The 63,240-nt window shown below is 36.5% G+C and overlaps 6 protein-coding genes and 2 pseudogenes across 7 annotated transcripts; 5 read left to right on the top strand and 3 right to left on the bottom strand.

Annotated features, from left to right (window-relative positions):
* Positions 1-5,835: 5,835 nt before the first annotated feature.
* Positions 5,836-6,483, bottom strand: LOC116142745 (uncharacterized mitochondrial protein AtMg00820-like). The gene has a single exon (XM_031428150.1). The coding sequence runs from the start codon at positions 6,481-6,483 to the stop codon at positions 5,836-5,838; it is 648 nt and encodes a 215-aa protein (XP_031284010.1).
* A 6,354-nt stretch (positions 6,484-12,837) lies between these two features.
* LOC116142768 (protein SKIP34-like) lies at positions 12,838-14,639 on the bottom strand. The gene is made up of 2 exons (XM_031428173.1): positions 14,306-14,639; positions 12,838-13,209 (listed from the first exon to the last, which is right to left on the bottom strand). The coding sequence occupies exons 1-2, from the start codon at positions 14,593-14,595 to the stop codon at positions 12,993-12,995; spliced, it is 507 nt and encodes a 168-aa protein (XP_031284033.1). The 5' UTR covers positions 14,596-14,639; the 3' UTR covers positions 12,838-12,992.
* A 1,869-nt stretch (positions 14,640-16,508) lies between these two features.
* LOC116142757 (LEAF RUST 10 DISEASE-RESISTANCE LOCUS RECEPTOR-LIKE PROTEIN KINASE-like 2.1) lies at positions 16,509-23,939 on the top strand. Of its 2 annotated transcripts, none has more exons than XM_031428164.1 (4): positions 16,509-17,502; positions 22,941-23,294; positions 23,571-23,606; positions 23,705-23,939. In XM_031428164.1, exons 1-4 carry the CDS (start codon positions 16,665-16,667, stop codon positions 23,767-23,769), a joined length of 1,293 nt encoding a protein of 430 aa, XP_031284024.1. In that variant the 5' UTR covers positions 16,509-16,664; the 3' UTR covers positions 23,770-23,939. The 2 variants fall into 2 exon arrangements, with proteins under 2 accessions (XP_031284024.1, XP_031284023.1); XM_031428163.1 differs by having other exon boundaries at positions 22,941-23,306.
* Positions 23,940-24,002: 63 nt separating this feature from the next.
* Positions 24,003-30,798, top strand: LOC116142743 (G-type lectin S-receptor-like serine/threonine-protein kinase CES101). The gene is made up of 9 exons (XM_031428148.1): positions 24,003-24,283; positions 24,369-24,519; positions 24,623-27,765; positions 28,006-28,116; positions 29,309-29,413; positions 29,496-29,777; positions 29,877-30,114; positions 30,228-30,378; positions 30,487-30,798. Exons 3-9 carry the CDS (start codon positions 26,550-26,552, stop codon positions 30,796-30,798), a joined length of 2,415 nt encoding a protein of 804 aa, XP_031284008.1. The 5' UTR covers positions 24,003-24,283; positions 24,369-24,519; positions 24,623-26,549.
* Positions 24,195-24,934, top strand: LOC116142744 (G-type lectin S-receptor-like serine/threonine-protein kinase At4g03230). Its single transcript, XM_031428149.1, has 3 exons — positions 24,195-24,283; positions 24,369-24,519; positions 24,623-24,934. Exons 1-3 carry the CDS (start codon positions 24,195-24,197, stop codon positions 24,932-24,934), a joined length of 552 nt encoding a protein of 183 aa, XP_031284009.1.
* A 2,611-nt stretch (positions 30,799-33,409) lies between the features above and the next one.
* On the top strand, positions 33,410-34,680 carry LOC116142742 (G-type lectin S-receptor-like serine/threonine-protein kinase CES101). The gene is made up of 4 exons (XM_031428147.1): positions 33,410-33,816; positions 33,945-34,067; positions 34,171-34,387; positions 34,453-34,680. Exons 1-4 carry the CDS (start codon positions 33,410-33,412, stop codon positions 34,678-34,680), a joined length of 975 nt encoding a protein of 324 aa, XP_031284007.1.
* Positions 33,879-35,708, top strand: LOC116142759 (annotated as a pseudogene).
* Positions 35,709-39,590: 3,882 nt separating this feature from the next.
* Positions 39,591-50,935, bottom strand: LOC116142758 (annotated as a pseudogene).
* Between the last annotated feature and the right edge of the window lie 12,305 nt (positions 50,936-63,240).

The raw sequence follows: 63,240 nt of genomic DNA, 5'->3' as shown, positions 1-63,240 counted from the left end.
AAAAAAAAAAAAAAAGAAATATAAAATGAAGAAACAGTAGAGTTGAGGGAGAGTAGAAGGAAAGCAAGAGTGGATGAGTAAGTAAAGAGGTGTCAGGGAGGAGTGAGACAGATCATCATTGTTATTGCAAGAAGTTAAAGCTTTGGCATGTGAGAATGGTGATTGGAGAGAGAGTAGAGTGCAGTGGTTTTTCTGAGATTGAGCAATTCAGGCAACTTTCATTTATCGTTTATTATTATTATTTTTTAAAATTTTTGGCTTTGTTTTTTAGTGCACCTTTTTTATCTACATTACGTCATTACCTCTCAAGTTGTAGCTTTCATGCAAGTTGGAAATACTTTAATACCCCTCACTGGCCGTTATAATGACGAGTTAATCCCCTTTCTCCCCCTAGAGTTTCCAGATCCTACCTTTTCAAAATTCAAATACTAAGGCTCCGTTTGATTCACAATTTTATATTTTTAAAAAAGGTTTTATAAAAAAAGTTAAAAAAAAATTAAATTGAGCGGGTATTACGATATAGAATTTATAAATTAATAAAATACCTCATATTTTTGTTTTTTACAAAAAAACCCTCTATAATAAAACATTAAAAGTTAACAAAAACACCCCCAATCCACTCTCAAATACGGACAGTCGGCCACCACCGTCGGAGGGTGGCCGGAGTCGCCGTAACAAAAATATTAAAAATATTTAGGAGTATTTAATTAAATTAACAAATTTAGGGGGTTTAAAAAAAGTTGAATAAAATTGAATAATATTATGGGCTGCGTTTGTTTCAGTTTTTGGAATACTACTTTTAGTATTCCCAAAAAAGTTAAACAGTAAAATACCCAAAAACTCATATTTTTGGGAATACTACTCCCAATATTATTCAACTTTTTTTAAACCCCTTAAATTTGATAATTTAATTAAATACCCCTAAATATATTTTTAAAAATTACAAAAACACCCCATTAATTCATATTTACCAGATTCTGGCCACCACTGCCGGAAAATGGCCGGAATCTGTTAGGATGGCGCACTACCGGCTGAATCTAGCCGGTAGTGCGTCGATCTAGCCTTTTTTGGTCAGATCCACGGTGGATCTGGCCGGAAAAGGCCAGATCTAAGGCCAAAGATTTGGCCGTTGACAGCCAGATCTTTGGCCGCAACGGTTTATAACGACGTCCAACAAACGGTCGTCGTTGATCATCAACGACGACCGTTTGTTGGTCGTCGTTGACGAGAAAATACGGTCAGATCTGGCCTTTGTCGGCCAGATCCACCGTGGATCTGGCCGGCAAAGGCCATATCGGCGCACGACCGGTAAGATCCAGCCGGTCATGCGCCAATACGGTGAACCCGGCCACCCTCCGGCGGTGGTGGCCGGCTGTCCGTATTTGACATTGGGTTGGGGGTGTTTTTGTTAACTTTTAAGATTTTATTATAGGGAGTGTTTTGTAAATAAACAAATATAGGGGGTCTTTTATTAATTTATAAATCCTACATCGTAATACCCGCCCAATTCAACTTTTTTTTTAACTTTTTTCAAAAAACTTTTCCCAAAACCCCCAAATTTTGAACCAAACGGAGCCATGAGTTTTTGGTATTTTACTGTTTAAATTTTTTGGGAATACTAAAAATAGTATTCTCAAAATCCAACCAAACGAAGCCTAAGAAACTCCTCCACGAAACTAACTAGTTGATGTTTGTAAATTCTCTTAATTAAAACTGAAATGACAAAAATACCCACAAGTGATGTAAAATTATGTAAAACTTATATATTTAATAACTTAATTGTGCAATTTATTTATTAAGGTTATGGATTTTTCAAAATAATTGTTTAGGAGTAATTTTGTTAATTTAGTTTTAGTTAACTTTTTTGACTAACCTCCGTTACAATCAGGGGGGAGTTTTCTAGTAATTGAAATGGCAGGACTAAAAATAGAAGGTTGATTAAGTATTTATCACTTATAATGACTCATGTGGAATAGAGTAAACGACATGTTCCCACCCAAGGTTTGACGAAATCCCAAGTTAGTACCACTGGTTTCATTTATTCCAGATTCCCACCCTTAAAGTGACGGAAAAACGTTTGATGTAATGGTAAAGGGGTAAATTAGTCATTTTACATGGACGGCGCACGTTAGCAGACCACCGCCTCTAACACTCCTCCGGCGCACGTTAGCAGCCGTCGTTCCCGACGTTTTTCGCTCTTTTCCGGCGATTCTTCCACCCAAAATCACCCTAGTCACCACCATTTGAACCCCCATCCTCCCCTCTACAAAACCATACCATTCACAACCCCTCATCACTCGCCGATCTCCGGCCACGACAACGAAAAAGGGCCGATGAACACGAACTCTCGGCCGGCGAATGACGACGAAACGGTTGCTGGGGACATAGGGGTTTTATAGATTTGGGGACGGTGGTTGCATTGGTGGTGTCCAATTGGATTTTCACCGCCGGAATCGACCGGAATCCGATGAAGAACACCGAAACCCTAAGCCTAACGGTGCCGACGATTGGAGGGGCAAATGAGTCGGGAACCAGAGGGGTTTTGGACGACGGACTATGGGGAAGGTGATGGAGGTGATCAGGGGGTTCGACGTCGTCGGAAACAGCCCAGATCGGGTTGTTTCCGGTGAGGCTGTATAGTGACCGAGGGTGTTTTTGATATAATTTGAAAATAAAATGGTAAGTTTTGTAATTCTATTATTTTAGGGGTTAAAACATAATTTTAATTAATTTAGGGTTAAGGGCATTATGGTAATTGTACCATTTAAACCCTAAAAATTCATAAAACTGTTACTTTAAGGGTGGAAATCTGGAATAAATGAAACCAGTGGTACTAACTTGGGATTTCGTCAAACCTTGGGTGGGAATATGTCGTTTACTCTGTGGAATATGATAGAATTGACCATTGAGGGTGATGCTACAACAAACCGCTATCTTAACCTTTTTTTTTTTTTTTAAATAATATTATAAAGTTAATAAGAATTCTATTATAAAGTAGAACTGTCGAATTTAATTGATTTTCTTAATTTTAGCGAAATTAGAAAAAAACTTATTTAATTTGAAAAATAAGATAGAATTTTTCAATTAACAAAATTTAAAAAAATATTTAGAATTATTTTATAATCTTAAAAGAAGAAAATGCAATAAGTTGCCCTATATGATTGATAATTTGGGTGGTATGGTTTTCTTAATTTTCAAGGTTGTGTAATGTGTGGTTTAGTGGGAGGTTGATTTGAAAGTGATTATGATAATGATAATATCATGTTTGATAAAAAAGGAAGAGATGGGTCCTTAAGAAATTGATTACCACAAGAAATGTGAGGACCTTTGTGTCACATTTAATTGGACCTCCATTTATAAATTAATTAAATTATAACTTGCTGAATGATTATTTAGTTGCATATTCTTTAGATAGAGATAAGATTCATAGTTGATGCTTATGTTTGCTTTGCTTTGCTTTATTTATTTTTTATTATTATTGCTTTAGCATTAAGATGAGAATTAGGAGGTGGGTCTCCTTCAAATTAAATTATTTGAGTCTAAATAATTGAAGTTCAAAATCTTATGTTAAAGTTGTTCTCAAGGAAACCTTTTCATACTCATCTTTTATTTTTAGACCATTCTACAAAGGTAGCGTTTGGTTGGCAATATTATAGAATTGAGAATATTATATTAATGGAAATATAGATTATCTTGAAAATTAATGAAGAGTATTATATTAATATATTTGGTTAGATTTGTGTGTATAAATAATTAATATGTTTGGTTGGGAGGAATAAAATATTATCAAAGATTGTCCTTCCTTTTTATTATTATTATTATTATTATTATTGTTGTTGTTGTTGTTATTATTGTTATTATTTAGAGTACATTTGAGAATTTAGCTAAAACACCCCAACCACAATAAAAGTTTAAAATTTAACAAAATACCTCTAACCATCGGAGATGACTGTCGGCCACAGGCCACTATCGTCGACCGATAGTCGTTTTGAGTGGCTAGGGGTATTTTGGATGTTATTCATGTAATTAGTGAGGGGCATTTTTGTTTTAAAAAATAATTTATGAGGTTACATAAGTCATTTTGTACATTTGAACTAATTGTTATTTAGTAGATATATAAGAGTATTTGTGTCCAAAATGTTTATTAATTAAGGATAAATTTGATATAAACAGTAGATTGTCTTGATAATAAAAAAATAACAACAGTTGGTAATTGGATTATCTCTCATATTAATTACAGTAATCATTATTAGTATTAAAAGATTTTTTATTACTTATAATCAAGCATAATAATGTCTTAATTAAGAGATAGAATATTGGAATTATCTTTTTATTACCTTGAACCAAACGCTACTATCAGATTATGTTTGTTTGTTCCATATAAGATTTGATTGAAACCAAGTCATAGTCCGTAACAACTTCAATATAAGGCTACTAATTTTGGTTGTTATTGTTAATTATTGCCATTGTTCAAGCCAGATGAAATCAGAGCCTTACACGTGTATCTTCTTTGTAAAATTATTCTGGAAAAAGAAATGATGGCTTGGCAGGTAAATTAATAAGTAGTAGTTAATTCTTTGGCATAATCATAATTAAGGTTCAATTTGGTTGCCGTAACCCGTAAACTCGAAGGGTTCATCATCGGTCCCTCAGTGGGAATTGAATTAATAATAATATAATCTAAGATCCTTTCCATCAAAGTGCCAAATCTTCTTTTTTAAATTGTCCAACACTACAAATCGTACGTCTAAAGAGCCAACAAAAAAGGTTAACCTTTTGATATCATACTCTTTCTTTATGATTCAACAACCTTACTTCTGAGGCAAATTAAAGCCTAAAATCCCCCAAATTGTCTCATAAGCCAAATCAGCTCACAGACAGTGGATATCATAGCTTGATACTCAACTTCAGAAGAGGACACAGAAACTGTAGCTTGACGTTTTGATTTCCAAGATATCAAAGAATCCCTCAAGAAGATGCAAAAGCCAATGACTGATTTGCGGGTCATCAAGCAAGATGCTCAATCAGAATCACAAAATGCTTTGAGATGAAAGGAACCATGAGCAGGAAATAATAACCCTAAGTCTGGAGATCCTTTGACATATTTGACAATGCGTAAGGCAGCATGACGATGAGAGTGCTTAGGCTTATGCATGAACTGGCTAAGCAAGTTTACAGCAAAACTAATATCTGGACGTGTGAGACACAAGTAGAGTAACTTGCCAACCAATCTCTGATAGACTGCAGGATCATCTAAGGGTAAATCTTGCTGAGGTGAAACTTGTGTTGCTCGGAAGACTTTATCAAAGTCCACAGTAGTGAACTTGAATTGGGGATCAAGAGGGACAGAAGCTGGTTTGGCAGCAGCTAATCCAGAGTTTGCAATTAACTCCAAAGCATATTTCCGTTGACAAAGGTAAATCCCCTTAGAAGAGTGAGCAACCTCAAAGCCTAAAAAGTATTTTAGAGAACCTAAATCTTTAAGTTTAAAGTGAGGGTGCAGGAGAGCCTTAGTTTCCGCAATCAACACACTGTCACTGCCAATGATGACCATGTCATCAACATACACAAGAAGGAGTAAAATCTGACATTATGTCTCTTAAAAAAGAAGGAATGATCTGCTAGAGATTGATGGAAACCACCAAATAGTAAGGCATTGGTGAGTTTAGTGTTCTAGGCTCTAGAAGCCTGCTTCAAGCCATACAATGACTTATGGAATTTACACACTGAGGACTTATTATGAGGATTGGAGAAGCCTTGTGGTATATGCATGTAAATGTCCTCTTGAAGGTCTCCTTGGACGAATGCGTTGTCAACATCTAAGTCAAATAATGGTCAGTTTTTAAGAGAAGCAATTGCCAAAATCAGCCTTATAGTCACCATCTTCACTACTAGAGAGAATGTCTCCTCATAGTCAATTCCAGCCTGCCGTGTAAAACTTTTGGCCACCAACTTGGCCTTATATCTCTCTAGAGTTCCATCAGCATGATATTTGAGTTTGTAAACCCATTTGCACCCTATTGGAGTCTTTCCCGAGGGTAGAGGAACAAAGGACCAAGTACCATTTCTCTTCAGGGCCTGAAGTTCTTGCTGCATGGCTGCAATCCAGTTAGGATCCTTGGATGCTTGAGTAAAGGAAGTAGGCTTAGAGAGAGCTGAAATACTAGACAAGCAGGTCTGATATGTTGGTGACAAATTGGCATATGTGAGATAATTGTTAATAGGGTATTTTAAGAGGCTAATCTGATTGGAGTTGGGCAAAGTAGGACACATAAAGTCAATGGTCCAAATGGGAGGCCTAGTAGGTTTGCTGGATCTCCAAAATTGAGTGTGAGATGATGGAAGTGTAGGAGATATATTATGGACAGAGGAAGGTGCAGTGGGTGCAAGAGAGGCTAAGGAGCTAGGTAAAGTTGAATCTATGTCAGGTAAATTATGATGAGGAATATGTGAAGTGGAGTATAAGGAAGGTTCTTCTTCCATAAAGGTAGCAGCAGAAATGTCAGCAGGAAAAGCAGCTTTAGGGGGCTATTTGTAACAACTGCTGTAAACTAGTAAAATGCTTGCATAATAATAATAGAAAATGGGCCCAAAACTTTTCTTTTTATTATATGTAATAAGTCTTTTATACACAAAGAGCATTATTTACAAAATGCCATTTAAAAAGACAAAAACAGGGGAAACAGTGTAGCTATTACTCCTCGCTTGCCGACGCCCCTCCGACTACATCATCACCTAGATCCTGCATCCACAAAGGAAAATGACGGGGTGAGCACAAAATAATGCTCAGTAAGTAAACCCTCTATTTGTCTATCCCCGTAACTATTTTTTCTTAATTCCTTCCTCACACTTTCTTACTAACGTCATGGCCTCATCTTACAGGAGGTACGGCCGGATGGCGTTCACACAACATCATCTCACTCTTCATGACTGTCGGGTGGAGTTCACACAGCACCAATCCGCTCTTAATGACTACCGAGTGGGGATCACAAAGTACCTACCCGGTTTTCATAACTATCGGGTGGAGATCACAAAGCACCTACCCGTTTCTCATGACTTTCGAGTGACGATCACAAAGCATCAACCCGTTTCTAATAACTATCGGATGACGATCACAAAGTATCAACCCGTTTCTAGTAACTATCGGGTGACGATCACAAAGCATCAACCCGTTTCTAGTAACTATCGGGTTATGATCACAAAGCATCGACCCGTTTCTAATACTCTTCTCATTCACTCTACTCTAGCACTTCTCATTCTCTCTACCCTTAGAGTAGTTGCATTCACAAAGTTCTCTACTCATAGAGCAAGTGCATACACAAAGTTCTCTACTCATAGAGCAAGTGCATACACAAAGTTTTCTACTCTTTCTTAAGTCACTTCTCAATGCACAATTAATGCAGATGGTTCATCTCCACTAATGCACTTATGAAATGCCAACATGCAATGTTGCTAGAATTAAGGTTCACTACTCATACTCAAACCTCTATTAGGCATTTCATCAAACAACTCAAGTGCATAATAAGACTCTACTATAACAATAATTCTATGTCTTTCTCTAACCATCCAAAATGGGAGAAAACTCCCTCACATAGCCATAAATCCTGCCATAGAATAACACTTCCAAAAAGGATTTCTCAATATCCTTCAATTCCATCTCAGACTACACCCCCAACCCACATCTCACTTCTAAAAATTGAAGTGTATGAACAACCACAAAGCAATAATTATCTCTATTTAAATCTTAATAACATAGCATATCACATGTATATACATACATACATAATTGCTATTAACTCTCTATTCAAGAAAGTTCTCAAATCTCTACTTGGGTTGAGATTTACTTACCTTGTGATGGAGAGATCTCACTAGCACTTCCTTTCTCTTGGTTTGCTTGACTTTTCTCTACCCTTAAACAATTAAACAATTGAACCAAAAGACCTCAATATTCAAATATACACAAAATCTCACAAAACTTCACATCCAAAGCAAGAATCCTTACCTTAGGATGCCTTAGATTGATTTTCTACCCCAAATCACTCCAAAAGCCCACTAAAAATCCTTGAACAAAAGAAAGAGAATTTGAGAGGAAGTAAGAAAAGAGAATGGCGATGGAGAAGAAGAATGAAGGGTTTGCAATGACTTAATTCCTTTTAATACAATTTATGCACAAGCATTCCCATTTTGCCCTTACTCTTCCTTGGGAATTCCATCTATATCCTTTGATTCATTACAAATACACCCCTATATTAACATATTCTCCATGAAAATTCCTTACATTTTACTCCCCTCCCCACTTTTCCTACTAATTAGGGGTAGAATGGTCAAATTGCCCTTAGGGAAGAAAATATCTAAAACTTAACAAACATTTTGGTCGGCACGTCGCCGCGGCAAAGCTGTCCAGTAGCTTCCCCGTGGGTTTCAACACCTCTTCGCCGCGGCGAAGATTCTTCTTCGCCCCGGCGAAGCCTGGAACACTAAACTCCTTCTATTTTCAACCAATTTCAAGGCAAGTATTCAACATACCACTCAATCAAAGGCCAACCAAACAATAATACTAATAAACCGGCTCAAATAAGAGCAAAAGAAGAAACATTAGCTACGTACCTCAAGTGGGGCGTTACACTGTTGTAATGAGAAAGGGAAAACATGCTCATGTAATAAAACATCTTTGTTAACATAAACGGTTTGAGAAGCTAAATCATACAAAATATAACCTTTTTTTGTGGATGAATATCCAAGGAAAACACAGGGTATTGATCTAGGAGCAAACTTGTCCCGAATAGGCAGATTGGAAGCATAGGCCAAGCAGCCAAAAACTCTCAAATGATCCAAATTGAGCTGATGACCATAAAACTTCTCAAAATGATATAAGCCATGTAAAACTTTGGTAGGTAACTGATTGATTATATACACAACAACTTTGACAGCATATCCCCATAAGTAATTAGGGATGTGAGATTGAAATTTGAAGGCCTTAGCGATGTCAAGAATGTGTATGTGCTTGCGTTCTACCACTCCATTTTGCTATGGAGTATAGATACAAGTGCTTTGGTGTATAATCCCTAAGCTAGACAACAATTCATGATACTGATTATTGAAGAATTATGTGCCATTATCAGTTCTAACATACTGAGGAGTGTGATGATATTGGTTCTGAACCATTTGTAAAAAATTCTTCAAAGTCTGGAATATATAAGACTTGAACTGTAGCAAAAAAAGCCATGTGATTCTAGTGAAGTCATCTACCACAGTGAGAAAGAATTGTGCATTACCTTGAGTGGCAACCTTGTAAGGGCCCCAAACATCTAGATGCAACAGTTCAAAGGCATGAGATATGGTTGTGTTATTGGTAGGAAAAGGTAATCTGGTATGCTTGGCTAAAGGACAGGTTTCACAATAGAACTTGTGATGATTGTTAAAACCATGATGCAATTCCTGCAAAATTGATAAAGGAGCATGTCCTAATCTCATATGCTAAAGAACAACATCCTTACTTTGAGACAATGTGTTTATTGAAGAAGCAGTAGCTACATTGAGAGATTTGCAAGCTGTTTCTTTAGTACAATAAAAAACATTGATTCCCAAATTTTCATTTAAAGCTGAAACAAAACCAGGAAAAAATGAGCTGATTTTCGAGATTGGCATGAAGTGATATAGCCCCTGGTATTGCTTACCAATCCCCTTCAGTTTTCCACTCCAAAGATCCTGGATCACACAAAAATCTGGATAAAATGTGACAAAACATCGACTATTAGAGGCTAACTTAGAAATTGATAGCAGATTGTACTTAAAATCTGGTATGTATAGGACATTCTACAGTGACAAATTTTCTTGTAAGCTGACAGGACCAACATGTTGAATTGATGTTTTTGTTCCATTTGGGAGACTAACATAACCAGGTATAGATGGTTTATTATCAACACAAGATGCAAAATTTCGGGTACTATGAGTCATATGGTCAGTGGCCCCTGAGTCAAGAATCCAATCATCAATAACACCACAGTTTGAATATAGGGAAACAATTTTACCTGCCAAATTAGCTGATGGTGTTCCCAAGTTCTCCTTGCTCAACAACTGAATCAATTGAGCATACTGCTATGGAGTCAAAACATTGCCTAAGCTAATTCCTTCTTTGCTACTGTCAGTTGCTGATTTAGTGTGTGAAGCTGATTCTTGACTTGAATGAACTTGATTGGCTTTAGCTTTTGATCCTGACTTGTTCTTGGTAAACTGAAAATCTGCCGGATATCCATGCAATTTGTAACAACTATCCTTCTTGTGTCCTGTTATGTGGCAATAATCACATTCAACATAGGGCTTCTTCCCTTTATATTTCGAACTCTGAGTCTGATTTCTCTTATTCCCTTGTGAGTAAAGTGCTGTAATGACTAGGGGTGTTCAAAAGAACCTAGTGGAACCGGAACCGGCGGGTACCTGGGGTTTGGTTCCGGTTCCTACCCGGAACCGGCCGTCAACGGGTAGGTTCTAATTCCAAATTTTTGGAATCGTTACTGTGCGGTTCCGGTTCCTATAGTTAAGAACCGGAACCGAAACCGGGAACTGAGACTAATATAAAATAAAATTAAGGAGTAGGGGGGTTAATAAAAACTTTTATAGAAAAAGAAATGTGAATACATTTATATTTATATTTCATAACATTTAAAGTAAGTTGGTTTGACTTTTGAGATTCTATCTTTACAAAGTAATGGAGTTTTTAATTTTGAATTTATAATTTGTAATTTTATTTTTGTTAACAAGTTCTAGGTGGGGGTTATTTGTAAGTTTTTAAGGGTTTTTTTGCCATTTTAAAAACGTTTGGGGGGTCATGCAATTTTACAGGGTACCCAAAACCGGAACCGTTGTTACAGGTTCTGGTTCTAGGTACCTAGGAACCGAAACCGTTAGTTCCGGTTTCGGTTCCTTCAAAAAATGCAGGGTACCCGGAACCGAACACCCCTAGTAGTAACTTCAATGTTCTGATTAAATCCAGTTAAGACCTTCTGACTTTCATCTTGACTTACTATTGAGCAAGCCTGTTTGACAGAAGGGGAGGGAACCATTAACATGATTTGGCTTCACACCAATGCATATGAGTCATTAAGTCCTATTAGGAACCATAGTAGTTTTTGTTGGTTAAGATGTGCCAAATAGGCTTTAGTTGATTCACTATCAGGTGGTGACAAGCTTACCAATGAGCTGAGTTCATCCCATAGAGTTTTCAGTTTGTTGTAATACACTAGAACCAAGTGAGTTCCTTGCACCATGTCAACTATTTCTCTATGGATACCAAAGACTCTTGTGCCATTAACCTTGTTGTATTGTTCTTGAAGATCTTACCAAACCTGACTTGTGCTAGTAGAGTATACAATGCTATTGAATATTTCTTTTGAAATAGTGTTGAAAATCCAAGCTAACACCAAAAAGTACAACGTTCGCACTGTGCACGCAAAGCTTGATTGAAACTTGCCTTCTTACAAGATCCATCAACAAAACCTAATTTGTTTTTTGCTATCAGAGAAACAGTTATTGCACGACTCCAAATTCCGTAATTCTCTATTCCCGTAAGCTGCTCTAAAATAAGAATTGATCCAGGGGTATCTGATGGATGTATGTAGAGTAGTGAACTTGAGTTAGGAACATTCGACATTCTGAGATGAATTAATTTCAGCTTGTGCAAGAATTCAGCTAAATTAATAACAAATTTCAACTAAAGAACAGCTGAATGAAATTATTCTATTGATTTTGAGATTCGGAGAGATGAAGAAGTAATGAAGAAACAAAGTTGATTTTAAATTGAATCTTCAATCGAAGCTACTCATTTTGCAGTTGAAAAAACACTGCTATGATACCATAAACAATTTGTATTTGAGAGGAGAAATTTTATTCAGCTTCAAAAATTTAGTGTACAAGATGTTTATTACAGTTTATATATACAAGTAACCATGGTTAGCTAACTATAGTTAATTAACCACAACAACTCACCAACTATTTAACTAATTGACTAACTAACTGATTAATTAACTACTAAAACTGATTATACTAATAATCCAATATGACGCACATTTACAGGTTAAATATTAAAGTACAATCAGGAAAATCAGGCATGGCATATCTAAAAGAGAAATTATTGTAAGAGTTATAATACATACACTCACTTGGTGTCTGTATCACTGCGAGTGCATGTGATGGAATTAGTGGGTGCAGGGGTGAGCGAAAGAGAAAGAGGACAGAGTTGTAAATCAATCAGCTAAATGAAATTGCAAACCCCCTATCTTGACATTCACCAAGATTACTTTCCATGCTTACTAAAAATGTGGAGCCATGACAAAAGATTCCACAAAACTAACTATACCTAAGGATCATTCAAGACTGTAACCGACATCTCCTGCCAATATACCCATCTTACAAGAGGATACAAGCTTTAAAGCCAGTTTCTGAAATAACTAGAAACACCAAACTATGCATTTCACCAACACTTGTTCTCTGTATGTTCACCAAAACTGGGAGACAAAAAGAAAAAAGTATTAGGACCAAGTTCAAGAACCGATCAGGTTTTTCTGACTCCAATGATACACAAAAATCATGACAGTGCGATTTTATTCAGATACAAAGGATGTGCTATTCTAAAAACATTAGACAGTTTCAATTAATTTAGCATTACATAACTCATTTGTTACTTTATCAATCTTGCTAGTAAAAGTCACGGAATTAATCATAAGAAGTCTTATGTCGAAGGATTAAGACAAAAAATATCGTGGATGACTCTAGAGTTCCATAAGTCAATACTGTTCCCCAGTTGTACTACGTTACAAACAATCACTTTAAGACGTACCATTTCCAAATGAGGCCCTTTAGCACTAATAAATGTCACACAGTTTATTATGAATCTAAATACCATTTCACTCTTATTTAAGGAGAATACAAATTCATGCTAGTTTTGATCACCCACTACCTAAAAAATGCCACTGTTTAAAAGAAACAGCCCATCTTCAACCAAACAAGGACACTCCCAAGTTACATGTAACTGCAATGACTTGTATGGTTATATAACACAAAGGTTTAATCAACAGCCTAGACACCAGGGTCATCAGTAAAATACTTCTTTCATTATCTGCCAAGACAGATGGGAAAGCTGAAATTACATCGCAATGCCATAGTTTCCCAGGCTTTCTGTCACCACCACATAGAGTGAAAAGCAATGTCAACCTAAAAAGAACCCCAATGATCAGCAATAATTCCAAAAGCATTATATTACCAACAATAGTTTCTAACATTCTATGATTCCAAGACAACTTGCTCCTTATGTTGCAGTTGTCTTCAATAACAGATGTTTCTTCCTTGATTACAGTTCAACCAAATTTACCATAAACTTGGAACATTCACAACCTACGAATCTGCTTTCCATCTAAATTATTAAATTAGCAAATCTTTGTTCACCTATATCACATTCTTCCAATCCAATCACATCAAATACAAATCCCACACAACAAAATTTATTTATTTTTCCAATTAGCAGGGAAGAGAAAGAACAATAACTCAAACATTATGAACTCAGAAACCATGTTCCATTATAAACTTATCTTTTGCCCGAACAATAACTCAAACAGTATGAACTCAGATACCATGTTCCATTATAAACTTATCTTTTGCCCATTACCCATTATGTTATTGGAAGGCCACTTAATGCCCACTTTAACTCACACTAACCTGACTTATTTATGCAATGAAAGACCCTGTTGACACCAGCAATTCATATATTCTGAAAAATTCTCTCAAAAGTGAAAGCTCGATCCATAACTATAATCTCAATTAACCAATCCAAGTGCGCTTCATAAACGTTCTTTTTGCCACTCTTACCTTTAAGTATCAAATGCCATAAATTACAAAAATAAGCATTTCGTTAAATCTTTATCCACTTAGCATTAATAAACAAGATCAAACAATTCTTTACTAATGATTCACTAAAAATATTAATTCTAATCCACATAATTAGCAATTACTCCATTAAGTGCATACTACAGCTTATCAGATATCAATAAATTTAACTTATATTCAACAAATTACTTAATTTTGAACTCATAAAAGAAAAAAAAACCACTAATTACATTAAAGATACAAAAACAAATTTATATATCACTGGTAGTAATTGATTCCTTATAGCCATCAAACATTACAAACAGCAGTTACAGCACAGAAACGACATTCTATAAGAAAAAACGCAAAAACGACATCGACAAGTAGAAGGAAAATCCTATAAGCAAAAGGAATCAGTAAAAATCACCGGCAAGAAAGTCCTATTTACTTCGGAAGCGAAGAGAAGAGCTGTGACAGTTGTTCTTGCTGCTCGCGAAACCGTCGTTTAAGGTAAGTCTCAAGAATCTCCATTACCAAAACGAATCGTTTCATTTCCTCAAGGCGGCGGCTGAGCTCGGCTTCTCGAGCTCTGGCTCGCTCCAGCCGCGCCTCCGTCTCGGCCAGCCGACCATGCAACTCCTCCACTGCCAAAGCGTTGTCATTTAAAGTCCGATGAGTTCGTGAAGGAGTGAAATGGTCCGGTGGTAATGATCGTCGGTGAGGGTGACCGTAACACATGATTCAGATTGATCTTGATGATGATGATGACTGATGAGAATTATCAATTGGTTTTGCGAGAGTAAAGATTTTGGCACTTTGGGGATCAATGATTGTCGGCTCATTAATCTGGGCCGTTGGATCTTAGTACAGTCTACTACCTGTAACATAGTTACAGGTGTAACACTTTTACCTTGTTTTTTCATCATGATTAAAAGTTTTTTTAATTAATACAAAAATTAAACATATGTTATACCAGACTAGTAGACTACGAGAAAATTTAGCCGTCCGGTCATCCCAAGTTTCGATTTAAGAAAATGGTCTTGAAACTATTCATCATTTTTTTTTAATTTAGAGAAGATGACGTGGCATAGTTAGGATTAATTAAACACGTAAAATAGGTTAAAATGAAAAGATTAAAACATATGTGGGCCGAATCAGAAATAATGAAAGTTTTTAAAATTTGAAATTTCGCAAAACAAGCCCCACTAACTATTCACCTCGCTTAATCGAAATTCATAAGTTCAAAAAGCGATTTCTTGAACGAAAGGGAGACACGGTTTTTTTCGATCGAACACTTGCAAATTTGCACCCTAAATCAATTTCTTGAACCCTAAACCGAATACAGTAGCGATTTTCGACGATATAGTCGCGATTTTCGATCGATTTGTTGAACCCTAAAATCGATTTCCTTAACTGTAAATGAAATCTGTGCCATTTTCGGCGATACAGTCCACATTTTCGATCGAAACTGCAAACTTTGACACCAAATTCAATCCAAAACCATGAGTGACACTGACAATGAGGAGGGAAGCCCAACGCCACTTTGAATCCTAGATTCCGGTGGCGCAAGCAGTTCAATGGCTGCTCCGGTGGATCATCCGACCAGTGAAGGTGGTCCACACGTAGAGGAGACGCCGGTGGCACAAGAGCAGAGGGAAGAACCAGCAAACGGGTCTGAAGACGAGGAGTCAAGCGAGAATTCAGGCCAGGAGGAGGATTTCGGCGAGAATTCAGGCCAGGAGGAGTCGTCAGAGGATCCAGGCGACGAGGAGGAGGCCGGCGAAGATAGGGTATGTAGTTTGGGAATATTGCTTGTACTTTCGCTTAAGCGATCATTTGTATCGCTTAAGCGATTATTCTGTTTTACTTGTGATCGCAGTCATGATCGCTTAAGCGATCTGAGATCTGGGCAGATGATTCTACCCAGACCTAAGATCGCTTAAGCGATCATGAGTGTTTACTCTTGGTCGCTTAAGCGATCTTAGGTCTGGCAGAATCACAGATATAATAAGCGATCTGTTGTATCGCTTAAGAGATTCTCAGTTAACTCTTGGTCGCTTAAGCGATTTAAAATCACTTAAGCGATCTTGCATGAGGCAGAGTAAAGATCTCTTAAGCGATCCGAGATCGCTTAAGCGACTATAGTGGTTTTAGTTTATTTTTGTTGCTGACATTTTATTTATATCGATTGTGCAGATTGTGCAGACCGTAAACTATAGAGAGTACGAGTTGGAGCCTATAAGTGAGAAGGTACCCTACTTCCCTACAAAGGTGACGGTGAGGTTGAGCTGGGAGGTTTTTGACAGAATAAGGGCCATTTTAGCTAGAATGAGGCATGGTGAAAGAGATTTTGGTGGCACTTGTTTCGGTCAGTTTTTAAGAATCGGAACAAAGTGGAAAAAGTCATTTTGGGGGCAGGGAGTGCATTACATGTTGATGCACTCAGTAAAATGCAACAAAAAAAATGAAATGTGGTTCGTGGTGGAGGGAAAGCCACTACGGTTTGGTATGATGGAGTATGCGTTGGTGACGGGCTTAGGATGCGGGAAAGTGCCAACTAAGGCGGAGGCAGACGCANATGTGTCGGATGTGGATTATTGTGATGGGCTTGCCTTTCTTCGTCAAATCAACTAGTCTCCCCCTTTACATTATACAATTTCCACCATCTCTTTCGTGTCTATTTCTTCTTAATTATGTTACTCTACCGTTAACTATGAATCATCTTATGAGAATTTGACATAATATACAACCCATATCTTACCGACTCTCTCTCTTATCTCTGTATCCCCTCCATCGCTTCCCACAGAATGAACAATAATCTCTTCCCACCACTTGTTCTCCACTACATGATTTTCACACTCTTCTGCATCTTGATCGCCATCCCTTCATCTTACTGTGATGATGAACGGTACGAGGCATGCAGTCAACCCTACAATTTCTCATGTGGTGGGTCGTCGACTGTATTGAATTTATCGTATCCTTTCTGGGGAGACAAAAGCCGGCCGGAGTGTGGTAAAAGTGAATTCCAGCTCACTTGTGAAGACGATCAGCATCCTATAATAAACTTTCCACCTCAAAAGTTTCGAGTTTTGGACATCAACACAAGTGATCAAACAGTGAGAATTTCAAGAAAAGATCCCCCTTGGGTCGGTACTTCTTGGGACGGTACTGTTTGTCCTGAAAGATCCAACGTGAGCGTTAATTTAAACCAATTTCTCACCAATTACAGCCCAAACGTTCGAAACCTAAGTTTATTCTATGAGTGCACTGATAAATCCCAACTGGGTTTACATAATTATACTTGTAAACAAGGAGATGAAGATAGGAAAGGCTTCTACACAATTGATGACGGAAAATCAAAGTATTTTCCAAATCTTACCGATACTGTAACTTGTAGAAAGGTTGAAGAAGTCCCCATTCTATCCATTGATGCTCTCCATGAGATTGAATATTATGAGAACCTGGATTGGCTGAAAAAGGTGTTATTGAAGGGGTTAGAAGTGAAGTATGAGGCAGAGAACATACTCTGTTCTGCATGTCAAACTTCTCGTGGGACATGCGGATCTACAGATGCAGGGGAATTTGTGTGCTTTTGCCGTGACAAACCTTACCCTCATGCATGTCCTGGTATGCATGCTCGTCCTGGTATGCATGCTCTTCCCACGCTCTGCCTTATTGATATTTCTTTACGTTGCATATACTCTAATTTCGCATTGGTTTAACCATTGCAACGTTTTTAATTAGTTTTAACCTTTTGAAAGCTGGGAAAGATGGAAGAACTCAGCATTTAGCAATTAGGGACCAGTTAGTGCTGGTTCTTATGGAGTGTGTGCTAGAAATTTCTTCGATATATTATCAGTTTTCCCAAGGTTTCGGGGTCTAGATTACTAACTAATTCAGCTAATAGAAGAGATATAGTAGTAGATAATCTTCTGGATGTTATTTCGATTTCTTCTTCACAATAATTTTTTGAGAAATCTCTAAATTTTCGCCGTTGGTAGTAAGAAAGGATTAATCAAACTCAAATATTCATTTATAATAGTTGGATGGAATTCTGGATTAGAATATTTTAATTACACCAACTCATGAATTTCTTTTTTGTTTTTTTGTTAAGACTATAAAATAGTCTATGCAACTCTGGAATATCATAATATTGTTTTAATTAAATTGTGACAGGACTCGTTTGCCAAAAATATTTAATTTATGTAGGTGATGTCATGGATCCATAATGTTGGATTTGAAATTTTCTAAGATATTTGATTGTTTATATTTGTTGTGAATTTTCTTTTCTTCAATTATTTAACTTGTATATTATAATGTCTGTTTGTTTCCTGGGCCATATTCTAATTCACAAATAATCAATTTTCTTGACGAGAAAAAGCATATCCACTGACCATTCATAATCATCTACTCTAGTTGACTTGACTTTATGATTCCTTTGGTGAGCCTCATAGAAGGTGAGCTTGGTGAGTCTGAGTCAGCTATTTGAACTAGTCAAACTGTCAAAGTCTACGAGCGAAGGAGATAGGAATTTGCCTTGGCTTTAATGGTTCAGCACTCCTCCTTCACATGTTTGTTGAAAAATGGCTTTTAACAAATTCACATGGGGTAGAAATGATAATGGAGAAAGGTTTAAGGACTTATATGTAATAGGCCAAGAAAAGGTTGTTTGTCCCACATTGATTAGAATTGAAAAGTGGGAAACTTTTGGGGCCTATATATAAGGACCCATATCATTGTTATTAATCATCCCAAGTTGTAATTCCATTACTTCTTTTGCAAGTGGTTCTTTCTTTAAGGACCCTTTAGTTTGCAAGTTTTGTTGTATCTCCCCTTTGTTTTGGGTATTTGTTGTATTGCCCAAATATTTGTAATATTCTTTGGAGATAGTGGAGCTTTCTTTTGCAGCGCCCGAGGACGTAGGTTTTAATACCGAACCTCGTTAATTCCTGGTATTCTTTATTTTTGCATTTAATTTTGGCAATTTATTTATGCTTTACTACTTGTATTATTATATTCAATAAGCTAGCGTTAGAGTTTATGTTTCCGTTGCATAACAAGTGGTATCAGAGCCTAGGTTTAGGACAGTGAGTAGCTATTTGTATGGTTATATGCATGTCTAGGAAAATTCTGTCAAAAAGACGATAAAAGTCTAAGGAGACTGGATTTTAAGTGGGACCATTTGTGACCCCTCCATTGTTTCCTGGGAATTTTCCTGGTGCGTATTTAATCATTTCAGCACTTACTACTACCTAGGGCTATTGTTGATTTGTTGGTTAGCTATTGAATATAATAATTTGTGGAGCTTGGTTATTGGGAACTTTGTTTACCAAGCTAATTGAGTAAGGCATAAATGGCATCATTGTCCGAGGATTCATCGTCCGAGGCATCACCGTCCGCGGCACCACCATCCGCACCAGTAAAGATGATAACGGTTTCAAATGCAAAAATTGATGTTGAAAAATTTGATGGCCAAAATAATTTTGGCTTGTGGCAGAGTGAGGTAATGGATAGCTTGTATCAGCAGGATCTAGATATCGTTCTGGAGGAGGAAAAACCAGAAGATGTCTATGAGAAAGACTGGGTGAGGTTGAATGTAAAAGCGTGTGGGATGATTCGCTCATGTCTTTGTAGAGAGCAGAAATATCCATTCATGAAAGAGACGTCTGCAAATAAGTTATGGAAGGCGCTGGAAAACAAATACATGAAGAGAAGTAATGAGAATCGGCTCTATTTGATGAAAAGACTGTTTCGTCTTCAGTTGAGACCAGGTACGAATATCAGTAGCCATATTGATACATTTAACAGATTAATTGCTGATTTGTTAAATTTGGATGAAACATTCAAAGATGAGCATAAGGCTATGTTGTTAATTGGATCTCTTCCAGATGAGTTGGACTATCTTAGTATTACACTTCTTCATGGGAAAGAAAAATTGTCCTTTGAAGAAGTTTGTTCTGCTCTGTCCAATCATGAAATTCGGAAGAAGGATCAGAAGGAGAATAGAGATGAGTCAGCAGAAGCTCTTGTTGCAAGAGGGCGGAGTCAAAATCAGAGTCGTAAGAAGGAGAGAAGAGGAAGATCTCGTTCAAAGGGAAAACTCAATAGGGATCAATGTGCCTTTTGTCGTGAGAAAGGGCATTGGAAGAAAGATTGTCCGAAGTTGCAAAAGAAAGAGGGCAAAGCTGCTTCTGATGCATACGTTGTTGAGCGTGAAGAGGATGAGTCTGATTTCTGTCTAGTTAGCCTACCATCCACCTCTGGATCAAATGAGTGGATTATGGATTCAGGTTGTACCTATCATATGTGTCCCCACAAGGAGTGGTTCTTTAATTTTGAAGAACTTGATGATGGAGTTGTTTATATGGGCAATGATGATGCTTGTAAAACAACTGGGATAGGTTCAATTCGGTTGAAGAATCATGATGGCTCAACTAGAACTCTGACAGATGTTCGGTATGTACCGAAGTTGAAAAAGAATCTCATCTCTTTGGGAGCCTTGGAATCTAAAGGCTTCACAGTGAATATGCGAGATGGAATTCTAAAAGTTTCTTCAGACGCTCTTGTGGTAATGAAAGGCAGAAGGAGAAACAACTTGTATTACTATAATGGTAGTACAGTTATTGGAACGGCAGCTGCAGTCGTACAGGAGGATACAGATTCAGAAATGCTCAAGCTGTGGCATATGTGTGTGGAGCATACTCAGCAGCAGGTGGAGTTTGAAACAACAGTTGAACCAGATAGTGTCCACAAGACAGAAAGTGATTCTGAGGTGACTAATGTGGATACTATTGATGAAAAGGAGATTTTACCCCAAGAATCTCCTCAGCAACAGGAATTGATTGCATACAATAGGCCAAGACGAGAAATTCGCAAGCCTGTTCGTTTCGCTAATATGGTGGCTTATGCACTTCCAATCGTAGATGTTGATATTCTTACTACTTATAAAGAAGTAGTTAGGAGTTCAAATTGTGAATCATGGAAACCGGCCATGAATGATGAAATGCGATCCCTACATAAGAAGGCGATTGGGTGCAAATGGGTGTATGCAAAGAAGAAGGGATTTCCTAATAGAGAAGATGTTCGGCACAAGGTTAGGTTGGTAGTAAAGGGATACGCTCAAATGGAAGGATTTGATTACAGTGAAGTGTTTTCTCCTGTGGTAAAGTATTCTTCCATTCTAATTTTGCTAACCTTGGTGGCACAGTTTGATTTTGAACTAGTTCAATTGGATGTGCAAATCGTGTTTTCACATGATAGTTGGGAAGAGGAAATCTACAAGACTCAGCCAGATGATTATAGGGTTGCTGGAAAGAAAACTTGGGTTTGCAGATTGAAGAAATCGCTATATAGTTTGAAGCAGTCACCAAGACAGTGGTACAAGCGATTTGATCAATGTATGATAGGCCATGGGTACACAAGGCCTGATATTTCACAAGCAGTTAGTATGGTGAGCAGGCATATGCATGATCCTGGTAAAGGACATTTGCAAGTTGTGAAATGGTTTCTACAGTATATTTTATGTACTATAGATATTGGTTTAGTTTTATGTGTAGGATTATATTGAAAATGGGAAAATGATTTTCCAGAAGATTGGCACAGAAGATAATCCTACAGACATGTTGACTTCAGTAGTGACAAGGGTCAAGTTCATTTATTGTTTGAACTTGATCAACATCCTGCGAGCTTGACTGTGTCTTTTGGTGCTTTTGAAGGTGTTGCAAAATTTGGCAGAAGAATACAAAACTTTGAAGATTTGCTAATTCGCCAAGGTGGAGATTTGTTGAAAAATGGCTTTTAGCAAAATCACATGGGGTAGAAGTGATAATGGAGAAAGGTTTAGGGACTTATATGTAATAGGCCAAAATGAGTTAGTTTGTCCCACATTGAAAAGGAATGAAAAGTGGGAAACTTTTGGGGCCTATATATAAGGACCTAAATCAATGTTAATTGTATCCCAAGTTGTAATTCCATTATACTTCTTTTGTTTAGGGTTCTTTCTTTAAGGACCCTTTAGTTTGCAAGTTTTGTTGTATCTCCCCTTTGTTTTGGGTATTTGTTGTATTGCCCAAATATTTGTAATATTCTTTGGAGATAGTGGAGCTTTCTTTTGCAGCGCCCGAGGACGTAGGTTTTAATACCGAACCTCGTTAATTCCTGGTATTCTTTATTTTTGCATTTAATTTTGGCAATTTATTTATGCTTTATTACTTGTATTATTATATTCAATAAGCTAGCGTTAGAGTTTATGTTTCCGTTGCATAACAATGTTCAATAAAAACTATTCAAATCAAAATCACACGGTTGAGTTCTGTTCATCTTTCACCTATTTCATTTTTCCAAATTCTATTCCAAAGGCAAAGGCTATTTCAACTTTATTATAATTTTTGCAATCAGTATAAGAGTAACGTTGTCTTCTTCTCCATTTAAATTCTGATCCAGTTAACATTTAAAACAATATTATAGTAATATTATTCATTATTGACTTTTTCTTTTTTAAATGCATGATGAATAATAATAATTTTGACTCTGTCCCACCTTCGGAATTGTTAATTGAAGTTTAAAAAATCTTTGCTTTCGCTTCAATCTACTTTGTTTGTCACTCTGTTTCTGAAAATAGTTTTTTATCTCTTCTCCTCTTTACCCATTTCTAAATTTTATTTCCTTCAATCTTCCATCCCAAATGGATCCTCCCTGTTTCTTCACCTTCAAACCATTTCTTCATCATTGTGTTTTTGTCTTTATCATCTTCTTCACCTTAGCCCACCAGACAGTCTCCGATAACTCAAAATTTGAGGCGTGTGAACCGAAAACTTGTGGCAGTAACCTTACAATACGGTACCCTTTTTGGATTTCTGGTGAACAAGAATCTTACTGTGGCTCCCCTAACTTTGAGATCATCTGCAATGATCAGAAACCTGTACTCAACATTTCATATGAAGATTATATCATCAAGGATATCTTCTATGAAAACAGTTCTCTTCGTCTGGCATACTCTGCAGCCGATGAGAACTTATGTCCAACTCCTCTTTACAACCTTACTCTTACTCGCACTCCATTCAATTTTGTTCCTGGTGATACAGATCTTTTCTTCTGGTACAATTGCTCCGATAAGCCTCCTGAGAATGGTACATATTCTATAAGTTGTGGTAACGAGTATTCACACTACTATTCTTTTGCTGCTTTTCACAAGGAAATGCTTGTGAATTATTCTCTCGAGTCGTGCCAGTATTCTGTTTACGCACCTCTGAATGTAGAAACCGGCGCCAATTGGTTGCAGATGAATTATACTGAAATTTTGAAGATCGGGTTCGTCTTGAATTGGACTGCACTTGGTTGCAGCAATTGTGAGGCAAGTGGTGGGCGGTGTGGATTCGATAATTCTGAATTCCTTTGTTTTTGCAAAGATAAAACTCAACATAAAACATGCGATGATGGTAATTTTATAGGTAGTTTATTCATTTCTCTTGTTTCCTCTATTAATGTTCTTGATTACTAACCCAAAAAGACCAGATTATACTGATTATTTGCCTTGAGTGTTCTTACTCTGTTTCCTCTGTTCCGAATTCGGTTTTTTTTTTTTTTCTCTGTAACTTTATACATAACAGTACTGACTTCTAGAGTGGCTCAAATGCCAAACGCGCATTCACAAAAAATTTTATCTTCTTGTTATTCAAACTGCTCTAATTTTTTCTTTACTGTGAATGATTCAGGCAATACTCTTAATTTGAGACGGAAGCTTGCCATAGGTAATACAGATTTATATATTGTTTTTACTTTCAAAATATCAAATTTTTATCAGACTTTCAATTCAGAATTTTCTTATTTTTACTACTTCCCTGAACAGGTTTCGGCGCTTTCGTAGGCACGGGTTTGCCTCTGCTTGCCCTTTCCGTGTTCCAACTAGACTGACTCGAAACAAATTTTTTTTTTTTTTTACAGGCACTGTTTCTGCAATAATTGCAGTAACCACCATTTGTATAATTATCTGCTTATGCAGAAGGAAGAAAATCTCATCTTTTAGGTCAAAATCCCTTTTAAGGAATCTAACAAAGAACCATCAAGATATTGAGGCCTTCATCAGAGATTATGGAACTCTAGTTCCCAAAAGGTACAACTTTTCAGACGTTAAGAAGAATCATCTATCAACTACTCATTACTATCTGTTTGTTTCTTAATTTGAGACAGATTCTAGTAGAAAGAACATTTTGAATTTGAAAAAACGTTTAAGTATAATTGAAGGAATCGCTCAAGGACTTATTTATCTCCATAAATATTCAAGATTAAAAGTGATTCACAGAGACTTAAAAGCCAGCAACATATTACTGGATGACCAAATGAATCCAAAAATATCAGATTTTGGAATGGCAAGAGCTTTTGGGGTGAATGAGTTAGAAGCAAATACAAACAGAATTGTTGGAACGCAGTAAGTATATGTAGTATATACACATTTACAACAAACTACATTGTCTTCCAACAAAATTAATGTATGATGTTAAATTATTTTTCAGTGGCTACATGTCTCCAGAGTACGTTTTTAATGGCGTTGTCTCAATGAAAACTGATGTATATAGTTTTGGAGTCATGGTATTAGAAATTGTGACTGGTAAGAAGAATAACGGTTGCTATGATACAGAGCGTCCACTCAACCTTGTTGGATATGTAAGTATTCAGTTATTATACATTTCATCCTGTGAAAATCCTTCAAACTTTGGGATAGCATTGATCAATCTACAATTAATCTAACCTTAACTCTTTTATTCAGGCATGGCAGCTGTGGAATGAAGGTAAAGGTTTAGAATTGATTGACCAAACAATGGACGAATCTTGCTCTACCAATGAAGTGTCGAGATACCTGAATGTAGGTCTCTTGTGCGCGCAAGACCAGGCAAAGGATAGGCCAACAATGTCGGAGGTTGTTTCCATGCTTACAAACGAGACTATGGTTCTACCTACACCAAAGCAACCGGCGTTTTTCATTAATAATATTATTTCTGAAGTGCCTGAAGTTCCTAAAAACAGGTTTGAAATTTGTTCAGCAAATAACGTAACAATATCAAAGATGGAAGGAAGATAGAAATAGTTGTGTGGGCATAAGTGCATAAATACAATCATGAAGGCACAAAGTTGAGAATTACTTAGGTTTTCAAACTACTTTCATTTATTTACTTGTTAAGCCATCAGACTTGACTCTCCAGTCTCTCCTGAAGGCTGAAGTCGATAGTCAATGAGGACAGCTCTTGCCATAATAGCTTAATTTACTTGTTAAGTATAACATTCCAGTAATATTAATTCAAGCAAAGCCTCATTTAAACTTGGGTCTAAATTTGAATGTGCGTAAATGATATATTAACAGTGGGTAAAGGCATAAACGTGGGCAACAATTAGAATGAGAAGAAAATAAATAGTAAATGTTTAGTAAATGAATGTCTCTTGAGAAGAATCATCAAACTAATTATTTCTTTTAGTGAAGATTTAAGAAATTAAAATAATTTTTTTTTTTACTTTTCAAAGTGATTATATATCTATCTATGATGGTTGAGGATTGAGGGGGCACTATTAATTGTCTGCATCAAACTGTCTTGGGCAGTTTGGAATATTTATAAGCTATAAAAGTCCTCAAATTTTGTCAAATGAACCTTCCAAGAAAATCAACGAAAAACTATTAAAGTTAACACTTGACAGACTTGATTTCAATTGTTCTTTTACTAAATTCATTGCATGAGCTTGTACACAGAGCACGCAGAACCCATTTCTGCATGTACATGATTCTATTGATGGTGAGAAGAGGAAGGCATGAAATCCTCTTGAGCTTTTCATGCTTCATACTTCTCTTGGCGACTCACTTTGATTTGTTAGACTTATTCTGAAAACTATTACCACAATACTTCAAGTAAAAACAGAGCTTTTGGCATACACTAGAAGACAGCCAGACAGAAGACTTTTGTTTACAAGACAAGGCTTGATTGATGATCTTGAATAATTAGAGGTTATGTAAGTCCTCTTCCGAAAGAACTAAAATATATGTAGGGTGGTTGAGGATTGTGGGGCAGTAATGAGTGTCCCGTAGGACTAATTTAAAAGAAGGCAGTTTAGAATATTCAAAAGTTACACATGTCCTCCTAATTTGACAATATCAACACCTGAAGTCAATAGTCTTTTGAACTTTCCATATAGCTTGTACTAAGGATCATTTCTTCATGTTCACAATATGGCTAGAAACGGAACAAATCGCATCCTTTTGAACTTTTCATACCTTATGCTTCTGTTTGGAGCTTCTTATTCCCAAACAGACAAATTACTTCAAGGCCAACTTTGGAAGACAAAGCACAAAGGCGTAACCTGACCGGACTCTGATTGGAACGAAACGTATTTGAGAAAGACATCTATCTCTTAGTAACGGTCAAAGCAATTCGACGAAATTAAGTCGAAAATACATATTTATGGTTGACTAGAATACTGAAAAGTTGATACAAGAGTAGTGGACTTTTCAAAGCAGATAGACATAAATAATAGACCAAAATCACTATAATTGATTAGATAAAATAATCTGAAATACCATAAGGTAATTAATATGATAAATAGTTATAAATTCATTCACCAGCAACCCGAGAGCTTGAAAACCAAAATCATTTACCCAACAACCCGAGAGCTTGTACTGCGACTCATTTCTGCATTACATAATTCTATTGATGGCTATTAAAGTAAGAAATCAAATCCTTGTGAGCCTTTCTTGCTTCATCCTCTTGATGCAGCATTCATATTCTCAGACGCCGAGAGACAGTATAATGCCAGGCAAACCGCTTACAGATGGGGAAACGCTGGTTTCAGCTTATGGGAAATTCAGGCTTGGTTTCCGTGGTTTCTCTAGACATCGTTACTTAGGAATATGGTACCATAGGACAGATTCAACAGATTATTATAAAGAGATCATATGGGTTGCCAACAGGAACAACCCAATCTTAGGTACTGGAAGTAATCTTACTATAGACAGTACAGATGGCAATCTGAAAATTTTACCGAACGGGACAGATCCTATCGTAATAAGTTCGATTCAAGCAGCCGGTAATACAAGTGCTACTCTTCTAGAAACTGGCAATTTTGTGCTCTATGAAATGAATTCGGATGGATCTAATAGGCGAGTGCTGTGGCAAAGCTTTGACCATCCGACAGATACACTTCTGCCTGGAATGAAAATAGGAGTTAACTTACAAACTGGGCACAAATGGTTTCTTCAGTCTTGGATTTCCTATTACTCTGCTGCTCAAGGTTCATTTACCCTTAGCATGGACCCCAATGTCTCAAACCAGTTGATCATGAGTTGGCGTGGGGATGTCTATCGGACGAGTGGGTATTGGCTTAATGGTCACTTCAACTCCTCTAGACCGTGGGCTACTGGCACTTACAAGTTTAATTATACATCAAATGAAGTAGAAAAATTCTTCACTTATTCTTTAATACAAGAATCTGACGTATCATTTCCGATGATCAAAATGAATTTCGACGGTTCACTTACAGATCATGGCGAGTACCCTCTTTCACAATGTGATTATCGCACTTTAATTAGAACTTCTCGGTCTGGGAACTATGCGGCATGTTGGAATGGGAAGATTCCCTCGTGCAGGTCAAGTGTTAATAGTTTCAATGGCAATTATGGTTTCATGTCAGGTGATGGGTTCAAGTTCAAAGAAAGTGACAACATGACCTTCGCTGACTGCTTTGCCAAATGCTTCAGTAATTGTTCTTGTGTTGCCTTTGCTACTACTCTAAGTGGTGGCTGTGAGATCTGGGGCACGGAGACAAACTTCACGGAGACAGAGACAAACTTCACGGATTTCCTCATCTTTGGTAATCGTGTTCGTCCAATATTCACGGAAGCTAAACCGGAAATTCATGAAGTACCTAAAGGTAGATTTGATTCAACTTTTTAGTTGAATTTTCATTACACTTGCCCATTCATATTGATGCATCCTTTTACCCCACACTCAAGATTATTTGGTTGGTTAGAAGAAAAAAAATAAAAAAATTGATTATGGGATTTGTATCCCGAAATGAAGAGCTACCTGAAACATATCCTTTAGAATTTGTCTTTTAAACTCTCATGACAGAAGTTTGATGCTTTTCATTTTACTTCTTTTATCATTACAGAAAAGAATGGGTCGCTGTCTATCATTGCAATAGCAGGAGCTCTACTTGCGATCGTGTACTGTCCCATGAGCTATCTGGGAAGGCGATTAAAATACAATCGCGAGCGTTATGGTATGCTATCTGTCAAAATCTATCTGATTAATTAGAGATGATCAAGAATAAAATTCCCAGTAGATGTAAATAAAACTTGTTCTAAGTTTAATTCTCATGATCAATTGTTGCATTTAAGATAAATCAGTATATAAATATGTTCTAAGTTTTAAAACGAGTGTTTAAATACAACTTTTATAAAATGTGGTAGCAAACAACAGGGTACTCTGCATTTCCAATAGTGCTTTCATATCTTTATCTTATTCATCTAGGATTTATTTAATTTTTCTCCCTGTGAAATCTTTGAGTATATATAATGTATGTTTCGCTCACAAAGTATTAAATACCCTTATCAGAGGACTTTTGATAGTTTTGTAAGGAGTAAACAACTTTTTCCCACCCAAATAATCGTGATTGACACTTTCTTACTTACAGACTTTTAAAACATTACTTTATTACACAAATTTATATTCCGTTTTTTATTCTGGCATCGTTGCTACTCTACACCACCACCATTCTCTTCCCCAATCATCACACACTAAAACCTCTCAAACCTACTCTCGCCGACCTCGCCAATCGCCGACAATCAAGAGATTAAGGTTTGTGTAGCTGCCGTCTCAAGTTAAATTCCGATCAATTTCAAACACCAAAATCCAACCTTCTAATACCAAAAGACTCATCGGTCTCCTGTCTTCAAAAGCCCTAACATCCTGAACCAAGTTTGCTCTCTTTTCGCCACTAGAATATAAATTTGGATAGTAAAGTTGTATTTTAAAAGTCTGTGGGTAGAAAAGTTATTAAGCCATTATTTGGTGGGAAAAGTCGTTACCGCGTTTTGTAAGGGGTTTGTTCAATTAATGATGGACATTGGGAACACTAGCGGTCAAGACAAACCATATTGCAAGTGCATAAATAAAAAATAAATTAGCAGGAAACTATGTTCTAAGTTTTTCAGAGACAACTTTTATAAAATATGGTAGCAAACCACAAGGTACTCTGCATTTCCGAGAGTGCTTTATATGACGAGGAGGGAATCAGCTAATTTTAGTTTCATTCAATCAAGTCATTCCTGAAACCCCTTTCATATCTTATTGTTTTACTCACAACCCCTAAACGCATTCTTAAATATCAGCGGTAGTGAACATTGATTTAATGGAAGAAGGTGATTTTCAGGGACTAGAAGATTATACTTTTTCTTTTTCCTTGTATACAGAGCAAAAGTGGTGGAAGTTTTTGATCATTGTGATAGCAATCGCTTTAGTGTTACCAGTACTGTGCTACTTATGCTATTTGATATGGAGAAATTCCAAGGCAAAAGGTAATCAAATGGCACAATTGTTATAGTTAAATATCAACCAATAACCATAATATGGACCATACTTTCCATTTATCTTAATTAGTGGAACGCATAAGGAACCGAAGGAAGTTATTAGGCGAACTTGGAGGTGATGTGTCTCTTCCCCTAACATCTGGTGACGGTAGAACAGAAGAAAAAGATCAGAATGTGACGCACAAGCTGAAGTTATTTGATTTTCAAACCATTGCTGCTGCTACAAACAACTTCTCAACTTCTCAACTTCACAATAATCTTGTTAGGCTTTTAGGATGCTCACTCCATGGAGAAGAAAGAATTTTAGTCTATGAATACATGCCTAACAAAAGCCTGGATTTCTTTATTTTTCGTAAGACTTCAACTCTTACAACCAAGGTTCTTACAACAACAATTCTATCACTTATATCAGTTATTCATATTTCTTTTTTATCTAAATGTGTTTGGACAGATTCTGATAGAAAGAATCTATTAAATTGGAAGAAGCGGTTCAACATAATTGAAGGAATTGCTCAAGGACTTCTTTACCTTCACAAATATTCAAGATTAAGAGTGATTCACCGAGACTTAAAAACAAGTAACATTTTACTCGATAACCAGATGAATCCAAAAATATCTGATTTTGGAATGGCTAAAATTTTTAGATTTGATGAACATGAAGCAAATACGAAAAGAGTTGTTGGAACATAGTAAGTACCTATTACATTTACAATCAAACATATATATGCAGTTACTTTGTCCATTTTCATATGAAAACATTTTCATTTTCAAACTCTAAAAGAATTATTCATTTATTTTTCAGTGGCTATATGTCTCCAGAGTATGCCATGAATGGTGTTGTCTCAATCAAAACTGATGTGTTTAGCTTTGGAGTCTTAGTACTGGAAATTGTAAGTGGCAAGAAGAACAATAGTTGCTATCATACTGAACGCCTACTCAATCTCGTAGGATATGTAAGTACAATCAGTCAAATCTTATTTTCATATTGTAGAGGTCAATGGCCCTTTATTGAAACTCTAGAGGGATATTATATGGAATCTATCCTTTATCATATTTTCCAGGCATGGCTGCTGTGGAATGAAAGAAAAGGCTTAGAGCTCATAGATCCAGGACTTGAGGATGGATCAAGCTCTCCTAATGAAGTACTGAGATGCATTCATGTAGGTCTCTTGTGTGTGCAAGACCAAGCAATAGATAGACCCACAATGTCTGATGTTGTTTCCATGCTCACAAATGAATCTTTACTCCTGCCTGCGCCAAAACAACCAGCATTTTATGTCAGTGATACTAATGAAGTGCCAGAAATTGCTGAAATTAACTCAGAAAATTGTTCCACTAATAATGTAACAATTTCCGAGATAGAGGCTAGATAGATATTCCTGGTAGTTGATAATCCTGTCATCAGTTTTGTTATACAAGCGCAGACATGCAAACATATAATTGATGATTTGTGGAAATGTTATTTGCCACATATATTCGGTTTTATGGATAATGCTCCTCTATATATATTTAGGTCATGGGTTTAGGCAAGATTTCTATTTAGAATAACTCTCTAGTAGATTTGTGGAGCCAATTTTTGTTCCCTATCCGAAGTGAAGCTAAAGCTTAGAAATGTAGGTCTCTGCATCATTGCATTGAAATATTTATTATTATTTTTGCATAATCCAGGATTGATGATTTCTGGGATTTTTTTGGCCATATATTTGGTGCCATGATCATACATATATTTTGAAACACTGTTACTACATGCATTTAACAAAAACAAAGCACAGTTCAGTTGCTCTGCATATGAATCTTTTTTTTCCCAGATAACATAAGATGCTTTGTTTCAACTCATGGTTTAGAATAACTGTCCATGGTGCTAATTCTTGCTCCTTTTCACTATTTTGATGCTAATATTCTGAATTTGAGTTGAATTCAGGGTGATTGGTTATTAGTATGAAGATTGAATTAGAGAAAAGAATATATTTAATAAACAGAGCTTGCTATGTTTTTGATCAAAGTACAAAAAATTAATCTGGCAAAGCTGTTATTAAATATAAACATGTCCGTTTACAGTATGTAAGTTTTAACAGAAGAGTTCAATATTAGAATGATCATCTCAGAAAGCTTGCTCTGTTTCTAAACAAAACAAAACAGAACACCAAAATTATTCAACAAACATGAGCTCGGGGCTCTAATTGGAGAAAACCAGTCGCAGGTCTAACTTTGAAACCACAGTATTAATAATACCTGACGAAAAATGTCATGAGCTCGGGGGTCATGACATTGTTCTAAAGCTCGTTTATCAACTACTTCTTTCCAATGAAGAAAAGTTGTTTATCAGAGTCATATTATTTATTATCAAAATCAAAATTCTTTTTAATGTCACCTAATTTCTATTGAACAGTAATACGTGGAAAACTTGACTGACAAGCTGATAGATTTGAGTACTTGACGGGTGAGACATGGAAAACTTGACTACTGTTTGTAGTCTATATAAAAATAAACACCATGGTGTTGCTTTGACTCATTTAACAACAATTCCATTTATGGGTGTACACACTTTTCTTTAGAACATGATGTTTATTTACATGTGAAGTGAAGAAAATTATGCTGTTCATTTCCACAAATGATGGTACAAATTGGTGTCTAATCTGAAAGCAAAACACGTTACAAGAAAAAAAATAAAATAATAATAGAACCCAATGATTTACTTTTACAAGGAACTACATCTAACCTTCAAATAGAGCAATTTTATTGATTATCAGGAAACTGTAGAATATAAAGATGAACAGTATTGGCAGCTCACTTTTCTCTCTGTTCTCACACCTTAGATTTTTTCACTATTACAGAAAATACTAATAGAAACCTAACCTCATTTGGGCTAACTCGAATCTAACTTTACCCAAATTCAAATATTAGTAAACTAATTTTAAACCCAGTTAGACAGCGAGACCCCCGAATGAGTTGCCGTAGCCCATAAGCAAACAATTTGTTAAGGCTAAAAGAAGTATACACCATATCCAAAAAATGACAGATATGGAGGCAAGATAAATATACCAGTAGTAATTATTTAGCATCTTTTCTGTAATCCAAGCAAGATAAGGTAATGCAGATAATTGATGATTTCTTGAATTTTTATTCACTATATATTTGTTGCCATGATTAATCAGATTTAACCTTAAAAATATATTTTGAGTTTCAGCAGAATTCATGTTAAGAATAACTGGCCTAAGCTGCCAATTCTTGGTAATCGTAAGGCTAAAAATTTTGAATGCCGGACTGTACATCACTGCATGAAATATTTTCTGCAGCATCGGGATTCAGGACCAGTATATATGGATTGAAATTAACGGAAATTTCGTCCATGCATAAACAAAGAAAGAACTATATTTATAAAATTTCCAAACAATACTTTACAGATGAATTTCTGTACTTACTTTAGTATGTAATGCAAGTTATTTTAAATATATCTCAAAAACCTTGATCAAATTCAGCTTGAAATTCTTTAGCCCTAATGATGTAGAGAAACATTACTTAGGAATACTCTACCGGAGGGACGAGTCTGTGTGGGTTGCAAACAGGAACATCCCAATCTTAGATGAATCTGCAAGTCATACAATAGATAGCAGTGATGGGAATCTGAAAATTCTACAAAGGAGATCCTACTTCCATAAGTTGGGTTCAAGGAGTGAGAATACAAGTGCTACTCTACTGAAATCTGGGAATCTTGTCCTACATGAGATGAATTTAAATGGATCTATAAGACGGTTGCTATAGCAAAGCATTGATTATCCGACTGATACGCTTTTGCCTGGGATGAAACTTGGAATTAACTTGCGAACTCGGCATAAATGGTTTCTGCAATCATGGATTATTGAAGACTCCCCTGGGCAAGGGTCATTTACCCTTGGTATCGATTCGAATATCACAAACAAGCTAGTCATCTGGTGGCGAGGGTAAGTCTACTGGACGGGTGTGCTCTCGCTAAATGAGCAATCAATGTCCTCGAATTCTTGGACTATTGCTAACTATGAATTTAGACTTGTTGCAAACGAACAAGAAAAATACCTCACTTTTTCTTTAACTGGATATCCAAATGATATGCTGAAAATACAACTGGATGGAAGCTCACCGATTCAATTGATTGTTTCTAGCAAAAAAGTTTATCAGAAAGATCCTATCTGCAGGAGAGATGCTCCGTTCTTTGAAAGTAGATATGGTTTCATGTCTCGAGATGGATTCAAGTTCAAAGAAAGCGAAAACATGAGCTATACTGATTGTGAATTGAAATGCTGGAATAATTGTTCTTGCGCAGCCTATAGTACCACACATCTCCGTATTGGTTGTGAGATTTGGGGCAGAGAAGCAAATTTCACAGAATCTTACAGGGAATTTGTCAATTCACGGCATGTATGCATCCTTCAACCGAAAAGTCAACTGAAAAGTACGTCTTCTTCATTGTACATCTGTTCTCTTCCAAAGTATTGATTCATTATCTGTATTAGCATCTTTTAATTGTATTTATCTTATGCAGAAAACTATCTTGTTGCAAAAAACAAAAGGTGGTTTCCATTAAAAATTGCAGTAGGAACAACTTTCTTGGTTTCCCTGTTGTCCTACTTAATCTATTTCATATGGAGGAAAGTCAAGCCAAAAGGTAAACATATTTATTAAGGGGTTTGATACAAAAGATCTGTAAATCAAACATCATTCTTGAGCATTTTCTGACATAATTAGAATAATACTTTCTATATATCTAGGTTAGTCCTCAGTAAAAGAAAGCGAAAGAAGCTTTTACGTATACTTCGACAGAGTTTTTTACTTATCACCTCATATGGGAAAGAGAAAAGAGAAGAAAAAGGTCATGGCATAAACCACGAGTTGAAGATATTTGATTTTCAAGTCATTTCAGCTGCTACGGATAATTTCTCAACTCACAATAAGCTAGGAGAGGGTGGTTTTGGTCCAGTTTATAAGGTAAAGTCTTTTGAGTTTAGTTGTGTTTGGTGTACAATTAGTAATTTTCAGAGTCATGATCTCAGGGACAATTACCAGATGGACAAGAAGTAGCAATAAAAAGACTCTCTAGAAGATCAGGTCAAGGAATTGTAGAGTTTGAGAATGAAGCTAAAGTCATAGCAAAACTCCAACACACAAATCTTGTGAAGCTTTTAGGAAGCTGTCTTCATGAAGAAGAAAGGATTTTAGTTTATGAGTACATGCCTAACAAAAGCTTGGATTTTTTTATATTTGGTAGGTCTCTTCTCTAACTTGTCTGGACTCTGGAATTCTAAATCTGTCACTTTTAAACTACTAATTACTACTGATGTTTTCCTTTCCTTTTAATTTTTTTCATCACATATATTTTGAAACAGATTCAAGCAGGAAGAACCTATTAAATTGGAGGAAACCTTTTAGCGTAATTGAAAAGGTTGCTCAAGGACTTCTTTGTCTTCATAAATATTCAAGACTAAGGGTGATCCATAGGGACTTGAAAACTAGCAACATTATACTTGACGAACAAATGAATCCAAAAATATCTGATTTTGGCATGGCTAGAATCTTTCATGTGAATGAGTCAGTAGCGAACACAAGGAGAGTTTGTGGAACATAGTAAGTATATGCTTAATCTACAACCAATATGCATCCATGTTTTCTTTCTTCATGAGCTAAAAACAGTGTTCAATCATTTTCAGTGGCTATATGTCTCTAGAATATGCCATAAATGGCACTGTTTCAACTAAAATTGATGTATTTAGCTTTGGAGTCATGGTATTGGAAATTGTGAGTGGCAAGAAGAACAATAGTTGCTTTGATACAAAGCAGCCACTCAACCTTGTAGGATATGTAAGTATTCAAGACACCTATTAAAATTTTAAGTTAGTATCAATATTCTAACTCTAATTTGACCATTACTGGGTGTTTCAGGCATGGAAGCTGTGGAAGGAAGGTAAAGGTTTAGAGCTAATAGACCCAGCATTAGGGAATCATGTTCTGACGAAGTTCTAAGATGCATTCATGTTGGTTTATTGTGCGTATAAGATCAAGCAAGAGATAGACCTACAATGTTCAATGTGGTTTCTATGCTTACAAATGAAACTATGCTTCTTCCAGATCCAAAACAACCAGCATTTTTCATCAACGTAACTGATGAAGAATTGGAAGTTGCTGAAACCAAGTCAGAAAATTGTTCCAATAATGATGTAATAATTTCAGTGATGGTAGCCAGAAAATAAGCTAGTAACTTAATAATCTGAGCTTCCATGTTGAAATACTAGTACAGAAATACCTTCCGATAACTAGCGGATTTTATATTTTTTCATATATTTTTGTGTTATATATCAGTATATTTAGTCAAATTAGGAAATCAATATGGCTTCACACTATATGAGTTTAGAGTTTATCATAGATAGCAGCATGAAAATCAAAACTTTCTAAATTGTTGGATTACTGACTCTAAACTACAATCTTTATTAGTGAAATCAATACACAGAAACATTGATTTTTGGTCTTAAAGCTAAAGGAAAGCTGCAATTAATAGGACTTACATCTGTTAGGGCATAGGCTTCATAGCTTTCTTCTTGCTTTGCTCTGCAAAATTTGACCTTTCTCATTGCAGAAAAGCGGCAGTGGCTATGGTTGATTATTGCAGTAACAGGAGCTCTACTGGTGATCTCCATCTTCAATTTGCATTATTATATCCTCAAAAATACACATATACAAAACCCATCACCAAATTCTGTAGGCACATTCCTTCACCAATTTGCAGAACATAATGAAAACATCAACCCAGCAACAACACAACCACAATCACGTTGGGTTCTAAGAAGTTAGATGAGTTTATAATTGAAGAAGCATTCACGAGAGATTTGTCAAATGGTTTGCGTCCCCATGGTTTGAGGTACAAAACCATATGATCGTCGATTTCTGATCCAGGGTAAATATCACTTAGGTCCAAGAAGATTCATATGTTTTAAACTTACTGAAACATAGGGGATTTAATTAATATTTATCTAAACACGAATACGACATGCCGGTTTTCTCCAACCGACATGTCGTCTTTATAAAATGGGCTCTTTCATAGGGGATTTTAAAGTAAGAGCATTTAAGTGACATGAGGCATAGCACACCACTGGAATGAGACCTAGCCTAATGAAATTTTATAAGATAATGTTAAGGGAACCCAATACTCACACAGTCAAATGAAGACCAATTAACTTACAAAATAGGCTCTACTGATCTATGACATTAAGGAGAAGTCGTGTGGTAGTGACAACTTAATAATGAAACAATGTGTCGATCATAAGTTCATTCTCTCAACATTGACCCTATCATCCGGCGTTAATGAAATAGTGGGACAATCTGTATTGTTGTAGAATGATAATCGTATTGAGATTCTATTCATGGAATGATCTCTTCGATACGACTAGAATGAGACTTGAGAGATAGAATATCGTTGGAATGAGATTTAATGCCAATGAAACTTCAACGAAGAGCTGTTTATGTGGACCCAATATTGGCACAGTCTAAAATGAAGATTGATTTTCTTAGAAAAGATCTAGGCTCTTGTGGTCCATGACATTGCGGAGAAGCCGTGTGCTGCCATCCTTCAAGTCTTCTACTCTTTAATGTGGTTAGTGCTATCACAACACGAAATTTAGTCGAAAGTACATATCTATGGTTGACAGTGCGGACAATTTCTAATGGTTTAACTTTAAAGACACGACGATTTACAATACTCAAAAGTTTATACAAGACTTGTGGACTTTTCAAGGCAGTTAGAAAGAAATAATAGATCAAAATCAGTATAATTGATTAGATACAATAATATGAAATACCATAAGGTAATTAATATGATAAATAGTTATAAATTCATTCACCAATTGATAGGTGATGCTATTGTGTTATCATATACTTTCCCGATTCAATATTATGTTACCCTAGTTTTTGACTTTTACTGCGACTCATTTCTGCATTACATAATTCTATGGATGAAGCAAAAAATTAAGGCTCAAGAGGATTTGATTTCTTACTTCGATAGCCTTCATATTCTCAGATGGAGAGAGACAATATAATACCAGGCAAACAGCTTAGAGATGGGGAAAAGCTGGTTTCAGCTTAGGGGAAATTCAGGCTTGGTTTCTTTGGAAATCGTTTCTTAGGAATATGGTACCATAGGACAGATTCAACAGAGTATTATGGAAGGATTGAGCCAGTATGTGTTGCCAACCGGATGCTGACATAAAAGCCAACTGCAACTAAGGTCAAGCTCAATCACATGACCGGTCACCGTATCACATGTTACCCCATCCCATAAGCAGCAATCCTTATCAAATTTAGGTATATTCATTATTCAATATCAATAGACTTAAATAATGTTTTTTAACAAGTTTTCAAAAATTAAATAATAATGAAAATAATATCTGTTAAAAATAAAATGAAATATAATTTTGATAAGTCACTTTAAAAGAAACAATATACCTCAAAAATAATATGAATATAATATAGGGGACCATCATTCACCCAAATTATTTTAGGATCTCACATTGAGAGAGAAAAGGGGTGGACGTATAGTTTATAAGGACTTAAGCATCATCTCTTGGTAAGTCGATTTTTTAAAAAGAGTTCTACTCAAGCCTACAAAGGAGTCCAATTTCTATCAATTTAGCAGTGGATTCCTATCACAAGGTCCATAATTTCTAACTTTACGTCAAAGTCCCTGTATGTTTTCAAATCGTTTGCTTCTGTCATTAAAGCATTGTTATAATAAGTTAGCCTCAGTTTGAACTTTGTGGTTTCTAATGAGTTTAGAATTCATTTTCCACTGTGTTGTCGCTCAAAGATTATTGGGCCCCCTTTTGTTTTAATATTATTGAAATCTGAAATGTTAAAGAAATAAGAAAAAATAGGACCATTGCAGAAGCAGCGATATTGATTTGGTTGCCTGTATAAGTGGCTTTCATTTACACGGTTAAATACTTCCCCCAATTCAACAAAGTTAGCTGTATTTATATTATTTTTCAACAATACATGCAGAAAAAATAAAAATAAAAGGCTTTATTATTTACTGGTGACTTGAATATGTACAGAGTCTAGAGGGAGAAAATTACTAGAAATTGAGACTTGAAGATTAATTTATCATTTCGGGCACCGTGTGGAAAATGATTTTAATCTTAGAAGACATTCACAACCAAGACTTAGATGCTAGATAATTTACGGAGACTTGGTGCTAAATAGTTAGTGGAATAGTCAGTGCATGGCCATGACACTTGGTTATTGATGGAGTAGTCCTTACTGCATGACCAAGACTTGGTGAGAGTAGATAATATTTTTCCAGATGAGCACGTAGTCCTCACTGCACAACCAAGACTTATGCTACATGAATCTAACTTTCAGTTTGAATTATTGATAAAAACTTGGTTACTATAAGGTTCAAGGAATATTGCTTCTATGAAACTTTCTTTGCAGATTCTGTATTGATTAATAAAATTTTTAACTAATTAAAAAAGAAAGCTGAAAACGGGTTCTATACATATTGACCCTCCATTTCCGTCCCATTTACAAATATATCCATTCCTCTGATTTCATACAGAAAAATGGCTTGGTACTTAACATGGTCTTGTCATATTTTCTGCCTCCTGTTATTGCTTTTGCATTCTCAGTGTTCTGCGAAACTTTGTTCTCACGACCAAAGTTCTGCATTACTCCAGTTTAAGCATAAGAGTGATTTACCGAAACTTAAAAGTAGACAACATTTTACTCGATAACCAGATGAATCCAAAAATATCTAATTTTGGAATGGCTAAATTATTTAGATTTAATGAATAGGAAGCAAACACAAATAGAGTTGTTGGAACATAGTAAGTACCTGTTACATTTACAATCAAACATATATATGCAGTTGCTTTGTCCATTTTCATATGAAAACATTTTCATTTTCAAACCCTAAAAGAATTTATTCATTTATTTTTCATCGGCTATATGTCTCCAGAGTATGCCATAAATGACATTGTCTCAATCAAAATTGATGTCTTCAGCTTTGGAGTCTTAGTACTGGAAATTGTAAGTGGCAAGAAGAATAATAGTTGCTATCATACTGAGCCCCCACTCGATCTCGTAGGATATGTAAGTATAATCAATCAAATCTTATTTTCATATTTTAGAGGTCAATGGCCATTTATTGAAGCTCTTTGATGGATATTATACGAAATCTATCCTTTATCACACCTTTCAGGCATGGTTGCTGTGGAATGAAGGAAAAGGCTTAGAGCTCATGGACACAGGACTTGAGGTTGGATCAAGCTCTACTAATGAAGTACTAAGATGCATTCATGTAGGTCTCTGCATTATTACATTGAATAACTCTATAAAGGAGACTACTGTCTATGGGTACCTCCAAATTCCACTTCCGGAATGAAGCAACCAAAACCTGACACATTCTTGTAACTGGACTTCCCCCTGGTCTTTGAAATCTATAGAGGGGAGTGCCTGAAAAGAAACTTGCAATTGCAGTGCCCATAAACAATGCAGGAATTCCAAATGCTAGACCCCACCCAGCATTGTCTTGAATCCACACCAGGAAACTACTAGACATCAGAGCACCTATGTTGATAGAAAAATAAAACCAGTTGAAGAAGGACCCCTTCTTTACTCTTTCTTTAGGATCAGTATCATCAAACTGATCTGCCCAAAGGACGAGACACATGGTTTAATACCACCAGTACCAAGCGCAATCAGATAAAGCCAAAAGAATAATACTTCATACTGAGCCAGAGTAGCTGGAGGGCATACAGAACCCACACATTCAGCAGGTTTTAATGAAGGAATTGATGCTGAAAGGGTCAATGCGCACATTCCCTACACGAAAACAAATTTATGTTACTAAAGACTTCATAAAATTTTGCAAAAGACATGCAGTCAAAATAAACAGCTTCAGCTAAAGCAAGATGAATTACAATAAAGTAAATTGTGGAGGAAGCAACAATTGTCCAATATCTTCCCCGATAAGCATCAGCTAAGATGGCTCCAATAAGAGGTGTAAGATAGCAAGTGCCTTGCCAGGTGGTAACATTTCTTGCAGCAGAAACATTTCCTTCGTGTAGTTTCTTGGTAAGATAAGAAACAAGATTGGTCGCAATTCCATAGTAGGCCAAACGTTCACAACATTCAGTACCTGTGTTTTAGATTAAGAGCGTCAGAAATAGAAATATTCAAGAAAAAGTGCCATAAAGAAAAATGATTAATCACCCAGTATGAAAGGGCATGCTCTCCAATTTCCAGTATTCTGCTTCAGAACAGGTTTCCCATTAATGTCTACAGAGCCATCTCCTGTGTACAATTGACTGCTCTCATTCTAATGATAGGCAAAAGAAGTCAAGAGTAAGATAGATAAAACAATACAAGGCATACTCCAATGAAAATATAAGAATAATTTGTTGCTTTTACTTTTTATCCATGGATTTTCACAAATGTTAAGAATAGAGATTTAACAACTTATCTTTGGCTTTTTAGTATCTTCCAACCATGATTGTAAAAAATATTTAATTACCCAAGAGAAAATCAGTCATCTCCTAACATAAACACATGGAGACAGGTCCAACAATCTGGAGTGCACAATTCTATATAGCATTAAATATTAAAGGAAGAGGACATATTACCACATAAAAATGCCAGCAAAAGAAAATATAGAATTGGTAGAATACACAAAAAGAATAAGATAACACAACTTATACGCGCATATAACAGAGCACTTCAATTTGAATATTACATCAATAAATTTTAAATTCAACCTGATTGGAATCACTTGGATTCTTATGGCAGCCCATTAAGATGACACAGACCCACCCGATAGCATTCAATCACTACAACCTGACACTTCTCTAAGTACACAAAGTGCAGAAAATTTACTTTTGGATGCAGCAAGCCAATCTGTGTCACCATGATACGCTTTCCTTAATTAGTTTTCACCAGTTGTACATATATACACTTCCTTAGTTAGTCAGAATATGTATAGTTTTGGTATAAACAGATTTAATGGCTGTAATTTAGGCAGATTTTCTGCTGTAATTCAGGCTTGATTTTAGCCTTGTATATTGCACATTTGTGCCTATATAATGAGAAGAAATCCTCACTAAGAGGACATTGAATCCAAATGACATGGTATCAGAGCTAGGTTCCTAAGTTACAAACCTTTCTCGTGTGGGTTTTCTGTTTTTTTTTTTCTCGGTGTTCTTGGTTACGTTGGGCTTCCTCTTGGGTGCTGTTGGCGTTGTTTTTGGGACTTCTTGGTATTTTCGTCACTGTCTGAGTGCTTCTTGGAGTTTTTCGACGCATTTTGGGTGTGCTTTCTTGGTGGCGCATCTTTGGTCCTGAGGTTGTCGGCAGTTTCTGGTGGTGTGTTGCGTTTGTTGGCAGTTTTTGGTGGTTCCTTGGTGGTGGTCGATCTCTTCTGGGGTGGTTTGGTGTTTCAATATTTTTGGGAATTGATTGTTGAAGTTTTTGGCCAGGTATCGTTCCAGTTTTCCTTTCTGAAATTTTTTGGTTGATACTGTTTGGGATTATCCTTAGGCTGGTTATTGGCTATTTTTTTGTTAGTGTTTAATTCGGCTATCATGTCTTCTGATTTTATTGCGGTGAAATTCACGGGTAAGAACTATTCTGCCTGGGAATTTCAATTTCGTTTATTTGTTATGGGGAAAGAGTTATGGGGTCATATTGATGGGAGTAATAAGGCTCCTACGGATGTTTCTAAACTAGCTCAGTGGCAAACCAAAGATGCTCGGGTGATGACATGGATTTTAGGATCAGTGGATCCTATTATTGTTCTTAATCTAAGGCCATATAAGACTGCAAAATCTATGTGGGAATACTTAAAAAAAGTCTATAATCAAGACAATATTGCTCGACGATCTCAATTAGAGTACGAGATTTCTAGTTATACTCAGGGTGATCTCTCCATTCAGGATTATTTTTCTGGATTTAATAATATCTGGGGAGAATTTACTGACATTATTTATGCCAAGGTACCAGAAGATTCTCTCTCAGTTGTGCAGGAAATTCATGCGCAAAGCAAGCGAGATCAATTTTTAATGAAGTTACGACCTGAATTTGAAGCCACTCGCTCTAATTTGATGAATCACAATCCCGTGCCATCTTTGGATATCTGTTTTGGGGAGTTACTTCGTGAGGAGCAACGACTTACCACCCAGGCCACTTATCAGCACGACAAAATGATATCCAATGCAATGGCTTATGCTGCTCAAGGAAAAGGCAAGGGTCGAGACATGCGGAACGTTCAATGCTTCAGCTGCAAGGAATATGGGCATATTGCTACCAAATGTACACGGAAATTTTGCAACTACTGTAAGAAGCCGGGGCACATTATTAAGGAGTGTCCTACTCGTCCCCAGAATCGTCAGGCCAATGCTTATCAGGCTACTGTGGATTCCGCTCCTTCTGCTACTCCTAGTGCTTCCTCTGCTCTTACTCCTGAGAAGGTACAACAGATGATTATTTCTGCATTTTCAGCCTTAGGACTGCAAGGTAACGGTTCGCTTTCTCCCTCATGGATTATTGATTCTGGTGCATCTAATCACATGACTAGTTCTTCTGATATTCTTGGCAATGTTTGAACTTATACTGGATCGACACATATTCAGATTGCTAATGGTTATCAGTTACCTATTCATGCTATTGGGGATGTTGATTCAACTATTAGAGATGTTTTCGTACCTCCTCAACTTTCTACCAGTCTTATTTCAGTCGGGCAATTGGTTGATAATAACTGTGATGTTCATTTTTCTCGTGATGGTTGTCTTGTGTAGGATCAGGTGTCGGGCAAGATACTTGCGAAGGGGCCTAAAGTTGGACGTTTATTTCCTATGCATTTTTCCATTCCTGCTGTTATTTCATTTGCTTGTAATGATGTGAACAATAAGTGTGAAGTATGGCACAAACGATTGGGTCATCCTAATTCTGCTATTTTATCTCATATAATAAACTCTGGTTTGTTGGGTAATAAAGATCAATTTTCTTTTCCTTTCTCTTTTGATTGTTCCACATGCAAATTAGGTAAAAGTAAGTCTCTTTCTTTTCCTTCTCACAGTAGTCACGCTAACCGCTGTTTTGATTTAATTCATAGTGATGTGTGGGAAATTTCTCCGGTTATCTCCCATGCAAACTATAAATACTTTGTTACATTCATAGATGATTATATAAAGTATACCTGGATCTATTTTCTTCGTGCTAAATCTGAGGTCTTGTCTGTTTTTCAACAATTCACTGCTTATGTCGAGACTCAATTTTCTTATGGTATTAAAATTCCGAGGTCTGATTCTGGGGGTGAATACATGTCTCGTGAGTTTCATGATTTTCTCACACAAAAAGGCATTGTCTCTCAGCGTTCTTGTCCATATACACCTCAGCAAAATGGTGTTGCTGAACGTAAAAATAGACATTTGTTGGATGTTGTTCGTACTCTTTTGCTTCAATCATCTGTTCCTCCTAAATTCTGGGTTGAAGCTTTATCTACGGCTGTTTATTTAATTAATAGATTGCAATCCAGTGTCTTAAATTATGAAACTCCTTATTTTCGTCTTTATAATCAGCACCCTAAATACCTTGACATGCATACTTTTGGTTGTGTTTGTTTTGTTCATTTGCCTTCTCATGAACGATATAAATTATCTGCTCAATCTGTTAGATGTGCATTTATGGGTTATAGTACTTCACACAAAGGCTATGTTTGCTATGATCCATGCTCTAACCGATTTCGTATTTCTCGTCATGTTGTGTTCTTTGAAAATCAGTCATTCTTTCCTTATCATGATAAGTCTTTGCCTGAGATACATGTTTTGCCTCATTTTGATGACTTGCCTCCTTCTATTGACCGATTTAAATCTGGACTTGTATATGAAAGACGACAATCTGCTTTGTCCCTTCTTGAGCCTGGCCCGCCATCTGAACCTGTTCAGACTGAATCGTCTACGGGTGATCCGAATACTATCCCAGTTCCTCGTCGCTCGACCAGAGTGTCTCGTCCGTCAGACTGGTATGGTTTCTCTGCTACCTCTCTCCTTGTTACTCTATCTAATATTCCCATTCCATCCGGTTATTCTAAGGCAGCTAAACATGATTGTTGGCGTGAGGCAATGGTCGAAGAACTTCAGGCTCTTCAGGATAATCATACATGGGATGTTGTCCCTTGTCCTCCTCAAGTCAAAGCTATTGGTTGCAAATGGGTCTATTCTATCAAGCTGAGTTCTGATGGCACTCTGGATCGGTATAAGGCCCGGTTGGTTGCCCTTGGCAATAGACAAGAATATGGGGTGGACTATGAGGAGACTTTTGCTCCCGTTGCCAAAATGACTACGGTACGGACTGTCCTGTCTGTTGCTGCATCCCGAGGTTGGTCTCTTCATCAGATGGATGTCAAAAATGCATTCTTCATGGTGATCTCAAAGAAGAGATATACATGACCCTTCCACCTGGTTTGTCATCATCTTTTTCCTCGGATGTCTGTAGGTTGAAACGATCATTGTATGGGCTGAAACAAGCTCCCCAGGCCTGGTTTGATAAATTCCGCTCCACTTTGCTCCAATTTTCATTTCAGCAGAGTGCATATGATTCTTCTTTATTTTTCTGCAAGACATCTCTTGGCATTGTCCTTCTTCTGGTTTATGTTGATGATATTGTTGTTACTGGCACAGACTCTAGCTTGATCACCCGATTGCAGCAACATCTTCAAGCCTCATTTCATATGAAGGACCTTGGTTCTCTTACATACTTCTTAGGCTTGGAAGTTCATACTGATTCCTCTGGCATTTTTTTGAATCAGCATAAATCTACTCAGGATCTGATTGCATTGGCTAGTCTTCAAGATACTTTTTCTGTGGATACTCCTATGGAAGTAAACACGAAGTATCTTCGGGAAGAGGGTGATCTCCTTTCCGACCCTACTATGTATCGACAGTTAGTGGGGAGCTTAAACTACTTAACCATTACACGTCCTGATATTTCCTTTGCCGTACAACAGGTTAGTCAGTTCATGCAGGCTCCACGTCATCTACACTTAGCTGCTGTACGTCGTATCATTCGATATCTTCGAGGTTCTCCTAGTCGTGGCCTATTCTTCCCTACTGGGACTCCTCTTCAGCTTGTGGCTTACAGCGATGCAGATTGGGCAGGATGTCCTGATACGCGCCGATCTGTTACAGGTTGGTGCATGTTTCTTGGCGACTCTTTGATATCTTGGAAGAGTAAGAAACAAGATCGCGTGTCCAAATCTTCTACCGAATCTGAATACCGTGCAATGTCTGCTGCTTGTTCTGAGATTCTTTGGCTTCGTGGCCTCCTTGCTGAGATTGGTTGTGTTCAATCCGATCCTACTCCTCTACATGCTGACAACACTAGTGCCATTCAGATCGCTGTCAATCCCGTCTTTCAAACACATTGAGGTAGACTGTCATTCCATTCGGAAAGTATTGGACACTCGTATCATTTCTCTTCCTCATATTTCTACTGACCTCCAGATTGCAGATGTGTTTACGAAGGCTATGACACGACAACGGCATCAGTTTCTTGTAGGCAAATTGATGATTCTTGACAAACCAACATCACTTTGAGGGGGGATGTCACCATGATACGCTTTCCTTAATTAGTTTTCACCAGTTGTACATATATACACTTCCTTATTTAGTCAGAATATGTATAGTTTTGGTATAAACAGATTTAATGGCTGTAATTTAGGCAGATTTTCTACTGTAATTCAGGCTTGATTTTAGCCTTGTATATTGCACATTTGTGCCTATATAATGAGAAGAAATCCTCACTAAGAGGACATTGAATCCAAATGACAATTTGGGCCCAAGGAATTCAACTCAGCAAATAATGATGAGATGCTGAGTCACTCCATAAAATTCTATACGCTTAGGAACTTATGCCTAAGAATTTTAAAAGAACAAAAGAATGATAACAGAAGAAAAACCATGATGGTGCTATAACAATATATTGATATTGGGAGTATGATGTATGATTAATTCAAGTAATGATTCTGATTCCCCAACAACAGAAGCCGTACAATGAAAACATAATTTACTATGCATCCCCAAAATCAAAAAATTAAGAAGTTTACACATTCACATATGATCCGATTATGCGAAGACAATATTCAACCACTCGAAAGCAAACCTATAACTAAATTCCGTAAGTGGAATTTGGAGGTATCTATAGACAGTAGTCTCCTTTATGCCCTTCAGCTACTCTGGCTGAGTATGAAGTATTCTTCTTTGGGCTTTATCTGATTGCGCTTGGTACTGGTAGTATTAAACCATGTGTTTCGTCCTTTGGGGCAGATCAGTTTGACGATACTGATCCTAAAGAAAGAGTAAAGGAGTCCTTCTTCAACTGGTTTTATTTTTCTATCAACATAGGTGCTCTAATATCTAGTAGTTTCCTGGTGTGGATTCAAGACAATGCCGGGTGGGGTCTAGGATTTGGAATTCCAACATTGTTTATGGGCACTGCAATTGCAAGTTTCTTTTCAGGCACTCCCCTCTATGGATTTCAAAGGCCAGGGGGAAGCCCAGTTACAAGAATGTGTCAGGTTTTGGTTGCTTCATTCCGTAAGTGGAATTTGGAGGTACCCATAGACAGTAGTCTCCTTTATGAAACTCAAGATAAAAACTCTGCCATGTGTCAGATTTTGGTTGCTCCTTTATATATATTTAGGTCACGGGTTTAGGCAAGATTTCTGTTTAGAATAACTCTCTAGTAAATTTGTGGAGCCAATTTTTGTTCCCTATCCGAAGTGAAGCCAAAGCTTAGAAATGTAGGTCGCTGCATCATTACATTGAAACATTTATTATTATTTTTGCAAAATCCAGGATTGGTTATTTCTGGGATTTTTTTGGCCATATATTTGGTGCCATGATTAATCGGTTTCAACCCCTTACATATATTTTGAAACACTGTTACTATGCGCATGTAACGAAAACAAAGCACAGTTCAATTACTCTGCATATGAATAATTTTTTTCCCAGATAACATAAGATGCTTTGTTTCAACTCATGGTCTAGAATAACTGTCCATGGTGCCAATTCTTGTTCCTTTTCACTCTTTTGAAGCTAAACATTCTGAATTCGAGTTGAATTTTCGAGTTAAATTTGGGGTGTTTGGTTATTAGTATGAAGATCGAATTAGAGAAATGAATATATTTAATAAACAGAGGAAAAAAACTAAGGCTAAGTTATTGTTGCCAACGTTGTGACAGATTCCGCATTAATCTGGCAAAGCTGTTATTAAATATAAACATGTCCGTTTACAGTATGTAAGTTTTAACAGAAGAGTTCGATATTAGAATGACCATCTCAGAAAGCTTGCTCTGTTTCTAAACAAAAAGAAACAGAACACCAAAATTATTCAACAAACATGAGCTGGGGGCTCTAATTGGAGAAAAGCAAAACGAAATTTAAGATATATTTTGAAAAAGAACTGTTAATACATGCTTTTTACTCTGCATATGAATCTAATTTTTTCCAGGTAACATAAGATGCCTTGTTTCAACTCATGAGTTTCAGTCAGAATTCATGTTTAGAATAACTGTCCTATGCTGCCAATTCTTGGTAATCGTAAAGCTAAAGATTTTGAATGCTGGACTCTACATCACTACATGATATATTTTCTGGAGCATCAGGATTCAGGACCAGTACATATGGATTGAAATTAAGAGAAATTTCGTTTCATGCATAAACAAAGTAAGAACTATATTTATAAATAAGTTATCTTATATAAAATTTCCAAATAATTCTTTGCAGATGAACTATATTTACTTCAGTATGTAATGCAAGTTCTATCTGCAGGATAGATGCTCTGTTCTTTGAAACTAGATATGGTTTCATGTCCCGAGATGGATTCAAGTTCAAAGAAAGCGAAAACATGAGCTATATTGATTGTGAATTGAAATGCTGGAATAATTGTTCCTGTATTGCCTATAGTACCACACCTCGGTATTGGTTGTGAGATTTGGGGCAGAGAAGCAAATTTTATAGAATCTTACAGGGAATTTTTCAATTCACAGCATATATGCATCCTTCAACCAAAAAGTACGTCTTCTTCATCGTACATCTGTTCTATTCCAAAGTACTGATTCATTATCTGTATTACCATCTTTTACTTGTATTTATCTTACGCAGAAAACAAGAGGTGGTTTCCATTAAAAATTGCAGTAGGAACAGCTTTATTGGTTTCCCTGTTGTGCTACTTAATCTACTTCATATGGAAGAAAGTCAAGCCAAAAGGTAAACATATTTCTTAAGGGGTTTGATACAAAAGATCTGTAAATCAAACATCTTTCTTGACCATTTTCTGACATAATTAGATTGATACTTTCTTGATTAGTCCTCAGCAAAAGAACGTGAAAGAAGCTTTTACGTATACTTCGACAGAGTTTTTTTTACTTATCACCCCCTATGGGAAAGAGAAAAGAGAAGAAAAAGGTCATGGCATAAACCACGAGTTGAAGATATTTGACTTTCAAGTCATTTCAGCTGCTACAGATAATTTCTCAACTTACAATAAGCTAGGAGAGGGTGGTTTGGGTCCAGTTTATAAGGTAAAGTTTTTTGAGTTTAGTTGCGTTAGGTGTACAATTAGTAATTTCAAAGTCACAATCTCAGGGACAATTACCGGATGGACAAGAAATAGCAATAAAAAGACTCTAGAAGATCAGGTCAAGGAATTGTGGAGTTTAAGAATGAAGCTAAAGTCATAGCAAAACTCCAACACACTAATCTTGTGAGGCTTTTAGGATGCTATCTTCATGAAGAAGAAAGGATTTTAGTTTATGAGTACATGCCTAACAAAAGCTTGGATTTTTTTATATTTGTAGGTCTCTTCTCTGACTTGTGAGGACTCTGGAATTCTAACCATTTATTACTACTGATGTTTTCGTTTCCTTTTAATTTTCTCATCACATATATTTTGAAAACGATTCTAGCAGGAAGAACCTACTAAATTGGAGGAAACGTTAAAGTATAATTGAAGAGGTTGCTCTCTTTATCTCCATAAATATTCAAGACTAAGGGTGATCCATAGGGACTTGACAGCTAGCAACATTTTACTTAATGAACAAATAAATCCAAAGCTATGTGATTTTGGAATGACTAGAATCTTTCATGTGAATGAGTCAGTAGCAAACAGAAGGAGAGTTTATGGAACATAGTAAGTATATGCTTAATCTACAACCAATATGCATCCATGTTTTTGTTTCTTCACGAGCTAAAAGCAGTGTTCAATCATTTTCAGTGGCTATATGTCTCCAGAATACGCCATAAATGGCACCATTTAAACTAAAATTGATGTATTTAGCTTTGGAGTCATGGTATTGGAAATTGTGAGTGGCAAGAGGAACAATAGTAACTTTGATACAGAGCGGCCACTCAACCTTGTAGGATATGTAAGTATTCAAGACAGCTATTAAAATTTTAAGTTAGTATCAATATTCTAACTTTAATTTGAAAATTTCTGGGTGTTAAACCTCTCCTCTTTCAGGCATGGCAGCTGTGGAAGGAAGGTAAAGGTTTAGAGCTAACAGACCCAACACTAGGCGAATCATGTTCTTCTAACGAAGTTCTAAGATGCATTCATGTTGGTTTATTGTGTGTACAAGATCAAGCAAGAGATAGACCTACAATGTTCAGTGTGGTTTCTATGCTTACAAATGAAACTATGCTTCTTCCAGATCCAAAACAACCAGCATTTTTCATCAATGTAATTGATGAAGAATTGGAAGTTGCTGAAAACAAGTCAGAAAATTGTTCCAATAATGATGTAACAATTTCAGTGATAGTAGCCAGATAATAAGATAGTAACTTAATAATCTGAGCTTCCATGTTGAAATACTAGTACAGAAATACCTTCCAATAACTAGCGGATTTAATATTTTTTCATATATTTTTGTGTTATATGTCAGTAAATTTAGTCAAATTAGGAAATCAATGTTGGTTCATACTATAAGAGTTTAAACTTTAATGTTTATCATAGATAGCAACATAAAAATCAAAATTTTCTAAATTGTTGGATTACTGACTCTAAATTACAATCTTTATTAATGAAATCAATACACAGAAACATTGATTTTTGGTCTTAAAGCTAAAGGAAAGCTGCAAGTAAGAGGACTTACATCTGTAAGGGCATAGGCTTCATAGCTTTCTTCTTCCTTTGCTCTGCAAAATTTGACCTTTCTAATTGCAGAGAAGCGCCGGTGGCTATGGTTGATTATTGCAGTAACAGGAGCTCTACTGGTGATCACCATCTTCAATTTGTATTCTTACATCCAAAAATAAAAAAACAACATATACTAAACCCTTCATCAGATTTGATCACCACATTCCTTCACCAATTTGTCACACAACCACAATCACGGTGGCTTCTAAGAAGTTAGATGAGTTTATAATTGAAGAAGCAGTCACGATAGATTCGTCAAATGGTTTGCTTCCCCATGGTTTGAGGTACAAAATCAAATGATCGTCGATTTCTGACCTAGGGTAATATCACTTAGGTCCAAGAAGATTCATAATATTAGGGGGTTTTAGATACTTATTGAAACATGGGGGGTTTAAAAATTTCTCAACACGAATACGATATGCTGGTTTTCAGAAACCGGCATGTCGTCTTTATAAACAGACGACATGTCGTTTATTAAGAAAGGACGAGTACCTTTTTTAAAACGGCATGTTGTTTGCAAGAAAACCGACGTGTCGGTTCTTTTAATACGACATGTTGTTTACTGTAGTCGAATATCGGGGAACCCCATAAGGTTTACTTAATATCATATAGCCGCCTGTATATGTGAATCTGAAGTCTGAATGGACTTACATAACATATTCCCTAAATAATATTTTTAATTCGTTTCTTGACGACACGTCGTACTTCAGTACTTGCATGACGAATATCAAGTTAACCCTTAGATTTGTAAATATCAGATAAACCCCTAATATTGCCAATCTTTTTTATAGAGAGATATTTTCCGGTATCTGTACGAAATACCAAAAATTCACGAAAAGCATGTAATGAAGATCTGTTTAAGTGGACCCAGGCAAAGTCTAAAATGAAGATTTAGAGCTGGGCAAGGGATCGGTCCCTTGCGGGCCCAGGCTTGGGCCCGTTTGGGACTGGTCCCAAATGGGACCAGTCACTCATGGGCCTGGGACCGGTCCCAAGCCCATGAGAAAAACTAGGACCCGGACCAGGCCTTAGGCTTGGTCGGGACCGGTCCCATGGGGTTTGGATAATTTATTTTCCCCCCTCAAATTTTTTTATATTTTGGGGGCAAAACAAAATTTTATAGAGGGTTTTTAGTATTTTTTAGGGGTTGATTAGTAAGTTTCTAAAAATTTAATTAATTTAAAAAATAAATCAATTAATAGTTAATTTTAATTTTGAACATAAATGTAATATTCACATTTCACACATTCACGTTTCACAAATAAACTTAATAATTTTTTTATTAAATTATTCATCTTCAATTTCATCGTCAACACTAGTTACATTATTCAAATCTGTATCCTAAAGAGTTCAGTAGTTCGGGATCTTCAGGGTGCTGTTGTAATCTTCTTTCTGCAGGAGTCCAATCCCGTAAACACGTTATCACTTCAATCATTTCATCGGTTAAAGACATCTTCTGTCTTCAACAATCCGACCACTCGTTGAAATGTTGAATCGAATGCAATTGTAGAAACTGGCACAGATAAAATGTCACGTGCCATTTGGGATATAATGGGGAATTGACTTTCTTGTTGGTTCCACCATTGAAGAATTCCATGTCAAGTTGCTCATTCATCGTCTAAAGGTCAAGTCCACCTGTAGTAGCGAGTCATCTCATTTGGTCTATGTATGTACGAGTTAGAGCTGGAGCTGGAGCTTCCGCCACGTCCCACATACGCCCACTTGCTCGATCATTGAGGGGGGCTACATCAAGGTCTTGATCGCCTCTCCTAGACGTTTCACTTCCACTTCCATTTCTACTTCCATTGTATCTGTTCTCAATAAAAAAAAAGCCTATCCAATTTGTGTTTACAGTCGTCAAATAAGACGTATAATCATGTCCTAAATAATGGCCTAACTTAGTAATTACACCGTTAACTTGGATAATTTAAACCTAGGATCTAGAAAAATGCCTAATCCATATAAGAATGAAATATCTAACCAATATCTCTTATATTTTTCTTACATACTTGAACAATTTCACTTAAAATGTTATCATATCTATATTGATCAAAAGTTTTAGCAATTTGAACTAAAATATCTAACACTAAATTAGTAGTTGGATAATAAATACCACTTAATGTATTAGTAGCATCTAAAAAATTATAAGAAATGATAAAAAAATTCACAAACCGCCCAATCATCATAGTTGACAACTTCCTCTGGATAGTTCTTCCAGTTGACGAAATCTGTAATTTGTTTCGCGGTTGGCAAGCTTTTTCCAACATCAAGTAGGTAGAGTTCCAACGGATAGGCATGTCTGTACATAACTTCAAAGGTCGAAGCGTGGCTCCTCTTGCTTACAATATTTGACATACTCCTGCCATCTTTTATTGCTTCCGCCGACGATAAATTCGATAGCTCTACGCACCCTCTCCATCTTTGAATGTATAGCATCTAAACCTGCTTTAACTATCAAATGTGATGTGACAAGCACATCTCTGTGATAAATTTGCCTTCACCAAGCGGATCCATTTTCTTTTCAAATAAAGAGATTGCCGCGTGTTAGCGTTGCATTATCAAGCGTTAGCGCTACAACTCTATCAGTTAATAATATTCTTGCAAAACTTCAAGAATTGTAAATAAATAGTTTCAGCACTATGTTTTTATATAATGGTTAAAACCTATCAATTTTGTTGTAAACCCCAATTATGATCTAAGAAATGTACTGTGATAGTTAAAAATCGGTTTTTGATCTACAACCCATATGTCTGATGTAAGTGCAATAGATATATTCCTAAATTATGAAATTCGTTTTTAAGTTTATTATTTTTTGTTGATTTAAGTTTTAGTATATTTCTTCTACTTGTACTTCTACAACAGGGTGTGTTAGACGGTCGTCCACGGTCACAAAATTAAACCTAAGTACTGTAGTTAGCGGTAGCAGGGTCGAATCCATAGAGAGCAAGACTAACGACCTATATTATATTTGAGTTAACGAAAGAGAAATTGGCAAAATGATTGATTAAAACTAAGGAAACTAATTACTTGCAGGAAATTAAAAGCATTAAATAATTGCTAACTAAAACACAATATTAAAAGTGTTGTCGCTACGGTTTTGGTTTGACTCAAGACCAACTCTCACAATTCCTCTCCTCGGTCTTCAATTTCCTAATCCTACAAGGCTAGGCAAATCAATAGAAATATCTCCCGGCAATCTAGACATAATCTATCTTGTCTCCCCGTCGTCTTAGTTCAGATCGATTGGTTAAAGACTATCATTGACTAACCGAAAAATGCTAAACCCTTAACCACCACTAGTTGGTACAATGTTAACAAGTACAACCTATCAACCTGTATCATCCATCAACTAATTACACAATAAATGCATTCCTAGTAGAAATGATATTAAACGCTACTACAACTTGATTGCAATCAGTACCGAAGCAATTTAAAGTCATAATCAACATTCAATAATCTCAAAACGACATTCAATTATGCGAAAAGTTATATATCAATAACGTTCTCAATGACATTATCAATTCACACCGTCGAGTATCAGAATAATATTAAGTATCGCAAACAAACTGAAACGAAAACAATATATCTGAATACAAGAAACTTAACCAAATATCCAACATTCGGGCTCATCCAACTAGTCGAGAGCTGTAGGAGATCAGTGATCAATCTCGATCTCACCTACACCGTGACGGACAACTGGGAGCTCACCGCTCATTGGTGTGATGACGGAGGCTGAAACGATGGAAACGAAGCTGATCATGGCGAAAAGGAGGTAACCGCCAGCGATATGATGCGAAAAGGCCGAAATGACCAATGGACACCCGGAATACGAACACCGCACTTCGCCGGAAAACGTTAATTTTCAGGCGGGTCTTCTGGAAAACGGTGGCGGAAATGGGATTCGAAGGTACCAATGGAAAGCTCTGGTGATGGGGAGTTCAGATCAGGTCCTGGGGAGGAGAAGTAGCCGGAAATGAGCAGGATCTGGCTGAAGATGAAGAGGCGCGACGGCAAAATAGCGGATTCCGACGGTTTTTTGCGGCGGCTGGAAGCTTGAAATGCTAGATCCGGCCGTGGGGAAGGGAGATCGACTTTTGGGAGCTGAAACGTGGCCGAAAAACTACCAAATCTGGCCAGGAAGATGAAACGTCGTGATGGGAAGATGAAGCGTCGCGGTGGGTGCGTGTTTCACGTTGGTGATGAAGGGTATGTGTGAGGCAGTGCACCGGAAGACGAGGATCGCCGGAGGGAGACGAAGGGTCGCCGAAAAAACTAGGTGAACAGCCCCTGGAAAACGCGAACTGCATTTTTCTTTTATAGAACAAATATAAAATATCAGTTTGGTCCCTACACAATTGAAAAGTAACAAAATCAGCCCCTTAAAACATGACATTTTACCCCCTAAATAGCATAAATGAGACAAAATCACCCTTAATCCATAAACCACAACCTAATATCAACTCATGTACTTTCCAAAATCATTCCAAACACGTTAATTCATAAGAAAAATATTAGGAAGCGATTTTCGTGAATAAATTCATAAATTCTTTAATTCTCAATATACTTCAATTTAATCATACATGGGTATTTTTTCACCAAAATAGAGTCACTTTCATGACTCTAACAAGGGGTAATGCTGGACAAAATGCAGTTTTAACCATATTAAAAAAAAAGATTTTCAGATAACAAATGGGAGAGTCCGTAGCAACTATATATCTTGCTATTTCCTCTCGTGCAACATGTGTATTGTATTGCCATGTTGAGAGAGTTAAGGATTGTGGATTAAAATTAAGTTGTTTTCAATTTGTCTACCTGATCCGCTTGAAGATGCATTTATTTGGGGATGCTTCTTCTCTACGTGTCGTCGTATCGTCGAAGTCCCCTTCTCAGCCCCAAAATGGTTTCACATAAATTACATATCCCCACACGATTCTTCCCCCTCCCCATTTGTCTTTGGCCATTTTGATTTGGTGAAGTATCGCCAGACATCGGACACGACCCTCTTTGACGATCGGGGCGTTGGGCTATGTCCGTGCCCGTTGACTCGCAACTCACATATGTTTGGCTACACCTCGTCCCGATCGAATGTGGTTGTGGAATTACAGCTCACATCCTCTGGAGAAATGGTGAAAATGGATTGAAGGCTTCAATTTCTTCGGTGGATGGAACTTAAAATTCATTTGGGGAAGACATTATAAATTTATGATAAAATAATAATATTAAAAATAAAAGAATAAATAATAATATAAATTAGATGATATGAAAAAATAAAAAATTTGAATAATATAAATAAATTATAAATATAAATTGATAGAAATTGATTGGAGATTTGGAGTAGAGAGATTGAGAGAATGAAAGAATGAGAGATTGATTGGTGTGAAAAATTTAAAGGTTTTAGGGTTATTTATAGTGTAGTTATGGGGGGGGGGGTGGGAATGAAAAAAAAAAAAACTTATAATTATAAGTTTATAACCGTTGGTGTGAGTTGATCGTTGGCAGCCAACGGTTAATTTTTTTTTTTTTTTAAATAAATTTTATAAAATTTCATTTTAGTCCTTTAATTTATACTTGTTTTAGGGGGTTTAAATAATTTTACAAGGACTAAAATGATAAAGGCAAAAAAAATTTGGGCCCAGGCCTGGGCCTTGGAGGAGGGCCCGATGGAGGGCCCGGGCCCTCCTCCTTAGGCCTGGTCCTGTTTTAGGACCAGGCCTCCTAGGACCGACTGGTCCTGGACCGGTTTTGGAGCTGGGCTTTTGGCCCGGTCCCAAATGCCCAACTCTATGAGATTGATTTCTTAGAAAGATCTGGGCTCTTGTAGTCCATGACATTGAAAGGTTCGTGGCTGCCATCCTTCAAGTCTTCTACTCTTTAATGTGGTCAGTGCTATCAGAATTCAGTCGAAAATACATATCTATGGTTGATTAGTACCGGCTTTCTAATTAGTCTAACTTTAAAGACACGACGATTTACAATGTTGAAAAGTTGATACAGGAGTTGTTGACTTTTCAAAGCAGTTAGAAAGAAATAATAGACCAAAATCACTATAATTGATTAGAGACAATAATCTGAAATACCATAAGGTAATTAATATGATAAATAGTTATAAATTAATTCGCCAATTGATAGGTGATGCTATTGTGATATAATAATTTTTGACTTTTATCAGTGTTTTGTTGCATGAACTTGAAAACCAAATTCATTTACCCAACAACCCGAGAAAATCAACGAAAAACTATTAAAGTTAAGAGACTTGATCTCAATTGTCCTTTTACTAAAGAGAGAGAGAGAGAGAAAGAGAGAGAGAGAGAGAGAGGAGAGAATTTTAAATTTTAATAAGAAGCTTCCATGAAAACTAAAGCAATATTCCAGACAGAGTCATCAGACTTGACTCTCCTCCAGCATTCCCTGAAGGCAGAAGTAGATAATCAATGACGACGGCTGTGGCCATCACAGGTTATATTTATTTATGAAATTAGGTATGATTCCTCTTTAGAATAACTCTCTTGTAGTGCCAATTTTTGTTCCCTATTTACTTGTAAATCTAAAGCCTCCAAACGCAGGTCTCTACAATACAACATGAATTTAAAAAGGAAGGTAAACTAAATGGTGAGGGGTTTTATGTAAGAGGAAGACCTGATAAGAAAGGCCACAAGAAGGGGAATTTCAGGGGTAGATCAAAGTCTAAGTCTAAGTTCACTAGGAAATGTTTTCACTGTCATAAGGAAGGTCATTTTAAGAGGGACTGTCCTGATAAGAAGAAAAAGTCAGGGGAAAATGATACTAGTGGGAGTGTAGATATAGCTTCTGATGGTTATGACAGTTCTGATGTGTTAGTAGTTTCTGAAAATGAAACTAATGCTGAATGGGTACTTGATTTTGGTTGTTCTTTCCACATGACTCCAAATAGGAGTTTTCTGTCAAACTTTAAGAAACTAGAGTATGGAAAGGTGTTGATGGGAAATAATGTAGTTTGTAGAGTCTTAGGAATATGAGATGTAAGGCTGAATTTGCATGATGGAAGCTCAAAATGGCTCACTGATGTTAGATACATACCAGAGCTAAAAAGAAACTTGGTTTCTCTAGGAAGTCTAGATTCAATTGGCTATAGTTATAAAGCTCAAGGTGGAGTCCTTAAAGTAACTAAAGGGTCCTTAGTTGTAATGAAGGGTGAGATGAGGAATGGGATGTATATTCTAAATGGTTCAACCATCACTGGAATAGCAGCAGTATCCTTATCTCAGAAGTTTGATAAGACAACTTTATGGCATAGGAGATTAGGGCATATTAGTGAAAAAGGATTAGTTAAGCTGGGTAAGGAAAAAGCTCTAGGAGGAGATTAAGTAGAGAAACTGGTTTTCTGTGATCATTGCATTTACGGGAAGATGAACAGAATCAGATTTAGTGTGGGAAACCACTGTTCTAAGTCTATTTTAGACTATATCCATTCAGATGTATGGGGACCAACTAAATATCCATCTTTGGGAGGTTGTAGATATTTCATCAGCATCATAGATGACTATTCTAGGAGGGTCTGGATTTATTTCTTGAAAACTAAGGGAGGGGCTTTTAGGAAATTCAAAGATTGGAAGGTCATGATTGAAAACCAAACTAGGAAGAAAATTAGGAAACTTAGAACTGATAATGGCTTAGAATTCATAAATGAAGAGTTTGATAATCTGTGTAGGGAAAGTGGAATTCTGAGGCATAGGACAGTAAGACACACACCCCAGCAGAATGGTTTAGCAGAAAGGATTAATGGACCATTCTAGAAAAGTTTAGAAGCCTATTATTTTGTTCTAAGTTACCCACCAGGTTTTGGGCAGAGGCTGCCCACACAGCAGTTTACCTAATTAACAGAATACCTTCATCTGCTATTAGTTTAAGAACACCCATGGAAAAATGGTCTGGGCATCCTACAAACTATAGTAACCTTAGGGTTTTTGGCTGTACTGTTTTTGTTCATGAAAAAATAGATAAATTACAACTTAGGGCTATTAGGTATATTTTCTTAGGATATCCTGATGGCATTAAGGGTTATAAATGCTAGGATATTGGAAGGAAAAAGTGTATCATTAGCAGAGATGTCAGGTTTAATGAAGATGAGTTGGGTGGTTTGAGTCAGGAAGAGAGTAACAATGCAGACAGGACAGAGGTGTTAAATCTGGATCTAGGTGGAGATTTTCCAAGTCCAAACAATCCTGTTTCAGACTCTATTTCAGATTCCCATACCCAGGAGGAAGAAACTAGCTTAGGTGAAAATGGTGATAATGATGATGATGGATATGACTTACAAAATTATCAACTAGCTAGAGTTAGGGAAAGAAGGGAAATTAGACCACCTAGGAGGTACTCACATGCTGACATGGTAGCATTTGCTCTTCAAATTGCTGAAAAGATTGATGATGAGCCTAGGACTATTAAGGAAGCCATGATTAGTAAAGATTCTAAGGAATAGAAACTTGCCATATAGGAAGAATATGAGTCTCTAATCAAAAATCAAACTTGGATCCTTGTTAACAAACCTGAAGGTAGTAGGGTGGTTAAGTGTAAATGGGTTTTCAAAAGGAAAGAGGGTATACCAGGGGTAGAAGCACCTAGGTTTAAAGCTAGGTTGGTAGCCAAAGGTTTCACACAGGTTGAAGGTGTTGATTATAATGAAATTTTCTCACCAGTTGTGAGACATACAACTATCAGAATTCTTTTAGCCTTAGTAGAACAGTTTGATTTAGAATTGGAGCAATTAGACATCAAAACTGCCTTCTTGAATGGTGATTTAGAAGAAAAAATCCTTATGGAACAGCCTGAATTGTTTGAAAAGGGGTCTACAAACCAAGTCTGTTTGTTGAAAAAATCACTGTATGGATTAAAGCAATCACCTAGACAATGGTATAGAAAATTTGACTGGTTTATGGTGAATGCTGGATTTATTTGAAGTAGCTTTGATGGTTGCTTTTATTTTAAGTGTGTGTATGGTAAGTGCTACATTTATTTGGCTTTGTATGTGGATGATATACTTGTAGTTTGTAAAGATCTTTATGAAATTGCTAGGTTTAAGGAAGAGATGAGTAGACAATTTGAAATGAATGACTTAGGGCAAGCTAAGAAAATCATAGGAATGAATATTGAAAGGGATAGGAAAAATGGAAAATTGATGCTGTCACAAAAAGAATATGCTGGAAAAGTTATTAGGAAGTTTAACATGAGTAATTCCAAACCTATCAAAACACCCTTAGGACAGCACTTTAAACTCAGTTCATTTCAATGCCTAGAAACAGAAGAAGAAAGGAAGGAAATGGATTGCATTCCGTATGCAAATGCAATAGGGAGCTTGATGTATTTGATGGTGTGTACCAGACTTGATTTAGCTTTTGCAGTTAGTTCTGTAAGTAGGTTTATGGGTAATCCTGGGAAGAATCATTGGAAAGCTATACAATGGGTGCTTAGGTATGTGAGGGGTACAATGACAACAAGGGGCAAAATCAGGGAAATATCATTGTAGGATATGTGGATGCTGATTATGCAGGAAATGTAGACAATAGGAAATCCATGACTGGTTTCTGTTTCTCTTTTTGGAATAATCTGGTTTCTTGGAAGGCTAATCTGCAGGCAATTGTTACTTTGTCAACTACAGAAGCAGAATACGTTGCCATTACAGAGGATGTAAAAGAAGCAATGTAACTAAAAGGAATGCTTGAAGAAATGGGTTTGAACCAGCAGCAGGTTCCAATCAAGAGTGACAGCCAAAGTGCAATTTTTCTGTGTAAAATTCAAGTGTTTCATGAGAGATCGAAACACATTGATGTCAGGCTGCATTTTATAAGGAATCTGATCGAAGATAAAGCCATCAAGGTGGAGAAGGTTCCTGGTTGTGAAAACCCAGCAGACATGTTCACCAAGTCTGTTGTCTTGGACAAGTTAAGACTCTTTAAGAGCCTTCTTCACATTGAAGAAAAGTAGAAGGAATTTCCAGGGCAGGAAGTGAGGGCAATGATCAAGTGCCAAGGTGGAGATTTGTTGTGAGGTGGCAATTGATTTATGCCCACGTGGAAGTCAATATTTAATCTGGGCAATCAAAGTTATTATGCTAAAAGCTAAGGGGCAGTTCTGTCAAAACCAGTCTTCAATAAACCTAATCCAAATTAGGTTTTGCTCATTTTAGTTTCTCTCGAGCTTTCTCTCCTCGTTAACAGAGAGAGAAAAGTTTGTTACGAAATGCTAGATGCGCTGGAGATTTGAAGAGCGTTGATGGAATCAACAGTGGTGGTAGGTCTTAGCTGGATTGTTTTTCAGTTTCCTCTTCTGTATAAATCTGTAACTAATCCTTGGTTATTTGGTGTGGTGTATGAGAGGCGAGGAGAACTGGTTTTACAGAGGGGTTGTGTGCACTGTGTAAAGGGTGAGCGTATCTCTATAAGGTTCTCTTTTCTCATAGTGAAAATCTACTTATTGTCCTAGAGAGTGGATGTAGGTAATCTATAAGATTACTGAACCACTATAAATCTTTGTCCCCTTTACATTTCAATTCTTATCTGTTTATTACTTGTGGTTATTATCTGCTGTTTGAATGTTGGTTTTTGCTTTTGGTTTTGCGGTTTGGTCTCTTTTATTTCAACAGTTGCCAACAGGAATTACCCAATCTGAGACAAATCTGGAAAACTTATAATAGACCGCGCTGATGGAAATTTGAAAATTTTAAACAGAAAGGGAAATCCAATTGAAATAAGTTCTGTTCAAGCAACAGGAAATACAAGTGCTACTCTGGAGAAAAATGGCAATTTTGTGCTGTATGAAATGTATTCAAATGGATCTAAGCGAGAGTTGTCGCAAAGCTTTGACTACCCCACTGATACACTTCTTGCAGGGATGAAACTGGGGATGAACTTCCAAAGTGGGCATAAATGGTTTCTGCAGTCATCGATTACCGATGATTCTCCAGCCCAAGGGTCATTTACACTTGGCATGGACCCCAATGTCTCAAACCGGTTTCTGCAGTCATCGATTACCGATGATTCTCCAGCCCAAGACTCTTTCAGCAGCAATTATCGCACAATATACATGGAAGACTTCGGACCTCCCAAAGGTAAGTCTGCTCAAAATATTGAAATTGAATTTTGAAAAGAAATAAATACTGCTCAGCTTTTGACGGGACCCTTTCATTTCTCAAGAGTGCTTTGCTTCTTGAAAGGATTTGAAGCATTATTGTTTTGTAAGAATTATTCTAGACTTTTGTGGCAGAGGACTGATAAGCGAACTCAATAGTCTTTAAAGGTTTAAATTTACGATTTTTTTAATCTTAATTGAAATGGAATTCTTTTTATTCTAGCCAATGCAGAAATTAATCGGTGGCAAAAGCTAATCATTGGAGTAGTAGTATGCCTCTGTTATGCTACTATAGCTATTTGATCGGAAAAAAACTCAAGGTTAAAGGTAATCTAGAACAAATATAATATTTTGATCAATTAATAAAGATATCTATCTGGATTTATAAATTTTAATTATGTGTATAATCTTAACTAGTGGAAAGCATATGGAATCGATGGAAGCTATTACATGAACTTGGAGATAATATCTCGGTATCACTTCCGGTCAAATTTGGAAAACGAAAAGTCCAAGACAAAGATCAGAAACAGGATATGAAGATATTTGATTTTCAAATCATTGCTGCAACAAATAAGTTTGGACAGGGTGGTTTTGGTCCAGTTTATAAGGTAAAGTTGTAACCATCAATTTTATTAACAATTGGCGAACAGAGACTGCAAATGCGTTCAAATGATGGTTCATCATCGTCATCGAAAGTCATATTAGACTCAGGAACTCCCATCAGTCACTTGCCTCAATCCGTTTATTCAGAACTTAGCTCTTCATTTCAGGAGTTGATGTCAGAATATGGTCCCTTTAACTCATCTGAGAGTATGACGTGCTTTAATCTTGTGGGGCACGATTTAAGCACTATCAATATACCAACTATCACACTACAGTTTGGTGATTCCTTGGACTTAACGTTGGGCCCTAATTCTGTTGTTTTAAGTGAGAATTCTAATGTCTGCTTGGCTTTTATTGGAGATGATGTAACAATTATCGGTACTCATCAGTAACGGGTTTTGAATATACTCTACGATATATCAAATAAACAAGTGGGATTTTCTCTTTCTAAGGATGGTTGCAGCTATTAATTAATGTCAGTGACTCAGTGATTCATGTAACGAATAAATGAATAGAAACATCTAAGAATCAATCGAGATGTTCTATTAATAATTAAGCATTTAATTATGCACTCGAAACAATTGATAAGCAGAATGTACTCTTCTTTCGCTAGAATTGTAGCCAAGCTTTGACTATCCAACTGATACACTTCCTCCAGGCATAAAACTGGGAATCAACATGTAAACTGGGCATAAATGGTTTCTGCAGTCAATGACTGCAGATGACTCTCCTGCCCAAGAGTCATTTACAGTTGGCATGGACCCCAATGTCACAAACCAGTTAATCATACGGTGGGACGGTGAAGTCTGGTGGAGGAGTGGGCTTTGGCAAAATGGGCACATCAGCAGCTTCTTCGATTCTCAGAGTGACTACTTCAGTTACACTACAAATGAACAAGAAAA

This window comes from Pistacia vera, unplaced genomic scaffold (assembly GCF_008641045.1).
Source record: "Pistacia vera cultivar Batoury unplaced genomic scaffold, PisVer_v2 Contig418, whole genome shotgun sequence".
In the NCBI taxonomy this organism is placed as follows: domain Eukaryota; kingdom Viridiplantae; phylum Streptophyta; class Magnoliopsida; order Sapindales; family Anacardiaceae; genus Pistacia; species Pistacia vera.
Note: the sequence above shows the minus strand (reverse complement) of the source record. Positions and strands in the feature narration are given on the sequence as shown.

What these genes read in the sequence shown, in the direction of transcription:
- LOC116142745 (XM_031428150.1), bottom strand. Translation starts at nt 6,483, where the DNA reads ATGGAAGAAGAACCTTCCTTATACTCCACTTCACATATTCCTCATCAT.
- LOC116142768 (XM_031428173.1), bottom strand. Translation starts at nt 14,595, where the DNA reads ATGTGTTACGGTCACCCTCACCGACGATCATTACCACCGGACCATTTC. An exon ending in CTCTTCTCTTCGCTTCCGAA is followed by an intron (nt 13,210 to 14,305) that starts GTAAATAGGACT and finishes GGTTCTTTTTAG; the next exon opens with GTTGACATTGCTTTTCACTC.
- LOC116142757 (XM_031428163.1), top strand. Translation starts at nt 16,665, where the DNA reads ATGAACAATAATCTCTTCCCACCACTTGTTCTCCACTACATGATTTTC. An exon ending in CGATGATGGTAATTTTATAG is followed by an intron (nt 23,307 to 23,570) that starts GTAGTTTATTCA and finishes TGAATGATTCAG; the next exon opens with GCAATACTCTTAATTTGAGA. An exon ending in GAGACGGAAGCTTGCCATAG is followed by an intron (nt 23,607 to 23,704) that starts GTAATACAGATT and finishes TTCCCTGAACAG; the next exon opens with GTTTCGGCGCTTTCGTAGGC.
- LOC116142744 (XM_031428149.1), top strand. Translation starts at nt 24,195, where the DNA reads ATGAATCCAAAAATATCAGATTTTGGAATGGCAAGAGCTTTTGGGGTG. An exon ending in AACAGAATTGTTGGAACGCA is followed by an intron (nt 24,284 to 24,368) that starts GTAAGTATATGT and finishes ATTATTTTTCAG; the next exon opens with TGGCTACATGTCTCCAGAGT. An exon ending in CACTCAACCTTGTTGGATAT is followed by an intron (nt 24,520 to 24,622) that starts GTAAGTATTCAG and finishes TCTTTTATTCAG; the next exon opens with GCATGGCAGCTGTGGAATGA.
- LOC116142743 (XM_031428148.1), top strand. Translation starts at nt 26,550, where the DNA reads ATGGCTATTAAAGTAAGAAATCAAATCCTTGTGAGCCTTTCTTGCTTC. An exon ending in ATACAATCGCGAGCGTTATG is followed by an intron (nt 28,117 to 29,308) that starts GTATGCTATCTG and finishes CCTTGTATACAG; the next exon opens with AGCAAAAGTGGTGGAAGTTT. An exon ending in TACTCAATCTCGTAGGATAT is followed by an intron (nt 30,379 to 30,486) that starts GTAAGTACAATC and finishes CATATTTTCCAG; the next exon opens with GCATGGCTGCTGTGGAATGA.
- LOC116142742 (XM_031428147.1), top strand. Translation starts at nt 33,410, where the DNA reads ATGTCCTCGAATTCTTGGACTATTGCTAACTATGAATTTAGACTTGTT. An exon ending in AGGGAATTTGTCAATTCACG is followed by an intron (nt 33,817 to 33,944) that starts GCATGTATGCAT and finishes TATCTTATGCAG; the next exon opens with AAAACTATCTTGTTGCAAAA. An exon ending in GAGGAAAGTCAAGCCAAAAG is followed by an intron (nt 34,068 to 34,170) that starts GTAAACATATTT and finishes CTATATATCTAG; the next exon opens with GTTAGTCCTCAGTAAAAGAA.